Source organism: Equus asinus, chromosome 26, assembly GCF_041296235.1.
Source record: "Equus asinus isolate D_3611 breed Donkey chromosome 26, EquAss-T2T_v2, whole genome shotgun sequence".
Classification (NCBI taxonomy): Eukaryota; Metazoa; Chordata; class Mammalia; order Perissodactyla; family Equidae; genus Equus; species Equus asinus.
Genome location: NC_091815.1, coordinates 21,568,069 through 21,640,157, shown reverse-complemented (window position 1 = coordinate 21,640,157; position 72,089 = coordinate 21,568,069). Strand labels below are relative to the sequence as shown.

The 72,089-nt window shown below is 38.8% G+C and overlaps 2 protein-coding genes across 10 annotated transcripts; one reads left to right on the top strand and one right to left on the bottom strand.

Moving 5' to 3' along the window:
• Positions 1 to 12,173: 12,173 nt before the first annotated feature.
• On the bottom strand, positions 12,174 to 30,371 carry ZNF146 (zinc finger protein 146). 9 transcript variants are annotated; one of them, XM_070499063.1, is made up of 4 exons: positions 30,232 to 30,364; positions 27,614 to 27,691; positions 22,381 to 22,608; positions 12,174 to 14,669 (listed from the first exon to the last, which is right to left on the bottom strand). In XM_070499063.1, exon 4 carries the CDS (start codon positions 13,885 to 13,887, stop codon positions 13,009 to 13,011), a length of 879 nt encoding a protein of 292 aa, XP_070355164.1. In that variant the 5' UTR covers positions 13,888 to 14,669; positions 22,381 to 22,608; positions 27,614 to 27,691; positions 30,232 to 30,364; the 3' UTR covers positions 12,174 to 13,008. The 9 variants fall into 9 exon arrangements, with proteins under 9 accessions (XP_070355164.1, XP_070355167.1, XP_014693805.1 ...); XM_070499066.1 differs by having other exon boundaries at positions 27,618 to 27,691; XM_014838319.3 differs by lacking the exon at positions 30,232 to 30,364 and adding an exon at positions 29,906 to 30,065.
• On the top strand, positions 30,368 to 63,349 carry ZNF565 (zinc finger protein 565). Its single transcript, XM_014838317.3, has 5 exons — positions 30,368 to 30,483; positions 45,792 to 45,865; positions 51,731 to 51,857; positions 52,554 to 52,649; positions 60,740 to 63,349. Exons 2-5 carry the CDS (start codon positions 45,857 to 45,859, stop codon positions 62,008 to 62,010), a joined length of 1,503 nt encoding a protein of 500 aa, XP_014693803.1. The 5' UTR covers positions 30,368 to 30,483; positions 45,792 to 45,856; the 3' UTR covers positions 62,011 to 63,349.
• The last annotated feature ends 8,740 nt before the right edge of the window (positions 63,350 to 72,089 follow it).

The window sequence follows — 72,089 nt, the reverse complement described above, 5'->3', positions numbered from 1 at the left end:
AGGTAAAGGTCCAACTACTTTTTTTTGCATTGATTTTCCCAGCACCATTTGCTTAACAGACTATTCTTTCCCATTGAATGGCTTTCACACTCTGGTCAAATATCAATTGACCATGGATGTATGGGTTTATTTGGGGACTCTATTCCATTGATCTATGTCTCTATCATTATTCCAGTAACACATTGTTTTATTACTGTAGCTTTGTAGTAAATTTTGAAATATATCTTTTTCCCAGTCTCTTCCTTCCTAGGTTTTTCCATCTGTCTGCTGCTTGCTCTACTATTTCTTGTCACAGGCGGCTGTGGATAGTACAAGCTTTTAAATGCTTTTGACAAAAGCCTCTTAGGAGGCCACTCCAGCCCTTAGATAGCTCTGAGAGGGAAGCAAAGAAACAAAGGTGCCTATCCACTCAGGGAGTCGCCAGACAGGTCACAACACACACAATTCTTTGAGAACAAGGTCTGTATTGCCCACTATGACACCAACAAGCTGCACCAGGAATGCAGGCCACCATACCCACAGCCATCTCTGAGCTGGGGGATCATAGGTAGGTAAGCAAAAATGCCACAATTCCTTACCGAAATTTAGCAGCTTTTCTCTTCATTAAGCACTCCCCTGGTTTGTTATAATTTTTACATTAGATTCTAGAGTTCTGAAAAAGTTGATTCTGACCATTTTTGCCAGCTTAATCATTGTTTCAGTGAAGGGATAGATCCATGGAGCTCCCTATTCCACCATTCTCAGTGACATCACACCCATTTCTATCAGATTTGCCTTACATATGTCACAGCTCTGTTGTTCAGGACATACAGATTTAGGATTGCTCTACTTGAATAGACATTCTTGAAGGATATTTTCACTAAGTAGAGAATTCTGGGTTGAACAGTTATTTGTTCTTTCACCACCAGAAAAATGTTGTCACTTCCTCCATGATTTGTGATGAGAAATCTGCTGTCCTTCAACTGTTTTCCTCCTATGGGTGAGGTGTCATTTCTCTCACTGCTTTCAAGATTTTTTCTTTGTATTTAGTTTTCAGAGGTTTGATTATGTGTCTTGGCTTGGATTTCTTTTGTTTTTACTGTTTGGATTTTGCTCAGCTTCTTGAATCTTCTTACATCTTTTGCCATATTGGGGACATTTTCTTCAACTACTTATTTAGCCCTGCCCTTCTTTTTACCCTCGCTGTGGGACTCCTATGACATGAATACTAGATCCCTTCTTATCATCTCACAGGTCTCTGAGGCTCTGTTTTTGTTTTCAGTCTATTTTCTTTCTGCTGTCAGACTGAATAATTTCTATTGGCTGTCTTCAAATTTACGGAATCTTTCCTCTGTACCTTCCATACTGCTGTTGAGCCCATCTGTTGAGGTTTTTTTTAAATTGTAGTTATTGTATTTTTCAATTCTAAAATTCCCATTTGGTTCTTACGTCTTCTATTTCTTGCTGAAACTTTCTATTTTTCATTTGCTTCAAATGTGTTTGCAGTTGCTCATTGAAGCATATTTATGATGGCTGGTTTACAATCTTTGTCACATCATTCTAACATGTGTCATCTGTTGGCATCTATTAATATTTTTAATAGACTTCATTCTTTAGAACAGTTTTAGGTTCACAATAAAACATCTACTGATCTTTATTCAAGTTGAGATTTTCCTGTTTGGGTATCATGAGTGATTTTCTATTGAAACATGGACATTTTGGGCATTATATTATGAGACTACATCTTATTTAAACCTTCTGTTTAACTGGCTTCCTCTGACACCATTATGGCTGAGAGAGCAGAGACACTACCTTGTTTCTGACAGATGTGGGTAGAAGTCTAGGTTCGCCACTCAGCCTTCTTTGACACCCAAGGGGAAGGCCTCCTTGTTATTGCTGAGCAAGGATGGAAGTTCCAGCTCCCCGTTAGGCATCCACGGGGAACCACCCTGGCTGGAATGGATAAGACTGTATTATTACTGCTTCCCAGGTGGTCTCCACTCAGACTACAGCGGTGTGTGTGGCCTCCCTATCACTGGGCAGTGGTGAAAGTCCTGACTTTCCTGTAGGTCTCTCCGACACCACGCAGTACAGAGGTTGAGGGGTGCGGTGCCTCATTACTGCTGGGTGGGGGTAGAAATCCCAGCCCCCTAAATGGTCTACACAGACACCATGGGTGGTGGCGGGGGGAGGGGCAGGGATGCTGTCTCATAATTACCCAGTGGGAATGAAAGTCCCAGCTCCCTACTGGTCCTTTTCTCATACCGCCTCTGTGAATGGGGAGGTTGGGTTTGAGCACCTTTTTATAGCCTGGCAAGGGCAGAAATCTAGGCTCCCCAAATAGCCTTTGCTGGTACGGGCGGGACCAGTTTTTTCTGTGATGTTTTGCTGGAGAAGAGCAGTTATTGTCTAAAAGTTTTTGGTCCGACTACGTTGCTCCTTTCCTTGTTCTTTGGTTAGAGAGAGCAAACTTTTGTTGTTTTTTTCGTTTTTCTTTTTTTTCCTTCTGTTTACACCAATTGGCATTTCAGGGTTGCCAGCTTCTTCAGTTCCAAGTCTGGGATATATGTGGCAAAAAGAAAACCCAGGGAACTCACCACCATGTTATTCCTCAGGTACCATGGTCCCAACCCTGTTTTCTTTTCCCATCTTTCAAAGTCTTATATTTGTTTTCTTTGTACTTAGGGTTTTATTTGTCCTTAGCAAGAGAAAAGGAAAAGTATGTCTACTCAATCTTCCCTGAGGCAGAAGTCCCTCTTCTATTATTTTTAAATTACTTCTACCTTGTACATCTGTTCTTTTTGTGCCCTTTTAAATGTCTATTGTGCATATAGAGGATATTCTAGATCTATTTTTTATGCTTTTCCCTTTCTCATAATTTCAATCTGTCATTTTTCTCGGTCCTGTGATGATTTATCGAGACGTTAAGATTAACCATTAAGATTAACAGAGTACCAGATATGGTACTCTGCCATATCTGTTCTGCTAATTATAGTTCCTGAGTCAAACTGGTACATTTTATTGGCCTCAGTTTGTTCACTTATAAAATAATGAGGTTGGAATAAAGTCTTTAGCTTCCCATCAATCTCTAAAGATGTACAATTACAATAATAGTTTGAGAATTAATGGTTAATTACTAGCTATGTAAATTTCTATTTCTTTGGCAAAATGAAAATGTATGGTTAATTATATTCTATTTCCTCATTTGTAAAATGGAAATGAGTGACTACACTGCATAGACTTGATGTGAATAGTGACACATTATAAAGTCTTTAGAACAGTGTCTGGCAAATATTAAAGACTCAGTTACTGGTAGTTATTATTCAGAAACCTATGATTCCTGAGTGGACAAAGGCAGAGAGGAAGAGGAAAGGCTAAACGGAAGAGTAATAGCTGATCTCTGCCTTTGATGATGAATACATTTTGATAGCTGGTAATTGAGAATTATAGTGGATGGCCATTCCAAGCAGAAGAAAAGTTGCTAATGTGGAAAAGTGCAAAGCAAGTTCTGGGACCATCAAGCAATCTATTTTTAGTTGATATATAAAGTACACGCTCTAAATTAGTGATAGATGAAACTAAAAATGTAGGAAGTGAACAAAATATGAAAGACATTGAATATTGATGTGAGGAGCTTAGCTTGTTCTTTACAAGATTTGAAGAATGATAGACATTTATTCTTAGTATGGCAATGAGATAACCAAAATTATCTTTTATATTTCTCCGTGAGATAAATGGAGATTGCATGTTATGCAACGTTTATGGCTCTATCTCAAAAAAGTTGCTCCTCTTGCCATTTCCTTCCTGGATTATGTATCAGACTGGAATCCTTCAATTATCTCAGGAACCCAGGCAACCAGACATTTAACCATTTCAACAAAATGAAGTTAGGAAAAATAAAAACTGGTTCTGGTTACAGGTGATTTTTCAGTTGATGGATGTGTGTCTACAGTAGTCCAGGGACCACACCCGAAAGCCAAACAACCATGAGGCCTCTGCAGCCCTTTTCAGTCCTGTCAGCACAGCCACTACTCAACCATCCTCACACACACTTCCCTTCTACTACTGTTTGTGCTTAGTTCATTTTGCCCCTGGAAATGACAACCAAATTACAAACACTGCGAATCTATTAAACCTCAACACTAAAGGTTCTACCTCCACTTTCTGCCTTAACTTAGCCATGCTTTAAGGATTTCTCTTCCCCCATAGTCCTCTAAAGTTGATGTTGCTCATTTTGCACTATTCGCATGCCATGGATCTCAGAAAAAGGGAGGATGTTTTTTATTGCCTACACATTTGTGTCCCTTATCCCTGTGTAAAAGTCCTTCCAGAAGAGCTGTCATATGCTCATACCCTTTCCTATACTTTGAACTACTGTAACTTGCTCAAAACTCATTCTAGGAATATAGTTTCAGGAAGAACTCATGGATCTAAGGTTTTTTTGTTTTTTAAAGAATCTGTAGTATTTCAGCTAGATTTGCTCAAACTCATGCTGATAATTTTAAGGACTTATGTATCTAAGATTATTTGCACAGAAACTGCTGTTTGAGCTGGGTTTACTGATTTCCAGGTTGTGGGCTGGATTGTCTCCCAAAAAGATACGTTTATGTCCTAACCCTGGTACCTGTGAATGTGACTTTATTTGGAAACAGGGTCTTTGCAGATGTAATCAAGTTAAGATGAGATCATACTGGATTAGGGTAGGCCCTAAATCCAATAGGAGGAGGAAGTTTGGAGACAAAGACCGAGGAGACAAGCGGAAGAGGGCCATGTGAAGAGACTGGAGCATGCAACTACAAGCCAAGGAATGCCTGGGGCCACAAAAATTGTAAGAGGCAAGGAAGGAGTCTTCCCTAGAGCTTTCAGAGGTAGCATGGCCCTGATCGTACCTACAGGCTTTGGACTCCTAGCCTCCAGAACTGTGAGGAGAGCAAAATACCACAAAATTGGTGGCCCATTAACAAAACACTTAGTGGCTTGTTTTAAGTTTTGTGGTATTCTGCTATGGCAGCCCTAGGGAAAAACACTCTCCTCATTCACTGAAAACTTCAATACCAGTTTTTGAATTTTCTCTCTAATTCCTTTATCATTATCTGCGTGGAAAACTTACCCGGTTGGCCAGTCCTCCTCTTCTCACATACACTTTCACAATGATAGGGAATGTAATGAATGAGAACATACGTGTAATATAAACTTCAAGAGGGAAACTATGTATCAGTTTCATTTCTGCAATAAGATTTGAAAGCTCAAATACCACCAAACTTATTCCAGCAGGACTCCACGTTGGCCAAGCAGGAATTCTATAAGGAATGCAATAAATGGGCCTTTGTTGTTCACTTTTATTACATAATACATGTAAATTATTTTAAAGAGAGAATAAAGAAAAAAAAAACCAAAATCATCCATAATTCCAGCTATTCAGGATGATCACTTTAACCTTTGCTAACTGTCCTTCCTCATATTGTATTCTGAATGTGTACAGAAAGGGGATCTTGTCTAGCAATTGTTACTTATTTTACATCTTGTTTTGTTGGTTTCCTTATCATATTCTAGGAAATTACATATTTTTATTGCACTCGAAAAACATGTACAGGCAGTGGAAAAAGTGATCTGAGAGTAATACAGTATGTGCCACCTGGCTTTCCCACTCCACTCTGTTCACGCTTCTTGGCACTCCCCAGTTAGGGGAGAGAAAGAGACAGATTCCTGCTTGAAGACACTTTTAGGTGAAAAGGTTCTCGAGAGGGGTGTGAGCCTTCCAACTTACTGAGAGCCCTATGAGAAGGCCAGGCCTAAATGATCATCCATAACTGATGAGTGAGGAAACGGAGCCCCGAGTAGAAAGAGCCAGGTTAAGGCCATGACACAATTTGGGGCCCAGCTCCCCTCTCTTCCAAAGAACTCTCTCATCTTTTTAGGCATTTAAGAACAAGAGATTAAAAAATGATAAAAATGATCATAAATTTACCCTGAATTGGCTTGCTCCAGATAGTTTTAAAATATCTGTGAATTTGTCAATTTCTCTCTCCGGTTTTTAATTTTTGCTTTATGAATATTCTCAGGCTATATTATTTAGGAATATTTAAGATTAGAATCAATCATTCACCTGGTGAGTTGACATTTTTACCATTCTCTAGGAACTTTATCTCTAGCAATGTGTTTGCCTTAAAGACTATTTTGTCTGGTATTAAATAAAACAGCTTTCTCTTGGATACAATGTGCCTAGTATATCTTTTTGTGTATTTTTCACGTGTGTCCTTATCTTTTTAGACATGTCTGTTGTAAATAGCATATAGCTGCTTTAAAAAAAAATCATATTTCACAATCTTTGATTTTAACTGAAAATTTGAGCCCATTTACATTTATTGAGATTAATGATGTACTTAGATCTATTTCTAAAATAAATTCATTTTGTGGTTTCTATTTATCTCACTTTTTCTGTTTTTCGTTTTTGTTTCCTCCTCATTTTCCCGCCTTTCTTTGGGTTGTTTTTAACTCACTGCATCATTTGCTTCTGGTTTGGAGGTTCTCTCTCCCTGCCCCCTCCCTCTTTTCAGCAGCTACCCTGGTTATTTTAACGTGTACACTTAATACATCTGCCACCCTTCCAAAATGAAAGGATTTTAGAATGCTTTACCCCAAGAACTTGCTAAGAAAACTTGCTTCTCAAAACTTTAGTCCTTGTGTTAACTCCACAAGTAGACATTATCATTGTTTTAGTCACTATTCTTAATCAAAATATTTATATTAAAAATTCTTTTGCATAAATATTTAACCCTGGGTATATTTTAGTCTGGTCTCCAGTATTTTCTCCTGTTTTACCTATCAACTTATTTTTTACAAGATTCCTGATGTAGACTAGCCAGGAATTCCCTGGATCCATATACTAATTAATTCTACCCAGCTAATGCAGACTTGCTTCACAGTTCACTATTCCGACCATCTGCATTTTATCTTCACTTCTGTAGGATAATAATCTCATAATGAACTTTTACTCAATAACATACTCTCAAAATTTCCTTTTATGTGGTAAGATGTCAACAAAAAGCTCTTAAGTCTGATAGTCATCTTAGGGTAGAAAATAACAATTGGAGAAAAGCCACCATTAGAATCTTCTAAGTCAACTCCACAAAATCCCCAGGGCCTGCAGTTCAAATTGGACACATCTTCAGGATGTCTGAAATGAGAGTTGCCTCATGAGGAAAAAGGAATTTTTACTGAAAAAAAAAAAAACTTCTACCTCCTCAAATCTTACACACTCCCTCCTCTTCTTTTATTCTAACCAAAAACTTCATCTGATGCTTCACTGAGAAAATACGATTAACCATAGGGGCTCCTTTTATTCTCCCCATCACCAAATTCTCAGATCTGTTTCCATTGACACCTATATCCTCTCTTCCCTCCTGCTCACAGAGAAAGTAACCTAGTTCCTATCAACCACTAACTGGTCATCTATGCAACAGCTCATCTTCTCTTGGCCTCTCAAAAACTTCTGTCCTGAAGTTATCTTACTGGGCCATCAGTTTACAAATAAACCCTGTATCTTCCATCTACTAACAAACGGAAGAACTGAAAATTCCTTCTTTAACTTCACATCTCCCTCAAACTGACTCATCTCTGGGCTTCCAGCAAAACATTTCAAGAGTAGTCTACACTTGCTATCACCTCTTCCTACCTTTATGTTCAGTCTTTAATTCAATCTAATGATGATAAACATTTATTGATCATTTATTAGGTGCTGAGTACTGTTCAAAGATGGTTTTAATGTGAATTATTACTTAATCCTCACAAGTCTATGAGAAGATGATGCATCGGATAAGGCAACTGAGGCACAATGTTACAGAACTTGCAGAAAGCCTCAAAAACGGCAGGACAAGACTTCAAAACCAGGCAGGTTGACAGCAGAGCCGTGCTCTCATCAATCTACCCTATGCTGCTCCAATCTGGTTTATGACCCCAGCAGAGCACCACAAAGACCTACAATGGCCTACATTTTGCCAAATCTAAAGGACACTGTATTCATCTTATTCAATTTTATAGTAGCAATCACCAGTATGACTGGCTCTATCTTGAACCACATGGCTCTCCTGACTTCTAAGACACCACACTCTAGATTAGATATCCTCCTGCCTCGTTAGCATAGGAGATTGGCTACTTTTCCTTCCTCTGCATGACATCTAAATGTTGGAAGAGTGCCGAGGTAGAAACCTAGGCTTTCTTGTTTTCTCTATATTTATACTTTGCCTAAGTGATCTTATCCTATCACCCATCTTGAATACTATCTGAAGGCTGAAGTTACTGAGCTGTCCCCTGATTTCCACTTAGTGTCAAACAAGCTTTTCACACCTAACGTATCCAAAACCAACTTGATTTTATTCCCTCCCAAACTGATTCTCCATAGCCACCTAACATCTTCATTACCCAGTTCTAGTTTAAAAAGTTGGCACTGAATTTAACGTCTTCCCTTGTTATCACGCACCTCAGTAAGTCCTGTCAGCTCACCTCCAAATAAATCTCAGACCTATCCATTTCCATCCATCTCCAATGCAACTCCTCTGTCCTAACCTCTATCATCTTGCTTCAGTAATTATGCAGCCCCTAAAATGGTCGCCCTGCCTCTACTCTTGCTCCCATTTCAATCCACTCTTCACAGAGCATCAAGTGACCTTGTCAAAATGTCAGACATGTCACTGCCATACTCAAGTCTCCTTTGGCAAATTCTCATAACACCTTAAGAATAAATTCCAAGGGGCCAGCCCTGTGGCCGAGTGGTTAAGTTCACGCACTCCACTTCAGCAGCCTTGGGTTTTGCCAGTTCACATCCTGGGTGCAGACCTAGCACTGCTGATCAAGCCATGCTGAGGTGGCGTCCCACACAGCCAGAGCCAGGACTACAACTAGAATATGCAACTACGTACTGGAGGGCTTTGGGGAGAAGGGAGAGAAAAAAAAAAAGATGGGCAACAGATGTTAGCTCAGGTGCCAATCTTAAAAAAATGAAAATCCAAGCCTTTGACACAAAGGCCTGTGACCCTTACAGCATATGCTCCATGCCTGTATCTTCAACTACATCTCGCAACATTTTTTCCTTTCCTATTAGTGCATTATTTTTTCATTACGTTTATCACAAAACAAAAAACTTAATGCTTCCCCCCACCAGATGCAAAAGTAGTAGTAAGATCTCAAGAGGGCACGAGCATGTTGTCTTGATGGTCACCATTTATCTAATGTCTGGCATGTAATAGGCAATAGCCGAATATTCGTCAAAAAAGTTCACAAGAACATTCTCTCCCATCTATTACACTGAAATATTATAAAAGCCATAACTTACTTCATAGTCTTAGCTCTACCACTAAGTAGATGTAAAACACTGAGTTTGCTGCTCATCTCTCATTTTTTCTAGATATTAAAATAGAGAAATAATATGCATACTGTCATCTACCAGAGAGCTGTTCTGGATAAAAATGTTTAGATCAGTTCTCAAAGTGTGGTCCCTGGCACAACAGCATCACCTGCGAACTTGTTAGAAACACAAATTCGCAACCCCCGCTCCAAATTTACTGCATCAGGAACTCTGGAGGTGGGGCTCAGCAACAAGCCCTCTAGGTGATTCTATGTACACTCAAGTTTAAGAACCACTGATTTAGATGAAAATACTTTGGGGGAAAAAAAGTAGAGCCAAACAAATGCCAGGTTATTGCCTTATATGACAAAATCATGCTTAACCTTGTTATTTGTCAGTGAACGTAAACAGTAAAATTACGAAGCCAGGGTTTTCATAATAGTTTATGTTGTTCATAGTATCTTAAACACAGAACACCTTAAATGTGAAATACTTATGCAAGCAAAGCCAAGAGATGGTATTGCCTACACACACAACTAAGGAATACCTAACAGTAGATGCAAGGTTATGACTGAAAATTAGGACATTTTAGGGGTTTTGTTAGGCTGAGGGTAAGAATAAAGGAGGATGTTTTGTGGTCCTTCACATGGTTTGAAATTATATAAGATAGCAGTTAATATGTATACAGGCAATGTGGAATTAACCAAGATTACTCTTATAAATCTTGACTAATGAGGATTCAGGTGTCCAACCGTCAAGTCATTTATATCTACACTCTATCAATTAGGATGGAGTAAAATACATGTACTTAGAGAGTTCAGATCATCTGCCTCCTGACATGAGTAAAACAGTAATTCTGAACTACAGATTCAACTTTCTTCTATGAGCCAACACAATGAGTACTGCTGGGTGGGGGAGGGGGTCCTAGGCCATGGCAAATAGACACATTAAGATATTCTCCTGGTTTTGTCTTAGCCTCAGGATTGTCATTTACTCTGCTGACTCTGAAGCTGCACAAACACACAAGCAGAGGTAGAAGAGCTACATGAAGCATGAGAGATTAAGGGAAAAAAAAGTAGTTTAGGAAAACATGTCTTATGCCTAAAATCTTTATATAGAATGTTTCTCCGTACTAAGAGTAACAAATGGAGGCAATTTTTAAATGGTGTACAAAAATTTGGTGCTGTTCCTCAGTAGGTTTAGTACATAACACCCTTTTTAAAAAAGTGGTGGTGGGGGGCGGGGTAGCCCTGTGGCTGAGTGGTTAACTTCCTGCGCTCTGCTTTGGCGGCCCAGGGTTTCACCAGTTGGGATCCTGGGCGCAGACATGGCACCGCTCATCAGGCCATGTTGAGGCGGCATCCCAAATGTCAAAACCAGAAGGACCCACAACTAAAACATACAACTATGTACCAGGGGGCTTTGGGGAGAAAAAGGAGAAATAAAATCTTTAAAAAAAAGAGGGGTGGGGACTTCATGTTAGGAAGGACTAAGATTCATGTGGATATTTAAGTATATAAGTCATGGTCATTCCTCCAAAAAGACTAATAAAAGATACGGAGTAACGTGGCATTTAACTGAGATTAAGAGCTTTTTTAAAAGGTTTTGAAATCAACCTCAAATGTTGTATTGCTGATGTTCACCATTATTTAAGAAAACCTTTAATAATAGTAGTTATATCAAGTTACACTGTGATGAGGGACCAGACAAAAAATATCTTTAGGAAGGACTGGTTTTCACAATAGAATTCTGCCGAGGGTCTGAACCACTTTTCTCATCATACCCATCCCATCCTTTCCACCTCTGTAAAAGAAACTAACAGTAACTCAATGGGGACAATCCCTTCACAATGTATACATATATCAAATCATCATGTTGTACACTTGAAATACTGTACAATTTTGTCAATTACACCTCAATAATGTTGGGAGAAAAAACAACAAAAAAAAGTGTCTGTCTAAGCAATCGGAGACATGCAATAGGCTACAGGTGAGATCCAAGTGTTGGCATTTAACTCGAATTGGGGGAAGTTCTGAGAACTTGAACGATTTTCTCTTTAAAAATGAAAAAATCAAAAACATGTTTAAAACCCATGCTATTCCTATGGAAATTCACAGGACCAGAAAACTGAAATTTCAAACTGTTTATATGAAGTATGTGCATGTATCTGTATTTAACTAAAGTTCTCAAAAATGTCTAAGCTCAAACAATATGTTGCAAAATAATGTTAGAAATGTGAAGATATGGACCATATAGTCTACACTATAACACGTAAAAATAAAACAGATTTGGATTATGCTGTCATTTTTAATTTTAATAAAATAGATTATTTCATATTACATAGAGAGCAAGTCCATCAACTCATCATTGATAAAATTTTAGAAATATTTTCTATAAAAAGTTTAGTATTTGATTGGGAATGAATCCATTAGAACATGATTTCTATAGGTACAGTGTTCCCATCCTCACCCCCATTCTTATCAATTATGAGAAAATTTAAAAATACAGAAAAGTACAAAAAATAAGACAAGATATCCATATACCATAACCCAGAATTATCCAACATTTTGATATATTTACTTGCAGTCTTTTTCATTTTTAAGAGAAATGAATGTTTATATATAAAACTGAAGTCCCCTTTAATGAATCCCTACCCTAACCCTCCCCATTCATTCCCCACTCCACTCTTCACAGGCAACCACTATCAAGAGTTTGGTCTGTATCCTTCCAACCCACTTCAAAAACATTTTAAAAACATACATACATATATGTATCCATTACCAATATATAGTACTGAATTTTGTGAAAGAAGTTTTAATTTAAATTTACAAAAATGTCATCGTACTATATGTGTCATTCTGCAACTTCATTTTCCCCCCTCAACTTAATTTTTGAGATCCTTCTCTGTAATACATGTAGATCTCATTTCTTACATTTTACAGATATACAGTATTCCATCATAAGTTGTTTTCCATTTTGTTCCTGATGGGCATTTAAGTTGTTTCCAATTTATGGCTACTACAAATCATGCCACAGTATATAGCCTGGTATATATTTCCTGAGCATAGAAACTCAGAGAATTGCTAGGGATTTTTGTTGTCAGGAATGTTTCCCTACTCCCAAGGTCATAATTTTAGTATATATAGTTTTGTCATAGTCCTGCTTCTAATCCCTTTAGATCTTACCTTTGCATATAGTTCATGGTCTATTTTTTTTCCTTGGAGAACAAAATACCTCCAAATCATTTGTTAAATAGTCCCATTATCTTCTCACCTCCTGATGCCATTTCTATCATATTCTAAATTTTAATAAATGCATAGGTGTTTCCAGAATCTCTTCTGTTCTGCTAAAGCAATATTATAAAAGTCTCTTCCTTTCCAAAACTCATGACTTCTTTTTATTACACTGAAGATCTCCAGATCTATGCAGATAGCAATAAGCATGTTTTCCATTCCCAATTTTAGTGGTAATGTGTCTTAAGATTCAGCATTACCTTTGCTGGAGGTTTTTTCGTTGAGCACAGGATTTTTATCATACAAATGTCCTTCTCGGCATGGTGTCCCATAAGTTTTTAGCTTTTCTTTCCCTCATTGTGATGCTTTCCTTCAGAACAATTATTTCTGGTGTGCTAGGAGGTGTAAATTCCTGATGAATGCTTTCCCATTTTCAAGGTATTCACAGGGCTTTTAATGAGTATGAATTTTCTGATGTCTAATGTGGTGAGACTTCTGGCTAAAGGCCTTCCCACATTCACTACATTGATAAGGCTTCTTACCTGTGTGTATTCTCAAATGCAGAGCAAGGGTTGAGAACTGAGAGAAAGCTTTCCCACATTCATTACAACCATAGGGTTTCTCCCCTGTATGGCTTCTCACATGCACGGTAAGAGATGAGCTTTGAGAGAAGGCTTTTCCACATACATTGCATTCATAAGGTTTATCACCTGAATGAATTCTCACATGTACAATAAGTGACGTTCGTTGAGAGAAGGCTTTTCCACATTCATTACATTCATACGGTTTCTCTCCAGTGTGAATGTTTTGATGTTTTATGAGGTACTTCTTCTGGCCAAAAGCTGTTCCACATTCACTACATTTAAACGGTTTCTCTCCAATATGAATTTTCTCATGCTCAGTAAGATTTGATTTGCCACTGAAGGTTTTCCCACACTCCTTACATACAAAGGGCTTCTCTCCTGTGTGGGTTCTCTGGTGTCTGATGAGGTTTGATTTCTGAATGAAAGCTTTCCCACAATCCTTACACTCAAAAGGTTTCTCTCCAGTGTGAATTTTCTGATGCGTAAGGAGGTTTTCCTTCTGGCTGAAGGATTTTCCACATTCATTACATTCAAAGAGCTTCTCTCCAGTATGGGTGTTCTGATGTTTAATGACATACTGCTTTTGGCTGAAGGCTTTCCCACATTCATTACATTCAAAAGGTTTCTCTCTATTATGAAAATGCTCATGCTCTGTGAGATTTGATTTGTGGCTGAAGACTTTCCCACATACCTTACAGGCAAAGGGGTTTCCCCCACTACAAATTCTCTGCTGACTGAGGTGTGACATCTGAATGGAAGCTTTCCCACATTCACAAGGTTTCTCTCCAGTATGAATTTCTTGATGAATGAGGATTTACTTTAGGCTGAAGGTATTTCCACATTTCTTACATCTGTAGGAGTTCTTTGTGTATGACCTTTTCAATTGTAGGGTAAGGATTAAAGTTTGAGAGAAAATTTTACCATACTCAGTACATTCAAAGCTTTCTCTCCAAGTATAAATTTTCCACTACTCAGTGAAGTTTTGTTACTGTCACTGGTTTCTCTCCAGGTGAATTTTCTTCTACTCAATGAAATCTGTCATCTAGCTAAAGGCTTTTCAAATTCCTTAGAAGCACAGGGTTTCACTCCAGCCTGACTTCGACATTTAATGAAGGGTGATATGTGAGTGAAAGTTTTCCCACATTCAGTACATTCATAGGTTTCTCTCCAGTATGAACGCTCTGGTATCAGACGGGTTTCAAATTTTTTTTAATTGAAGGCATTTCCACACTGATTTACACTCAAAGGGGGTTACTATCATAAAGAATAAGCTGTGGCAGGATTTCCAAACTAAGTAAATTGATGATTCTTTCCTACACAACTTTCCTCATGATTAAATCTAAATTGTTTCAAACTCTTTCTAGGTAAGTTGATAAAGGTGTTGCCTTAAAAGGTGTAAAGTCTGAGATCACAGGAAGTATTTTTCCAATTTTCTTATATTCACTGCTTTTTTCCTCAGTCTGTACTTTATTGGAGATGGATGCAAGTCTTGTTGCCTCTCTATCTGCTCATCATCTTCTCAGGCTTCTTCTAAAATGGAGTACAAAGAATGATCATTTAAAGGAGTTAATGTATAAAGTGCTTAGAACTGTGCTGGCACATGGTAAGCACTCAATAAATGTTAGCTTTAATTATCATCATTGTTTATGAATTTTCCCATTACTAGTAATAAAATTTCATATTGTGCTTTTTTGGGATTAACTCTGGTTAGCCCATCTCACAATATGAAAGAATCCTCATGACCAATGTCTCCAACTAACTTTCAAGAAGGAAACTCCTGTGGAGGATATCTGGGTAGAAAATTAACATTCATGGGTACATAAAGCTTAGATTACTCTTGAGAAATAACCCTTCCCATTTCATAATTCAGCAAATTAAATGTAACAAACAATGAAAAGTTAACAAATAGGATTAAAAATACGACTACATAAAACTGAGAAAGTCTACCTGGGATACCTAAGAAAAGGAAAGGAATAACCAACATCTTCTTCCTCCCAAAACCCCATTAAACTGAGAAGAAAAAAGAAAATGGTACAAACTCACAAGAAAACAGAATATGATAGGAGACATCAGTAAATACAGATATTAACAAATTTTTCAATATAATAAAGCACATGGAAGATTTTCAACACACAGCAGACCTGAGGAAGTTCAAGTAACATAAAGGTACTGCAGAAGAGGGGGCCAATGTCAAGCAAGCCAATTTGCGCCATGAAATATCAGAAAGACTCAGGAAATGGACGGAATCAAGTACCTCAAGAGAAGGAATAAAGGATGGTGCCCAAGAAAAAGATTGTATAAGGTGCAGCTGGACCTTGACCCTCCCAGTCAAGAGGGGAAAGGTCTATTCCTTGTATGAAATGGAAATTATTCTTTGCAGAAATTTAAACAGAGAAGCTCAACTCAAGGACTCCCAACAAACAAGGCAACAGGGCACAGGTAATACACTGAAATCAATGGAATTAAAACTATACATAACATGGTGAGACCTCCAGCACCATTCTGCAACTGAGGCCAAGACATGTTGGTAACCAGGTACATATACCCATAAGCAAGATATGAAAGAATCCTTCTCTGGGAGAACCTGAAAGGCCCATGAAAAACCTTGGCAGGACGCCCCTCCAAGACAGTATTTGTCACCTGTACCCATTTTTTTCACCAAAACAAAGGACCTGGCCCCACCTGAGTCTGTGAGAGTAAGGCAGTATAAGCTTTCTGCAGGGAGGAGACCCGGGATCCATGAGGCCTTATACTTTTGATCCATTAAAGCCTACCAGACGACAAAAAGCATCCAATACAAAAAAGCTTAAGATCACCTTTTAGTGAATCATTCTTTTATTTTTTTTTAAGATTTTATTTTTCCTTTTTCTCCCAAAGCCCCCCAGTATACAGCTGTGTATTTTTAGTTGTGGGTCCTTCTAGTTGTGGCATGTGGGATGCCGCCTCAGTGTGGCCTGATGAGCAGTGCCATGTCTGCACCCAGGATTCGAACTAGCAAAACCCTGGGCCGCTGAAGCTGAGCACGTGAACTTAACCACTCGGCCATGGGGCTGGCCTCAGTGAATCATTCTTAAACATGACCTTGCAGCCAATATTCCACACACATTTGAGGAACTCCACTATCATGAAAGACAGAGAAACATCAAGAGAAAAAGAAAGTCTGATAAAAGGAAAGGCATAGCAAACAACAAACCCTAAAACCAATCAGACAGTTACAAGAAGATTATTTTATCAGTGAAACAATAACAGGGTTTTATAAGCAAGAAACAAAAAGTTCCCTTAGAAACTAAAACTATGGGGAGGGGAGAAGGGGAGGTAGACTGTATTATCATTCACCAGTAACAGAGTCATCTTACTGAAGAAGGATTTATATTACTTAACCCTAGCAAACTCAGGCATGGCCAAATACCTTGTTTGGCTAATAAAATATGAGCACAAGTAACAGTATCATTTCCTGATAGAAGCTTTAAGAAGACAAATTTAGAGGATAAACCAAAGTAATATAATAGCTGAGTAAAAGAAGTTCCAGAAAATAAAAGGAGAAAACTGACTAGAGGAAATATTCAAAGAACAGAAAAACTTCTTGTCCTCTAAAGCCACGAATTTCTAGACTTAAAGGGCCCACTCAGTACCCTCCACAACGAATAATAAAAGATGCATAACTAGACACACCACTATGACATTTCAAAAGGAAAAATAAAGAGGCTGTAAATGTTTTCAGAAAAAAAGAACATGTATCATTCAAAGGAACAGGAACCAGAATGGCATCAAATTTCTCAACAGAAACAGGGGAAGTTAGAAGACAAAATTCTGAGGGAAAAATTCTAAGCTTAGCCTATCAATCTAATGGACAGTCAAAGGCATTTTTCAGATATGCAAATGATGAAAAATTTTACCTCAAATCCACCTTTCCTCTCAGGATGCTACACGCTACTAAAAGATGTGCTCCACCAAAATTAGAAGACAGAGAAGGCAACAGATATAGGATCCAAAAAAGAAGAGATGTAACCCATAGGGAAAATAAAGAAAATTCTTTGATAATGGTGATGAGAAACTACAAGATAAGAGGTGACTATTGAGTCAGAGGATAACCTGTCCAGATTGGAGCAGGAGAACAAAAATTCTAGGAGTAATATCTCCATGGGGAAAAATGGGAAGAGATTTCCCAATGCATTTGACCATGTGGAAACTAGTATTGAGAGGGCTTGTAACTATTCTGAGGAAAGTCCACGGGAGTCTGTGCTAAATGCAGAAAACCAAGGAAACAAACAAAAAGTGCGGCAAATATCAATTCCACAAAAAGCAAAAAAAAGTATAAAAATAAGTGTAATTTTATACAAATACACAAGTACTTCTACTGTACACCAAAGGATGATAGCTGTCTCAAGGAAGAGCACTTGGGCAAATCATTTACGTTGTGAGCTAAACTAGCCAACCTTTTTCACGGAGCACCATTAATTTACTTTAAATAAATTAATAAATGATTGACTTACAAACTAGAGCTATTTAGACAGGTATTATTTGGCAGGTACTTTGACAGAATGAAGTGAGAAAATCATTTCAAGGAAAACAAAGGACAGCATATGTTGCCAATGATAAAATTTGAGTTTTCAAGCAAAAATTAGCATTTCGGAAAACCTATATCTTCCCTTCACCAGGAGATGATAGCTTCTCAATTCTTCAAAGACTTTTCTAATGCGATCAGTAATGATATTAACAAATATGTTTTGATATTGTATAATAAGATGTGTCAACATTTGAAAATTCTGCAGAAATGAGAATCCAGCTGTCCTCTACTAAACCAGACAGTAGATATTTACAAATCTGCAATGTCGCTTTTCTCATTAAACTTTTTTAATTTGGAAAACTGTTATTTTTATTAAGAAGTGTAATTTAAGTTCCCATGTAATGGGATCATTAAATAAATAAATATTTTTCAAAGTTTCTCAATTTTACTTTTAAACAACATAAATATCACTAAAGTCCACAAAAACCAAAGGTCTTTGGAAGTTCCTGAAGTTTTAACAATGTAAAGGTGACTGCTAATTCGTATGGAGTTTCCCTTTGTGACGATGAAAATGTTCCAGAATTAGATAGTAGTGATGGTTGCACAACTTGTGAATATACTAAAAACCACTGAATTGCACACCCTAAAAGAGTATACTTTATGTTATATGAATTATATATCACTAAAGCTGTTATTAAAAAAAAAAAAGAAACCTAAGTTACTGAGACCAAGAAGTTTGACAACTGCTACTCAAAACGTTTCTTATTATTCATTCAACAAATACCTTTCTCTCTTCTCCTATGTGCCAGGCACAGTTCTAAGCTTCAAGGGATAAACAGTATTGAACAAAACTGACAAAATTCTCTGCCCTAATCAAGTTTACATTCCAGTGGACAGAGACAGATAATAAACAAATAAATAAAGGAGATGATTTGTCAAAAAGTTCTAAGTGCTATGAAAAAAAATTAGAGAAGGGGTAAAGAATTTCAATTTTAGATATAGTGGCCTCTGAGAAGGAAAGATTCAGGACATGAAAGAAGAGAGTGATCCTTACAGACATCCAGAGGAAGAGCATTCTAAGCAGAATTTAAAGTTCACAGGCCCTGAGGAACAGCCTGACAAGCGTGTTAAGTATACAACCAATGAGTCACAACTATGCATAGTATGTTCTTCCTGTCCTTTGGCTTAGCCTGACCTCTCCTATTTTCAACCTCCTTAGAATCTACAGAACCTCCTGGAAGCAGCTCCAGTAACATGCCCCTAAAAAGACTTCTCCAATCTTGTCTCTTATTTATAAACATCTTTCCCCACAGCTTCTAATCACAATCGGATTCACTTTTCCTAAAATAAAAGTGTTCCATATGAAATATTTTTAAACCCAAATTCGTATGTACTTAAAGGTCTTAACATCCTAACTATACCCTGAGATGCTGGATTTAATGGCTCTATTCTTTTCTTTGAATGGCTGATAGTACATATTATTAAAATAGTGGGGGCAATATCAAGGGGGAAAATAAGGGAGGGAGGACAGTTTAGATTTTAAAGACTAAACAGACAACAACAGACAACAGACAACAATCAGAAGGGAGATCAACAGAAGAGCAACTAACAGGTTTAAATGATGAGTGTAACCTGAATAGGAAGAGCATTTTATAATCAAAGGCTAAGATTCAAATTCAAATTCAAAGACTTTTATAGAGAGAAGGAAATATGTTCACATTTATATTCTTATGGTTAGTATGTCCTGTCTTGATTACACTGAAGTGTATCTTTTTAAAGGCTTGACTGACCATATCACAAGGATCATGAGAAAAGAAATAATCCAGGCATAATATGAAACAGGTTTGAACTGATCTCTAGACCTGAAAATAATGAACTGAAATCTCTAATTTGGGTAGGAAATTAATGATTTAATCATCTGACACAATGAGAATGAAATCAGATGCTGTTTATCCTATAAACACATAAAATTATAGCAGGCAAGATAGAAAGGCTGGAGGTGCCAAAATAAAAATTGATATCATAAAAAGAATTACTTCTAACTTCAGAATGGATGCATCCTTTCTGGGAATTAATTTATAAAGGGAGGGAGGAAAGGCAGAATGCAGTGTTCTAGGAGTCATCTCCAGTAAGAGGATAGAGAGAAGAAAAAATAAAAGCAAAGGACAAAGCAGCACTATGAAAGATAAAGCAACATATCAGGTGATCAAAGCACCAATCCAACAGAAGTGGGACAGAATTCCTTGAGGGGTTACTCAAACATAACACAGATTCTTTCCTCTCAAATGGTAAAATAAAGACATCTCTGCCCACTTTCCATGTCTGAGAAAGACAAACAGAAACAGAAAAAAAGGAAAACTGCACTGTTGATAAGAGTAGGAAGCAGCCCCAAGGCTACTGTCTTATGAGAAAGGATCTGAGTAGACAGCTGCCACTGCTGTTTTGAAATAGAGCCCTCAAGCACAATGCTTTCCAAAAACATAAGGCACAGCCTCAAGGGCCAAATTACCACCTGCTTGTTTTTAATAACAGAATCCAGGAATGCAGGCTCCATCCAGGAGACATGGTGGACTCAGTGGCATCCCTGAAGGTAGGAAAAGCAGGAATGAGCAAGGAAATGCAGAGACACCATCACTGAATAAAAAAGCCTCTTACTATAGCAGAAGAGAAGAGGTCAGAACTTTCTGTCTCCCTAAATTCCTGACTTGTATATCCAACTGCCTGCCTGAATATGCACTTAGATGATAAGGAGACACGTCACAATTAAGAAGTCCAAAAGAAAACTCTTGATCTATCTCCCAAAATTCCTGATGTCTTTCTATCTCAGTAAATGGTAACTCATTCTCTTCCAGTTAAAAGCTTGGAGTCCTCAATAACTCCTTTTTTCTCTCATAACTGACATACAATCTATCAGCCAATCCTATCAGCTACTCCTTTAAGATATCTTAAAAACCTAACTTCTTGTCACTAGCTCAACTACTACTATATTAGCGTCTGAGTAATCTCCTAGCCCTGGCCGCTTCTACCTTATTTTCCATACATCAGCCAAAATGTAATTCTGATCTTATCACTCCTCTGCTTAAAACCCTTTGATAGTTACCCAAATCACTCAGAATAAAGGCCAAAGTCTGTGATTTGGCCTGTGAGCCAACCAAACTGCCTCTTATTCCCTTTTGCAGCCTGCTGCCCTGATCACTATTCCTTGAACAGCAAGTTCCGGACTCAAGGCTTTTAAAATTTTTTGTTCCTTCTGGCTGAACGCTCTTGCACCAAATACTGCACACCCCACTCTCACACTCTTTAGATCTTTTTTCAAATGTCATCCTGTTGTTGAGACCTTACCCTGACCAACTTACTTAAAATTGTAACTCCCAATTGGCCCTTCTCCATGCCAATTTTCCTTGATTTTTCTCCATAGCACTCACTGCCATCTGACAGAATATATTTTTTACTTATTTACTCATCATCTGCCTTCCCCAGTTAGAATATGAGCCCGAGGGAGGTATTTTTGATTGCTTTGATCACTGACATTTCCCTAGTACCTGAAATGGTGCCTAATACACATCATTCAATAAATACTTGATGAATATATGAATAAACCATGTTGGCAGAAATATAAATTGGTTTACTCCTTTTGGGAACAATGTGCCTATTTGTATCAAATCTATAAATAAACATAACTTTGACTCAGCATTTCTTCTTAAATTATTACACAGTTGTATCTGCATCTCTCTGCAAAGCAATATAAACAGGTAAATGCACTTGTGTCTTTAATAGCATAAGCCTGGAAACAACCTAGATGTCCATTAATAGGAGACAGGTTAAATAAATTATGTGATGGTAGAGAATCTCAGAAAAAAAAACTACACAATACAATACATACCATCATGTATATGAAAAGGAAAACTGAGGGCTTATATATACTCATATTTGCAGCAGAGATACAAAATATATGCTGGTTTATTCACAGACTACCTCAAGAAGGATACATGAAACTCTTAAAAGTGACTGCCTCTCTGAAAAAGAACCATAGGACTGAGGACCAGAGGTAAGAGAGGACTTTTTCACTGTATAATTTGATGTTCAAAAATGTTTACAAGTTCATGTTTTACATTAAAAAAACAAATACAGGTTCATACATTCATACAGACACACACAGCAGACAGACAGAACTGATTTCTAAGGCAACAACTTCTGAGAGGTATATGGCGGTGGAAGTGAGGGAGGCAGGAGTTTGTTGATGTATAATGGGAGAGGTGGATAAGAAGACAACAGGAAGTATGATTACAGATGTAAAATATAATTCTGAGGCATTTAACCCCTGAAAGAATGAGAGAAAGTGGTAATAGAAAGGAACCTAAATGTCAGACAATACGTAAAGACTTAAGACCTATAAAACACAATGCATGAGGAAAGGAGTCTATATACATGGGGGAATATGAGACTGAGGGCGTTAATGAAAAAGAGAACAAGCACACAGAGGCAGTACAAATGAAGTACAAAGTGCTGACATCCAGAATAGAGATAAGACAGGCACCAACCCTCTGAATCTGACGATGAAGCAGAATACTAAAATAGAGAAAATGATAATTGGAAATGCCATTCAAGTATCTCAAGAATTCATACCAAGTGATGCTTGAAGACTAGGGCCTATTAGAAAACAGCTTTAAAAGCCTTCCAGAGGGGTCAATGCTGACTAACCAACTGCAACCTGCTTGGTTGTCATTCACTCACCTGGACAAATTTCCTATCCACTTCTTTTCCACCACTCAGAGCTGTCTTCTTGTTCCAACAGAGGATCACAAACAGCTTGTTCAGTTTACAACCTGCTATTGGGGAAATGATACAGCACTAGAATGTTAATGCTGGGGCCAAAGTACCATCCTGGAACTCAGACTGAGCCCTGGAGCCTTCTGAAGAACGAGGAAGGTGCAGTTTCCAGGGATGCAGAAGGAAGCGGCCCTGTGGAAAAGAACAAAGTAATGACCTTTTGCCTTAGAGATTAAAGTACACACAATTATATGAGCAAAGGGACTAAGATTATTTGAATCCTGAATTTCAAAGCCAGACTCATTCAATCATGTAAGTCTCCACACATCCAGAAATGGGGGAAAAAAGGGGAATTTACTTTCAGAATTTTACTTACATAGGAAAACTGTTCATGCCTCACGTGACTGGCTGCTATTGTTCTCTAGCACCACTCTCCTGCATACGTTCTTGAGTGGATTTTAACTGCGGCCCTTGTTCCTGGATGAATTCAATACTCACATCTAATACTACAGCCAACATACGCCTATCAGAACCAAGCCACAAGGACACAATGTGTAGGAAGTTGTTCTGACAATATTCAGGAATAAAAACTCAGAAAGTTTTCCTGGAGTCCTAATATTTACTTTTTTTGTATTATACTCTGAGTAAAACTATATATTAGAAATGTCCTGTAAACATAAGTTCATCCAATCATTCAAAAAAAGACTTTAAAAGACACTGGGTAAAACTATATATTAGAAATGTCCTGTAAACATAAGTTCATCCAGTCATTCAAAAAAAGACTTTAAAAGACACTATTAGGACAACTGACAAAATCTGAATATCAACTTTGGATTAAATAATAGTAAGGTATTGATGTTAGATTTTCTGGTTTTCATTACTGTACTGTGGTATGAAAAATAATGTCCTTGTTCTTAGAAAATTCATGCTGAAGTATTTATAAAGGGAGCATGTGTCCAACTTAGTCTCAAATCGTTCAGGGAAAAATTACACACATACATATTGGCAGAGAGAGAAGGTAAAATAAAGCAAAAGAGAAAATGCAAATGGCGAATTTGGGTAAGGTTATGCGAGAGTTCTCTGTACTATTCCAACTTTTCTACAAAGTTGAGATCAACACATACTACCTGCTGTGTGTGTTGAAAAAGCTCGGTCACCACTTTGTACTGGAGTGTGGCAGAGATGGAAGGCTTAGAGCCTGATTTAAACAGTAACGTACACAGAGAGAAACATGAAAGAGTGAGTTGCCCAGAGACAATCTGCAGGAGGAAGGAGGTCAAGTTTGATATTCTGGATATTCAGAGTGTCAGGTTTCTGAGGCACATGCAGGCAGATATATCCATTAGGCAACTGCATATACAGATGAGGAACTCAGAATAGGCCTAGCATGGAAATGGGAATTTGTTAGCTGTCAGAATATCACTGCTCCTGAACACACAGGTGCACTGTTACTGTGACTGCTTATAGAGAATATACACAGTACGTGAAGATGGTCAAGGACAGAATCCTAGAACATCAACATTCAAGGAGGCAAGGCAAGGTTTCACAGGAGCATGATGGCTGCTTAGTTTTGAATCATGCAAGTACTTCTCCTGAAACAGTACAAAACATCAATAATGGCGGTGGAGGGGGAGGGAACCAAGTACTCAATCCATATACTCTATCTTTAGTGAAACTAGTGGAGAGAATATATATTAACTCTAAATATTCATTCTCAGAGTGAGGGATTCACCCTGAGCGAAAATTGTTTAACTGAATCTAACAACGAACAACAAATCTAGGGACAGAAAAACTCCCACACTCCATGTACCTCTGCCAAAGGCAGACCCAAACAGGAGGCTAAACAGGAAGTTGCAAAGAAGCCTAGGAAGAACTGAGAATGCTGAGGGGGATTCTAAGGACTCACAAGAGTTCAGAAATCTGCAGCTACTATTTCCTTACAGAATGAGTAGGCCTCACCCTAAGAAGGAACTGATGAAAGCAAGACCTAGATTAAACAGAAAAGGACTGCACGGGGAAGGAGAAAGAGCAGGCTTCTAAAAGTGAAGGTAAGTACTATGAAAAATTGTGGGAAACAAAGAGTCAGAGATAGAAGTTGACCTCAACCAGGTTAGGGTCATCAAGCCAGAGAAGGTACGGAAGTCCTTTGCTTTAAACACTAGAAGAGGAGGTATGTGAACTTGGAAGCATAGAATGTTACTATGCCTCCTTTTTCCTGGTACTTGTCTAAGAAAATCTATTTCATACAAACATGAGTAAGACAAAATAATTTGTCTGTGTCCACACAAGGATACTGTAAGAAGAGTGAAAATGAATAGCATAATTTACCAACAGTTAATAAAAAATAACAGTTAAATAAACTCATCTGAAAAATACTGCCACAAAGCAGACAATAAAATGAAACACAACAAAATGAATCTTTAAAAAAAGACACAAAAACTTTAAGAAGCAAGCAAAGCTACAAAAAGAACACAAAAGATAAAACAGTAAAAAAGATAAAACTGAGTAAAGAAATGTCACCCAAAAGAAGGGAATGGAAAGAAAACAGAATAGGAAAAACAACTTACTGAGCATCTTATTTTTGTTCTGTTTGACTTTTCTTTTAAGACTGCAGTATCAGAGTTCAAAGGGGTTTTTCTTTCCTTGATTAATGTGATCTTTCCTGGTTGTTACATCTGGCCTCAGCCTCAAAAACTTTTTCTACTCACATCCCTGAGACCCAAGCAGCATGGGTAATCTATCTGTGTGTGTGTGTATATACATATATGTAAATACTACATGTATGTAATTGTAAACTATATCTGACCACAAAAGCTAGCATTTTATCTAATGCAAAAATACTGGAGGCATTTCTTTCTTCTTTTTTTGAGGAAGATTAGCCCTGAGCTAACATCTGCTGGCAATCCTCCTCTTTTTACTGAGGAAGACTGGCCCAGAGCTAACATCCGTGCCCATCTTCCTCTACTTTTTTTATATGTGGGACGCCTACCACAGCACAGTGTGCCAAGCGGTGCCATGTCCGCACCTGGGATGCGAACCAGCAAACCCTGGGCCGCCGAAGTGGAACATGCGAAATTAACCGGTGCACCACCAGGCCAGCCCCAAGGCATTTCTATTAAATTCTAAATAAAGATAAGAACGCCCATTGCCTCAATTAGTATTTAATATAATTATAAACAATAATTCAGTAAGTTAAGCAGGGAATAAAAAATAAGCTTCATATTTAACACAACAATGACTCCATTCATAACAGCAATAGAAAAGATAAAGTACCTAGAAATAAACTTAGTAAGAAGTATCTAAACCTATATGAAGAAAATTTTTAAACACTCCAGAGAGCCCAAAAGGAAAATGGAATATATTATGTACAGGAATAGGAGTATTTAAAATCATAAAGATCTAATGTCCCTTTCCTCTAAGTTATTTCATAAGTTTAATGCAATATCAATAAATATAAGTGTTTTCCCCTAGAACTAGACAAGCTCATTCTAAAGTTTACATAGAAAAATAAATAAGCAAGAATAGCTAGGAAACTCTGAAAAGGCAAGCAATAAGGAGACGAGCAATACCAGGTATTAAAACAAAATTATAAAATCTCAATAATAAAAAGTTAAATATTGGTACACGAAGACAGACTGGAAGATGGATGAGAACATAAAGTCTACAAATAGACCTAATACATACAAGAATTCAGTATATGATAAAAATGAAATTTTAAAATAGTAAAGCTAAGACTTTTTAACAAATAGTGTTAGAAGAACTGAGTAGCCAATTAGAAAAAGATAAGCCTTGATGCATACCTAATATCATATGCCAGGGTAGATTCTAAATGAATTAAAAATATAAATAAGAAAATGCAATCCTATAAAAATGATAACCTTGTAAGGATGTGAAAGTATAGGTGAAACCTGGAGTGGGAAAGGCTTTCTGACTACGACCATAAATGAGAAGACTGATAAATTGAAGTACATAAAAATAAAAACCTCCTGATTCTGCAGTTTAGAAAAAGAAATAACCACCGTGAACAATGTCAAAACACAAATTTAAAACCTGAAAAAACCTGCAACTCATTTCATATAAGGCTAACTTTTCTAACAGCTCCCAAAAGAAAAAGACATCCCATACAAAAATGTGGAGAAGGATGTGAACAGACAATTCCAATAGATACATGTGGCCCTTACATGTATGGAAGATACCCAACCTCACTCATAATGAGGGATGCAAATTAAACCTACACTGAGATACCAATTTTCACTTATGCCTTTGGCAAAAAAAATCAAATAGTCAATACTACACTCTAAGTAAGGTTCTAGGAGTCAAATTGGGACAGAAGTCAACTTGAAGAAGCATCCACTGGCTAAAACTGTGATAATAAGAGTATCTGAGAAAAACTAGCTGCAGTTATTAGAACACAACTTTAAAATAGTACTTAAATAAGAAAAAGACAGGAAAAATTTGACACAATTTGAGGTTGCAATCAAATAAATGTAAAAGGAAGGAAAAAGTAAAAAATCATCACTTTGGAACCCATGAAGAAATTACTGATTCAGCCAAGGATTATTTATCGATGTTAAAATCATCCATTAAATGATTGATGGGAAATAAACATTTGTATGGGACTAAAGTAAAACTATTCAGATTACATTTTGGCCCTAAAAATACAATCACTAATGGTGGACCAGTCATACAGTTATGTCTCTTCTGATGTTATGCAATTGAAAGGTCACCTCTGATGTCTTCTGGCCAAAAGTCAGTCACAATTGGAACTTTTTAAAAACATCATCAGAGGTTCTGAATTAGAACCATGAAAAAGTAACCATAGAAATCAAAGAACACATCTCACGGAGGTAGTGATGAGTTTCTACAGATGAACACAGAAATCTAACTTCCTCATTCCAGCTATAAAAGGAAATGTCAAAAAAAACACAATACTTTAAACACGGAAATAAGAGTATCTACATATCTGAATCTTTCAGAAATTTCTACCAGAAACAGTATGAATGGCTGTATTATTTCTGAGGATACACTATTTTTCAGATAGTAGTAACAGGACTGTTTAACATTTATCCAGTGCTTACTACATACCAGGCACTATTCTTTAGCACGCAGAACTCCCTGATCTACACAACCAACTACCTGTGAATCAGATACTATTATTTTCTCTGTATTACTAGATGAGAAGCTGAGGCACAAGTACCTGCCTAAGGCCACAGATGTACAAAGCAACAGAGGAATGAGTTAACAGAGGGAGTCTGGCTCCACGGCCTACGTCGTCCTTTAAAAAAAAAAAAAAAATCACTTTAACTTTTGTATACTAAATTCACAGTTAGAAAACAAACCAACATAAAAATACTTGCCTTTGCCTTATCTATCCCAGTACCACTATCCCAAAAAGAGATAGCAGCTTTTATTAATTTCTTGTGTATCTTTTGAGTTCTTTAATGGAAACAAATACAAATACATATTCTTATTTCTCTTTTCTTAATACAAATGAAGCATATCATACATTCTCCATCTTGTTTTTTTTCACTTAACAGTACATTTTTGAGTGATTTCATTTCAGTGTCAGTATATAGTTTCCTCTTCATTCTTTTGTAAAGCTGTATATTATTCTGTTGTATAGATGCATCACAATTTTATGAAACCAATCTCCTACTGATGGGCATGAATAGTTTCTAATCTTTTTTTTTTTTTTAAAGATTGGCACCTGAGCTAACATCTGTTGCCAATCATTTTTTTTTCCCCTTCTACTTCTCTCCAAAGCCCCCAGTACACAGTTGTGTATTCTAGTTGTGAGTGCCTCTGGTTGTGCTGTGTGGGACGCCGCCTCAGCAGCCTCAGCATGACCCAAGGAGCGGTGCCACGTCCTCGCCCAGGATCTGAACCTGCAAAACCCTGACCTGACAAAGCAGAGCGCAGGAACTTAACCACACGGCCACGGGGCCGACCCCTCTAATCTTTTTCTATGCCAAACACTGCTGCCATCAGCAATCTCGCACTGATATCATTTCATGGAAACGCAGGTACATTTGTAGGACTAATTTCCAGATGTGAAATACCCGAGTCAAAAAGAAAACACATTCGTATTTATTATAGATGTTGCCTGATTTCCCTTCACAGGCCTGCTTCAAGCTGATACCAACACTATTGTAATTTCTGAGGATTTATATTTTAAAATGTCACTGTTGGGCTCCCACCTCCCCACATCGCAACTGCTTTTCTTTTTCAGAGTTTTACTGGTTAATCTAGCTTGTTTATTTCTCCATATGAAGTGCAGAATCAGCTTATCTAGATCCAAAAGAAAAAAAACCGTAGACAATTTTATTAGGATCACATTAAACGAATAAATTTATTTAAGTTTGCACACTTCTTTATGAGGTCTTCCTATTGAAAAACATGGTATATCTATCTGTTCACATCTTATGTTATAACCCTTAGCACTTTAAAATATTCTTTTCTAGTCTTTTTGAATATTCCTTAATATTTTATTTTTTATTGCTATTGTAAATAGCGGTATTCTTCTATCATGTCTTCTAACCGGCTGTTGTTTGGCTATCTGAAGGCTATTGATTTGTAGATATTAAATTTGGTACCCAACTACTTTAACTCTTATTATTTAAAATTTACGCGAAGGATGACTGTGAGCGGATTCCTTAGAAAAAGCATCTTTGCAGACACATGCATTTTCATTACTTCACAAAATCCATACAAAGTGGGAACACCTCGATTCATTTAGGAGTTAGGACACCTAGAATCGAGTCTAGACTCACACGATTACACTCTAAAAAACTGCAACCCCAAGTTCTCTTCAAAGAATGTGGATCAATGTGCCTAACCTCGAACTCCAAACCCTTGACTCCCTAATCCTGGGCTTTCTGCGCCACACGACACTGCGTCTCGATGTGTAACGCTGATATTTTGTCCAGCACTTAACAGCAGCCCTATTAAAATACCCCAAAGATCAGGAGATCGGAGATCGTCTGAACCAGACTCCCACTAACGAAAAGTTCCTTTAAAATATTGTCTTTAAAAAAAAGAAGAAATCACGGGGATTTCCATTCTAGCCCAACTAAAAAGAAATGCGTTTTAATATAAAAATCCATTTTTAAACTATTTTCCACTTAGCTTTTTCCCCCTTCAAATCTTCCAGTAAAACAGACGCCTCAGGAAGATGGCACCGTTATTATCAGCACTTTCGACAAGAGAAGCGCGGCTCAGATGTTATTAGCTCAAGGCTGATCTCCTGCATCTCCCTCTCAGACTCGGCCACCCACGATCCCGCACCCAGCTTCTCACTCCGTAATTCCGAACATCCGGTCAAACTTGCGGTCACACACGCTCCAACCCTCCTCAGAGGCCCCCACCCCCACCCCACATGGAGTCCTGACGCTTTTAAACCCACTCCCCACCCCGCGCCGCGCCCCAATAGATCCGGAATCCTTCCCTTCAACCTCCCGGACCCCACCGGCCCAAGACGCCCACATCCCACCTCCTACTTTGGCGCCACGTGGAGCCAGGGGCCGGACTGACCCGCGGACAAAGACCAAAATGTCCACTCGTTGCGCTGCGCTTGCGCACTTCGAGGGCGAGTGAGCACTCCCAGAAGTCTCCGCGACGCGGCCTGCGCGGTCACCGCGACCAGGCCAGGCTGGTTGGTATCTGATTACCTTCTGTCAACAGCAAGGCCGCTTTTCCGGCCTTGGACTACATTTCCCTTAAGGCTTTGCTGGTTGACACTCAATCGCTCTCTGTCTCTCCCCCGCGAAGTTGGCTGCCTCTTCCCGTGATTATGGGGCTCTCCAAGTGAGTACTTGCCTTGGAGGAAAATCAGCTCAAGCCTGGTGGGAGGTTTGGAGCGAGGACTCCGTCTTTGAAGCCTCCCGGGCGCAGTTTCAGACGGGCCAAACTCAGACTCTGAGGTACAAGGACGCCATCTTGTCCGTGCCTGGTCTGGCTCTGGACTACGTTTCCCAGAGTCCACAGCGGCCCAACGTTACGTCTCTCTTGACGTCGTGGCGAGATGGTGAGCTCTGCAGGGACCCGGACGCGACCAAGGGGAGGCAGAAGGTGAGGGGTCTGGGTCTCCGGGGCGGGAATGGGGCGTGTCCAGAACTTTGCGTTTGTGCGCGCAGGCGGGAGCGGGCTGAGGATGCGAGATTCTGAAGGAGTCTGTGGCTGTGTGACCAGGTGTGGGTGCCTGTGAGTGCAGTGGTGACTGCCTGTCTCCAGGATGTATGTCTGGTTGTGTTTGTGTAACCATGTGCGGTGCTGTGTGTTGCGGTGTGGGGTCCTTGTGACTGTGGGGATGATAACTGCTTGTGTCCCTGTTGTGTACTGTGTGTGACTGTACGCCTAGTTCTTGGGAGGGTGAGTGCACCTGTGACTGTGAGATGGGTGCAGGTGTCTGTGTGATTATGATTACGTGTTTCTAAGGTGGGTGTATGGTTTTTGGGTGTATGATATTGTGGCCGTGTGTGGTACTGTGTGCAGTTGTCGTGTGTCTATGACTGTGGTGACGCTGCATATGTAACCCTGCTGTTTCCCTTAGAGTTTGTCTTGAAACGCTGCTGCGTGTCCAAGTGTGGGATGTCTTTGCCTGTGTGAGTGTGACTGTGTGTATCTCTAGAGTGAATGTTCAGTTATGACTGGTTGATGTTGAGTGGGCTGGAGTAGAGTGCCAGTGGTTGTGTGTCCCCTCCCAAGTGGGAACATGATTGTGAGTGTGTGGGGCATTTGTGGTTTTTGGTGTGATAATCCTGTATAAGAGTGACTTTGTCGCCGCTGGAGAGTAGATTGTGTGACTGTGTGTGCCTTCTTAGTGGGTGTGAGATTGTTACTGTGTATTAGGGTGTGGAGGTGTCTGTGTTTGTGCGGTTGTGTCCTTATATGTCTCGAGTGGATGTGTGGTTGTGTTTGTGTGGCACTGACCGTTTGTGCAGCACCAAATATGTGGGTGTGTTTTAGACTTAAAACTGTTGCACAAATAGAAGTCCCATATACTCTTAACCCAGCTTCTCTGTATGTTACCATCTTACATAATCACAGTACAATCAAAAGCAGGAGATTAACATTGATACACTACTACTAACTAATCTACAAACCTTATTCTAGTTTCATCAGTGTCCCTTAGTGTCCTTTTTCTGGACAAGGATCCATTCCGGGATCATATGTTGCAGTTAGTTGGTAAATCTTCTTAGTCTCCTTTGCTCTGGCACAGTTCCTCAATCTTTGTCTTTCATGACCGTGACACTTTTGAAGAGAACTGGCCATTTATTTTGTAGATTCTGCATTATAGAAGGTTCCTCAATTTGAAGTTGTCTGATACTTCCTCATGATCAAATTCAGAGTATGTATTTGGGGCAAGAATACCCCAAAAGTGATGTGTTCTCCTCAGTGCATTATATCAGGAGACCCATGAGGTCAGTTTGTCTCATTATTAGTGGTGTTAACTTTAATAACTTGGTTGAAGTGGTGTCGGGCAAATTGCTGCAAAGTCACTGTTTTTCCCATTATAATTAATATATGTCTTGTAGAGAAATACTTTAACCCTATATAAATACCCTGTTCCTCATACTACTTCCACCTACTAATCTTCACATCCACTGAGAATTCTTGCCCGAAAATATTATTACCAGCTATTTGCCAAACGGTGATTTTTTTGTTTCCATCCTTCCATCTATATTTATTAATTAGAATCCTACTGTTAGATTTTCCTTCTCCTCCATTTATTTACTAAATTACTTGTATAAGTATGGACTGGATTTTTTTTTTTATGCTATAGGTTATAATCCATTACTATCACTTTTCTTGCTCAAATTGTCTCAGATTTGGCCATGGGGAGCCCCTTCAAGTTGACTACCTGTGTCCTTTCGATGTATCCCCTTTATTTTTTTTTAGCACTTTCTTATTTTCTGGCACCACAAGGCTGATAATGTACTTTCCCAGCCCCAGTCCTGGAGCCAGCAAATTTCCCAGGGAGCATTGACTCCTTTTGTTAGAAAATGATATTTAGAAAAGAAGATTAGATATGTTCATTGCTACTGGGATGTCACTGCATCTAGGTCCTCTCAGCTAGAAATGTGTGTATCTCTACGCACACATATCTATCCCTATATAGATAATCCGTGATTTCGTATGATATCTCCAATTCCAGTTCAGCACCAAACTGTTTATTCTAGCCTTCTCCATTTCCTTTTTTGTATCTCTCTTCTCTGATAGTGGAAGAACTTGACTCTCATTAACCACACTCCATTTATTAATTTAATTTATTTGCTCAGTCCTGAGTAGAATGCAGTTTAAGAATTGCTGGGCCAGCCCCGGTGGATAAGTGGTTAAATTTGGTGCTCTTGGCTTTGGTGGCTCGGGTTTGGTTCCTGGGTGCCAACCTACACTGCCCATCTGTCGGTGGCCATGCTGTGACAGGGCACACATACAAAAAGAGGAAGATTGGCAGCTGATGTTAGCTCAAGGCGAATGTTCCTCAGAAAAGAAAAGAAAGAATTGCTAACCCATACCTCCATACCCCATACAGTTCTTTTTGTCTTTAGTCTTACAGTATACAGTGTAAGAACAGTTTTCCTTACACCCTTCTGTATGGTAATGTCACTCCTTTGTAATACAGGTTCATTTGTCACTGTTTGTATTTTATTTTGGGTTTCCCCTTATACACACATCTTGGTTGATTTTAATTATTTTTTGAGTATGTGAAACATTACCATGGTTCTAAAAGTCAGAATTAGACAAAAACATCTACCCAATCACTCTTCCGTCATTTCTTCTCTCCCAATCCCATTCCCCCATTCTTTCTACACTGTTCCCACTCACCCATTAGAGGTAACCAACCTCATTAGTTTCTTGGGGTTTTTTAATGTTTTAATATACTTAAAAATATACATAAAATTTAAATATACATAAATTTTACCGTTTTAACTATTTTTAAGTGTACCATTCAGTGGCATTAAGTGTATTTATATTGTTGTGCAGCCAGCACCACCATCCATCTCCAGAACTTTTTTCATCTTCCAAAACTGAAACTCTATCCATTAAATGGTAACTCCCCATTCCCCCCTCCCTCCAGCTCGTGGAAACCACCATTCTGCTTTCCATCTCTATGAATTAGACTATTTTAGGTGCCTCATATAGAGTCATACAGTATTTGTCCTTTTGTGACTGGCTTATTTCACTTCGTATAACATCTTCATGATTCATCCATGTTGTAGTGTTGTCAAAATTTCCTTCCTTTTGAAGGCTGAATAATAATCCATTGTACGTATGTACCACGTTTTGTTTATCCATACACCTATCAACAGACACTTGGGTTGCTTGCACCTTTTGGCTGTTGTAAATAGTAGTGCTGTGAACATGGGTTTACAAATATCTCTTCAAGTCCCTGTGTTCGCTTCTTTTGGGTATGTACCCAGAAGTAGAATTGCTGCATCATATGGTAATTCTGTGTTTAACTTTTTGAGGAATCACCATACCATTTTCCACAGCTCCTGCACCATTTTACATTCCCACCAGCAATGCACAAGGGTTCCAGTTTCTCCACATCCTTGCTAACACTTGTTGTTTCCCATTTTTTTTTGTTTAATAATAACCATCCTAATGAGTGTGAAGTGGTATTTCATTGTGGTTTTGATTTGCATTTCTCTAATAATGAGTGATATTGGGATCTTTTTCAGGTGCTTATTAGCCATTTGTATATCTTTGGAGAAATGTTCTTTGCCCATTTTTCAATCAGGTTGTTTTTTGTTGTAGGAGTTCTTTATACATTATGAGTATCAATCCCTTAGCAGATATATGATTTGCCAATATTTCTTCCCATTCCAGAGATTGCCTTTTCACTCTGTTAATAGTGTCCTCTGATGCACAAGAGTTTTTAATCTTGGTGAAGTCCACAACATGTCTATTTTTTCTTTGGTTGCCTGTGCTTTTGTTGTCATATCCAAGAAATCATTGTTAAATTCAATGTGATGAAGATTTTCTGCTATGTTTCCTTCTAAGAGTTTTGTAGTTTTAGCTCTCACATTTTGATCTTTCATCCATTTTGAGTTAATTTTGTATATGGTATTAAGTAAGGGTCCACCTTCATTCTTTTTCATGTAGCTATCCAGTTTTCCCACCCCCATTTGTTGAAAAAACTATCCTTTTCCCCATTGAATGGTCTTGGCTCTCTTGTTGAAAATCATTTGACCATATATGTGAGGGTTTCCATTCTATTTCACTGATCTAGATATCTCTCTTTATGGTAGTACCACACTGTTTTGGGGGTTTTGATAAGGATTGCTTTGAATCTGTTTATCACTTTGGGTAGTATTGACATTTGTCTTGTTCGGCTCAGGCTCGCATAGCAAAACACCATAGATCGAGAGGCTTAAATGACAGAAATTTATTTTCTCACAGTTATGGAGGCTGGAAGTCTGAGATCAGGGTGCCAGCATAGTCAGATTCTGGTGAGGACTCTCTTCCTGGCTTGCAGACGCCCACCTGCCTTCTTGCTGTTTTCCTCACATGGCAGAGAGAGAGAGTGCGTGTGAGCTCCCTGGTGTCTCTTATAGGGATACTAATACTATCGTATCAGGACCCCACCCTTATGACCTCATTTAACCTTAATTACTTCAGCAATGGCCCCCATCTCCAAAAACAGTGATATTAGGGGCTAGAGCTTCAACATGTGAGTTTGGGAGGGACAGAGTTCAGTCCATAGCAGCATCTTAACAATATTACACTTTCCAATCCTTGAACACAGGACATCTTTCCATTTATTTATGTCTTCTTTCATTTCTTTCACTAATATTTTGTAGTTTTCAATGTGTAAATCTTTTGCTTCCTTGGTTAAGTTTACTCCTAAATATTTTGTTCTTTTTGCGTCTATCATAAATGGAATTATTTTCTTAATTTCCTTTTCAGCTTGTTCATTGTTAGTGTATAGAAATGCAACTGATTTTTGTGTGTTAATTTTATATCCTGCTACTTTGCTGAATGTGTTTATTAGATCTACCAGTTTTTTTGTGGACTCTCCAGGGTTTTCTACATGTAAGATCCTGTCATCCGTGAACAGAGGTAGTTTTGCTTCTTCCTTTCCAATTTGGATGCCTTTTATTTCTTTTTCTTGCCTGATTGCTCTGGCTAGGACTTCCGGTACCATGTTGATGAACATCTTTTCATATGCTTAAGGGCCATTTTTACATCTTTTTTTTGAATTGTTTGTTCCTATCTTTTTCCTATTTTTCTTTCAGTTTTTTGGTGCTTTGTCTCAATGTTTAAGAATTCTTTACATTTTAAGAATATTAGTCCTTCATCTGTGATGTATGGTGCAAGTATTTTGTCCCTGTTTGTCAGTTGTCTTTTGATTTTTTTATGGTTTTTTTGCCGTGGAGTTTTTATTGTATTGTCAGATTTACCAATATTTTCTTTTACTGCTTCTGGATTTTGAAAGCCTTTCTCAACCCCAGGATTAAAGAGGAATTTACCTGTGTAAATTTCTTCTAATACCTGTGTAGATTGATCTTTTACATTAGATCCCCAATCCATTTGGGGTTTAATTTTGTACATGGTGTGAGGTATCAATTTAATTTTATATTTTCCCAGTGGCTACTCAGCTTTCCCAGCACTATTTATTAAAAACTTTGTCTTTGGCCCAGTGATTTGCGATGTCATCTCTATCACATACTAAATTTCCATATATCCTTGGTCCTATTTCTAGGTCTTCTGTTCTAGTGGTCTATTTATGTACTACTACCACACTGTTTTAATTGTAGAGGCTTTATAGTATATTTTAATGTCTGGTACAGCCAGTTCTCTGATATTTATTTTTTATTGTCAAATTATTCAGTTTCTCCTTTTCACTATTTCTGCAACCAAGAGTTCTGATGGCATAGATCTGTGTCTTTTGGAGGGTTGTGATTTGTTGATTCATGAGCGATGGCCCCTGTATAATTGTGCACAGATACCCTGGCTCATGTAGCACTCACTATTGATATTTCTGATTTTCACAGTGTGGACTAATAAACAAGGTCTTCTGTGCCTGGCTTTTCAGAGAATATGACTGGGGACCTATCACAAAATCTGGATTCACAAGTCTAAGATAAAAGTTTGTTTCAGTGACCAGATCTAATTTGATTTTGGGCATTTTGGGTTTTGGGTAGTCAGTCTTAAATTTGTTTCAGGCCAAATCCCTGTTCTTCTTTTGATAAATTATAAAAAATAAAAGAACATAGCTAGTAGTACTTGATGTTTGTAAGTAAATGGTTACAGCAGGGTTTTAAACAAGGTCCTGGTCCCTGTTCTTAGAAGTCAGGGTTCTGCAGACTCCATGAAATTGTATGCACCATTTTTATAGATATTTATTCATTTTGTTTTTTTCTTGGAAGAAGATTTATGATTTGAGAAGAGTTTCAAAGAGATGACCCTTGAAAATTAGGACCATGGTTCTAAAATCAAAGACAGTGATACCTAGTAACAGCCTTTGACATGTCCACAATTTACACTCAACAATAGGGAAATGGAAGAATGTTCCATCCTCTGTTTTATTCATATGATGGAATATTACCCAGCTAATAAAAAATATGCTTATAAGGAGTTAACCAAAACAATGAAAAAGCTGTAATGATCAATATGATGAATAAGAAAGTGCTCAAATTTTGCAAAGATCCTATCCAAAAATTTTTTAATTAGTGAGTAAGTGGAGAAGAGATTGTATATCTGACACCATGCTTTCTGCTTTGCATACACTGTCTTATTTAATCTGGAAATTGCATGTTCTTGAAAATTGGTCATTCACAGAATGTTTTGGATAGTGAAGCTGTCTCAGTGTACCAGAGAATATGAGTTAACATTGAAAGGACTGTTTAGATGTTATTTGTTTCAATCACACTGATTTCCATTTTTGTCCCCATTTGTGTCATAGACATTGACTCAATTACTCTTAATTTTTCTACCTCCAGAAAAATGAATACCAGCAACAACTCTGGTTATTTATTTTTAAGTGGAAACAATATTGTGATTTTTTTATTATGAAATATCTAAGTGTAATGCAAAAATCTAGAAACTTGCAAAAAATGTAATTCCGCCATCCAGAGATAAATATTCTTCATATTTTGATAGATATAGTTCAAATGTTTTTCTGTGGGATTTTATAGAGTGGTGTCACTTTTATATAAATTCTGTAACCTGCCTGCCTCATTTAATAATGCATTGACTATCGTACAGTTACATTTTAAAATCACTGTATAGTATTTCATTATTGAAGTGCACCTTGATTTATTCATTTTATTGTCTACTAAAGAATATTTATGTCTCTATATTTTAGTTGTGAAATAGTCCCCAAATTATTCTTGTGCATACAACTTTATGTATTTTTATAATGAATTCCTTTAGGATATTAGACATTTATTAAGAATTTGCATATATGCAAAATCCTAATCTAGAACTCAGGGAGACAAAATGCTTTTAAAAAGTTGTAGTGTTGGGGCCAGCCCCATGGCCTAGCAGTTAAGTTGTGAATGCTCCGCTTGGGCACCCTGGTTCACGGGTTTGGATCCCAGGTGCAGACGTATACCACTTGTTGGCCATACTGTAGTGGCAACCCACATATAAAGTGGAGGCAGATTGACACATATGTTAGCTCAGGCCAAATCTTCCACAAGCAAAAAAAAATGAGGAGGATTGGCAACAGATGTTAGCTCAGGGCTAATCTTCCTCAGGCGGAATAAAGTTGTAGTCTCTATTTTTAAATTGCAAATAATGTAATAAGGGAGATAAAATTAGTATGCAACTGTCCAAAGGAAAGGATGATAAGGACACTAGTTTACCTTGACAGTATGCTGTCAGAATTCATAAGAGGGAGATATTTGTGTGACCAGAGCAGTCACTGTCATGTCGTATCCTGTCTAGTTAAACGGATCCCATAAGAACTCTGTGGTGGTGAATTAGTTTCCTGAGTTCCCTGTAGTTCCCTGCAGTTTTCATTCTAATCGTCAGAAATCCAAAATGTAACCAGTGGAGCAAGATGATTCTGTAGCTGTTTGGAGAGCATTAGGGCAGGTGCAGAAATGTAGTAAACCATCTGCAAGAGGAGCTGAAAGGTAGCATCACTTGTACACAGGACATGGCCCAGTGACTTCTAGTTCTTTTCCAGGCAGGACTCCAGCACACAGGAATAGAGTTTCCAAATCAGGAAGTTTGCAACTATTGGGAGCTGACGAAGCAAAAGTAGCAAAAGCCATTCTGTGAGAATACAACTGTGTTTAGAATATCCTGAGCTATTATTTAATATTTAGAGGATGATTCTTTAAAAAAAAAGTATTTTCTTTTTTATCTGCTGTTTGGGAGTAGCTTACATTTAACAGAATTTTAAAATATATATTTAAAAGTTAATACCTAGTTATTGAAAAACAATACACTTAAGTAAAACTAAGAAAATTGAAGACCACAACCCAGAGATGAGGAAGGTAATCTTTAAGGATGAAACATCTCAGATATTTTCCATCGGATTTGTCTATCTTGTCTATATTGATATATATGTGTATTTTACAAAAAGGACCACATGATGCCCAGCTATTTTGTAAACCTGATTTTTTCTACTAACCGTACATACCTTAAACATTTTCTGTGTTAACTATTATATTACTACTAAATTTGTGAGTGCTCAGGATTACTGTTTTATAAAAATCTTTCATTTATTTAAGCTATCTGCCATTGTCTGACTCAGAATACTGAACATTACCTAAGAATGTACATATCTCTCAATGTATTGATTTTTGGTTGATGTTTGTGCTGGAAGAATTTATGTTTACATCCATAAAATTCAATTCAACATTTTAAAATATGACATATAGGAAAAGTTCCAAGTTACATCAAAAATACAATCAGTGAAACATCAGAGTCCTGTAAATATTTTGACAAGTGCCTAGATTGACATGTTAGCAAAAGGGATGTGCAGATATTCATGGCTCTAAGAGAGGCCATGTTGTTGTAGACAAAGCAACTAGTTGTAACTATAATGGTTGTTTGGTGATCAGGAAGTGATGTTTTAAGAAATTTTCAGACTAATACAATAGTTATTTCTTACATGTTGGTATTTTGTTGTTTTTTTGTTGTTTGTTTTTTTGGTGAGGAAGATTGGCTGTGAGCTAACATCTGTTGCCAGTCTTCCTCTATTTTGTATATGTGGGTCACCACCACAGCACGGCTTGATGAGTGATGTAGGTCCACACCAGGGAGCCAGTCCTGTGAATCCAGGCTGCCGAAGTGGAGTGCACAGAACCCAACCCCTATGCGACCAGGCCAGTCCCTGTTTTCTTGTGTTTAATTATATTTTAGGAAATTATTTGGGGGTTTTATGTTAAAATGTGATGCATTATATTTTTCACATTTTAAATATTGGGGAAAAGGCTCCTGGTTAGAGTTTTCAGTCAGAACGCCTGCTTTTCCAGGAATAGATTACTAAGGTTAAAGTGGAAATAAATGCATATGTGTAGTTCTCATGATCTGTGTGATGTGGGACCCATGGCCTCTAAAGAATAAAAATGTCTGTCAATTTAGAGAGAGGGAAAATCCAGGGATGTAAGTTCGAGCTTTACTAGGTGGTGTAGAGATGGCTGAACTTTGCTCAGAGGGATTTGTGCAAAGATCTGATGTTAGAGATCTAGAGGAGCACGGTTTTGCTAGGTCAAGATCAACTTGTCCCATAACGCATAATCTGCCTGTTTAGGGCCTTTCGTTTCACATTGTGGGTTCGTGAAAAATCCCTTTGAGATGTATAGAGTTGCAAATGGACAGCTCTGCTCTGTTATTTCTGAAGCTTCCTCTGACTTTTTTTTTTTTTGATTGTTCTTTCTTGTGTTCACCAAGGCCCTGAGTCTGAATTTGTGTATAGTCAGAGTATAGCTGAATTAGTGTATTGGTTAGGACAGGCTGTTATGTTGTGATAGCAAACAACCCCTAAATCTCAGTGGCTTACAGAATAACTTGTTATTTCTTGCTCGTGCTTCATGTCCAGTGTGCATCAGCATAGGCAGGGCCCCAGACCAAAAGAGACACCACCATCCTATAGCTGTACCATCTGAAACACACAGCCTGGTTGGCCACCACGTCAAGGAATAGAAAGACTGGAGAATCGTACAGCCTTTCCAGTGCCTCAGACAGGAGTGACACACATCACCTCAGCTTATATTCCTTTGGCCAAAACCAGTTTATGGCCCTGCCTAACTGCAAGGGGCTAAAAAATGTTGTATTTTATGTGCCTAAAAGGAGAGGAAAACTGGACAGTTGGAAATTATTGTAATTAAATTAGTACTGTCTACCACATTGGCTAAGACCCATTTCTTTTTCTATATGTAAGAAGTAGCTTCTGTAAATGAGGTGGGATTTCTTTTTGGAGCAAGGAGGACATCCTGGACTGGTTGGAGAGAGGTTAACAAGTGGCCTGTGCACGGGTGAGTGAGGGGACTAAGGAAACAGGAAGCCCTTCATATGAAAGCTCACATCCTTTGTGGGAAGTCAGCAGCTTTAAGTTATTGTTCAAGGACGCGCCCCTCAAAGGCTCTAGAACTATGGAGAAAATCACGCTCCTTCAGCGTAAAGTTCCCAGAGGCACCCACTGTCACTCGTGAATCACTCCATTCATATTTCCTTTTATAATCCACCCCTCCATAAGCAGGAGGGTATTAATTGTATTATTTGTGATTATAAAACATGCTTAAGGGAAAATTTGAAAATACGGAAGTAAACAATGATTCCTGGATTTTTATACACTTAGAGACAAATTTTGTAAAAATTTAATTGAAAATCTTTTCAGTCCATCTTCTATGCATACACACATACATATATATACACATATGTATATTTTTCCTATGAAAATAGGATTACACAACACGTACTGTTTTATTACCTACCTTATTCATCCAGCATGGTTTAACATCTTGACATCAACAAAGATATGTATCATTCTTTTTGTGGCAACAATGTTTCCATTTTATGGATACACTATAGTGTATTTAATCACTCCTCTCTTGTAGAATATTTAAGTTCTCTCCAAATTGTTTCCATTTTCCACATGTCTCCATCATATACCCCACACACCTTTTGGATAGCGTGTCAGATACAGATTTGCTTCATCAGAGGATATACATCGTTTAATTTCTGCTAACATTGCCTTGTTGAAAGTTTACATCAGCTACAACCTGTGTGTCCATTTCCTCACATGATGCTCTCGTGGAGTATCATCAATCTTTTAAATCTTTGCCAATTGATAACTATAAAAATGGCATTTCCTTATTGCTTTAACATGCATTCCCTTCATTACTAGTGAAGTTTAAAAACTTTTGATAGGTTGATGAACCACTATTATTTTAGTGAATTGCCCATGCATATCCTTTGCTCGTTTATCTAAAATTATTGCTTTTTTCTGAAAATTTAATTTTAAAAGCACTATCCATTAAGGATTTTTATTGTGTATTTGAGTTTTAAGTTAAGATATTTTTTTCCATTTTATCATTTCTCTTTTCATTTTTATTTTAGTGTTTTGGGGTAGAATTTTTTTAATCTTATCAAATATTTGTTTTTTCTTTGCATTTTTTTTTGTCTTTTATGTCATGTGTCCACAAAATATAAATATATTTGTCTGAAATACTTTTACAGATATTTCACTTTTTAAATTAAATATTTTATCAAGTTAGAACTTCTTTTTGGCTTATGATATGACCACAAAAAATAGTCTGAGAAATTTCTGCTTTGATACATTCTTAAAGTTTTCACTGCGATCTTGTACATTCATTGCAGTGTTTGAGTGCCTCTCATGCAGTATTTTATGTCTTGAGGAATTAATAATGAACAAAATCAACAAGATCCCTCCTTGTAAGTTTAGTTGGAAGAGTCAAATAATTGACAATCAAATATATAGTATAATTTTTAGTAGCACTGAGAGCTATACAGAAAAATAAAGCAGGGAAGGCCAGAGAGAATGGCAAGGGGTAGTATTTTAATAGTTTGGTCACAGAGGTGAAGTTTAAGCGGAAACTTTCGTAAAGAGAGAAAGGGAGCTCTGTGACTGTCTAGGAGAGTATTGCAGAAAGAACATACGAAGCCTCGTATTGCATAGCGAGTTCTAGGTAGACCATGGACATTTAAGAAGAATGAATATCCTGTTGGTAAGTAAAAATTTCAGAATCAGGCATCCAGGTGTGGCCCTCTGTGATTTTTTTGTAAGCCGTCAGGGATTCTTTTTAATTTAAAGATTCAAATATTTCATTTCCTCTGGAAAATATTCTTTTATTCATTTTTTCTCCAGTGGTTCTGTTTTATTCTCCACTTTCATACGTATTTTAGGTCTTCTGGATCTCTCTTCCATATCTTTGACCTTTATTTTCAGAATTCCTTTCTTCTGTGTCTTTTTCCTCTGAATACTCCCCCCCCACCCCGATTCCTAACGTATCTGGTGCCTTCTTGTCTAATAATTCTTAGAAGAAACTATTACTTGTCAGAACCTTCTCCTGTGACAAAGCACTTACAAAAGGTTCCACTTTCCTTCTCCCATTAACCCCTAACTCTCTCTATTGCCCCCTTTCTATCCTGGGATTTATGGTCCATTCCCTCATTAATGGCAGTAACCACCGGGAGGCAGTTTACGCTGATGGAAACTTCCATGGGCAGCAAAATAGAACACGTGGGTTCTTATCCCGTCTCTGATTTTCTTGGCAGTGTGGCCTTGGGTGAGTCTCATAACCTTCAGACATTCTAGTTCTTCTGTATAATATAGGGAATAAAATTAACTTTATTTAACCCACAGGGTGGTTATAAAAATAAGAATAAATGAAAAGTGTATATGAATGGCACCACATCACCTCACCCTAGAATCCTGGGGACCATTCTTATACTCACTATATACTCTACCTTCCCTAGGGATGAGCTATTTGTGATTGTTCTGTAGTTCAGCCCCCAACACTTGGGTGCTGGTTCCCGTCCCCTCTCTCCTACTCAAGATCATTGCTCCAGCGATTGTCTCCTTTGTTTGTTTTCTCTCTACTGGGTTATTCCCATGGCTATAAAACATGCTGTAATTTCTTCCACATTCAAAACAACCAACCCACCCTACGTGGACCCCATACCTACCTCTAGCTTCATTTCTCTGTTCTTTTCAGTAAAACTCCATGAAAGGGATGGCTCTTCTGTCCGCACTTCCTTGCATTCCATCCTTTCTTGAACTCACTGTCGCCAACTTGCTGTTCTCTCTGCTAGGAATGTGCTTCCCGTAGATATCTGCATTGCTCCCTCACTCCATTCAGTCTGTGCTAACATGTCACCCTCTCAGTGAAAAGCCTTCTCAGGCCACCCTCCATCCCCCCAGAGCTCCCTGTCCCCTCACCCTTCTTTATTTTTCTCCATAAAACTTTGGCCACCCGACATATAAACAGAAATATCAATGTCAGCATATCAGTATTTGTTGTTGTCTCTGTCCATTAGAATGTGAGAGCCACTGAGACAGGGACTGATTTAGTGTCTTCCTCCAAGGTAGAACTGTGCCAGTTGAGATAGGAACTCAGTAAATACGAAAGAATTCTTGACCCCTCGTTCTCTCTCTGCATATCCAATCTTCATATCCAATCAGATGCCAGAGCCTGTTGATTTTATTTCCCTACAACTCGAATTCATTCCTGTCCTCCTCATTTCCACGATCACTGTGCTGGGTCAGGCCCTTTGTTTGCTTGGAAAACCATAAGCACCTTTCAGCTGATATCCCTGACTTCAGTTTTACTTCTCTTCAATAAAATAATCTGGCCAGGGCCCTATCACCTCCTCTTTAAATTCTTCTGTGGCTTTCTCTTCATTAATGCGTGAAAACCAAACTTTTATGTGTTCAGTCAGTATTCATTGCGTCCTCCAGACACGGTGGCAAGTGCTGGTAACAGTGATGGTGAGACCTGGTCCTTGCCCTTGTAGTTATTTTATTTCTTTCATATGCCTTCATTTTCCAACCCCTGATGTCACCTCCAGCATTATTTTCCTCTGGATTCTGGAAGTAATTAAATTTAAACTTAGATTAATTAAAATTAAATTATATGAGAAATTCAGTTCGTCAGTCCTACTAGCCACGTGTTAAATGCTTAGTAGCCACGTGTGGCTAATAGCTACATTATTGACAGTACAGATGCAAAGATGTCTATTTCCGTCATCACAGGAAGTTTTATTGGAGAGCACTGGTCTAGACCTTTCCCCAAACTACACAAGTCACTCTGAATTATTCTCTCCCCAAACACACCATATGCTTTTGGTCCACTGTTTTGCCGCTCCTCTTCACTCTGTTCAGAATGCTCTTCTGTCCCTTTTCTGCCTATTAAAATTGTCTGATTTTTAGGTCCCAATTCATATTCTACAACTTACAGAACATTTTCCTTGACACCACTCTGGCAGTTATTACATTAGTCATCCTCTGACTCCCCTCCCCCCGACAGCAGGCTTCCTGTACCTCTAGTTGGAACTGGCCTTACTACCCTCCTTAAAACCCCTGAGTTCTCTTTACTTTGAGGTACGAGCCGTTCTCCACAGAACTCCGGCCTCAGCAGCTGCCAGCCAGTGAGGAAGTGATGGTCTGCAGGAAAGCAGTAGGGAGGGCTTAGATGGAAAATAAGGAGGGCTGGGCCAAGAGGCTTCTAGAAGCTGAGTTCCCATTCAGGTCAATACTCTGAATGTGCAGGTTTGCTTGTAAGATGCCTGTATTACTGTGGTTTTCTTGTTCCTTTCTGGTGAGTCCAGCTGGGGCTGGAGTCTTTGACAAAGCCTCTGCTATTGGTGGGGTCCCTCTTTGGACTCAGAAGGAGGAAGTAGAGTGGGGGAGGTACCCAAGAGGTTTTGCCTGTTGAGCCCAGGGAAGCTGGAAGACTTTAAGGATTGCTTTTTCTCCAGGTTTCGCCTGCACAGGTATGCTGTGCTCCTAGCCTGTGGGTGCTGTTCTCATCCTTAGAGGGTAAAGTGGGTGAGTCTGAGCCGAGATCCTGCTTGCTTCAGCTGCAAAGGAAGATGGGCCTGGAACAGGTGGGAGCTATCTAGGCCCCCTCTAGGGTATAGGTTAGCATCAACAAGATGGGGGACTGTCCGGGCAGGAATCCCTGCCGCCGAGGTTCTTGGATTTTATGTCAGTGCTGGAGCACATCTTCTTTGAATCCATTTTTGGTTTCCCTAGAGTTTAGAGGAGGGCTGGGTTTTGTTAACTCTGTAGTTCTTAATATTAGTGTTGTGTGGCGGGATAAGGGGAGGGCAAGGGAGGCAGAGCAGGGACACTGGAAGTACAAGTGTTTTAAGCCCATCTGTTCAGGAGTGCTGAGGCCAGCTTGGCTTATGGGAGATTTCCCCTTTCTCTCGCTACTCTTCTTTTTCAGGACTCTGCAGTTGTCTGAGAGAAGAATCTAGAGAAATCGGAGCAGCTCAGGGAGTTCTAAAAGCCATGGCACAAGTAAGTTGAAATTTCCTCTATCCGTGAAATAATGTCTTCCCTCGAGATCGTATGAACGTTTGTGTTTTTCATCCTGAAACTTCCCTGTCTCACTGAGCCCCGAAAGTAACCTGCTCCCCATTCCTCCGTCCCCGGGAGTAAGTGGCGCTGCTCCACTTCCCTCGGTGGCTCTCTCTTCTCCAGCAGTGTAGACATTTGTGCACTATGCTCTTCCCGAGCACCAGGAGAGCAGAAATACATTCTCCTAGGAGAATATGAGAGCCTCCCTTCTCAGAACCATGGGTGAGTGGGGCCAAAGATGAGATAACTTTGATCTTTTCCGTTAATCTGGGTGGTTTCCTTTCGTTCTTCTATTTTTAAATGCCACCCCTCTTAAAAAAATCATAAAACACTTCATATGATCAAAGAATACATACAAAACATTTATAACGTATATATGGTATGAAGAATGATAAACAATAAATAAAAATAAGAATAATAAAGTGAGGGGCCGGCCCAGTGGCGCAGTGGTTAAGTGTGCCTGTTCCGCTTCGGCGGCCCGGGGTTGGCCAGTTTGGATCCCGGGTGTGGACGTGGCACCACTTGGCACACCATGCTGTGGTAGGCGTCCCACATATAAAGTGGAGGAAGGTGGGCATGGATGTTAGCTCAGGGCCAGTCTTCCTCAGCAAGAAGGGGAGAATTGGCAGCAGTTAGCCCAAGGCTAATCTTCCTCAAAAAAAAAAAAAAAAAAGAATAATAAAGTGAGTATTGATCTACTCATCACCCAGGTCAATATACTGTTTAAGCATCCTGTGTTCCCTCCCCGGATCATATCCCCTCCCATATCACATTACCATTCACACTGATAGTAAGGGCTACTTTTAATTCTGTGTTTATTAATCCTTTGATTTTTATAAAAGTTTTACTGTATATGAATGCATACTAAGCAATGTAGTGTTGTTTTCTGTTTTTAAATTTTTAAAGTTATCATACTTTCTCTATATTTTTACCAGATTTTTTCACTCACAGTATGTTTTCAAATCATTCATGTTAGATTGTGTAGCACTGGATCAGCGGTCTCAAAGCATGGTCCAAGAAGACTGAGACCCTTTCCAGAGGCCTGAGGGGTCAGAATTATTTTCATAATGATACTCAAATGTTAGCTGCCTTTCTCACTCACATTCTTTAATAAGTGTACAGTGGAGCTATAGGATATGTGCTGTCCTAGCAGATTGAATGCAGAAGCAGATGTGACAATCCAACTGTCTCTTATTCAGCCAGTCATTAAAGAGATTTGCAAAAGTGTAAAACTATGCTATTAAATTTTTTTGAGAATGGAGTCATTTTTCATAAAGTGTATGTTATTTATGTTAGCATGTAACAGATTTATTGTTGGTTATTTAAATAAATTAATAGTTTTTGTTCATTTTTATTTCTTTTTCTTCTCCCCAAAGCCCCCCGGTATATGCTTGTGTATTCTAGTTGTGATTGCCTAAATTAATAGTTTTTAAATTTATCACTTTTAATTTCTCATGTGGTAAATATTGATAGATATGACTAGCATTAACAGAAGTTCTTTGAGGTCCTCAATAACTTTCTTAACAGCTTTATTTATTGTATATATAATTCACATACAGTAAAATTCACCCATCTAAGTATACAGTTCAGTGGGTTTTAGTATATTTGCAGAGTTGTACAATCATAAGCACAATCCATTTTAGAACATTTTTATCGCCCCAAAAAGAAATGCCATTTGCATTAGCAGTCACTCCCAGTCGCTCCTCCTCACCCACTGGCATCACTACTTTTCTTTCTGTCTCTATGGATTTCCTATTCTGGACATTTCATATGTACATGGAATCGTGTAATATTTGATCTTTTGTATCTGGCTGTTTTCACTTAACATAATGTTTTCGAGCTTCATCCATGTTGTAGCATGTACTTCATTCATTTCTATACCAAATAATATTCCATGGATATGTGTGTACCACATTTTTTCATCAGTCCATCTGTCTATGAATATTTGGGTTGTTTCTGCTTTTTGGCTATCATTAATAATGCTGCTGTGAGCATAAGCGTATGCCAGTGTTTTTGGGTGGACATACATTTTCATTTCTCTATACCTAGGAGTAGAATTGCTGGGTAACATGATAACTATATTTAGCTGTCAAAACTTTTTTCCAAAGTGGCTGCCCCATTTTACATTCCCACCAGCAATGTAAGAGTGTTCCAATTTCTCCACATCCTCACCAACACTTGTTATTTTGTCTTTTTGATAATAGCCATCCTAAAGGATATGAAGAAGTGGCATCTTTTTTTTTTTTTTTGTGAGAAAGTTTGGCCGTGAGCTAACATTTGTTGCCAATCTTCATCTTTTTGCTTGAGGAAAGTTGTCACTGAGCTAACATCTGTGCCAATCTCCCTCTGTTTTATGTGGGTTGCAGCCACAGCGTGGCCTGAGGAGCAGTGCTAGGTCTGCATCTGGGATCCTAACCGAGAACCCAGGGCCGCCAAAGCAGAGGGCTCAAACTTCACCACCATGCCACCACTACCAGGCAGCCCTGAAGTGGCATCTTATTGTGGTTTTGATTTGCATTTCCCTAATGATTAGTGATGTTGAGCATCTTTTCATATGCTTATTGACCACTTGTTTATCTTCTTTGGAGAAATCTCTATTCACATTCTTGGCTAGTTTTTAATTGGGTTGTCTTTTTATTATTGAGTTGTAAGAGTTCTCTATATATTCTAGATGCAGGTCCCTTACCAGATATAAGATTTGCAAACATTTTCTCCCAGTTTTTTGGATTGGATTTTCACTTTCTTGGTGGAATCATTTATAGCACAAAAGTTTTTAATTTTGATGAAGTTATTTTATCTTTTTGTTCTTTTGTCACTATGTTTGGTGCCACATCTAAGAAAGCCGGACTGAGGTCATGAAGATATACTCCTGTGTTTTCTTCTAAGAGTTTTATAGTGTTAACTTTTACATTTAAAACTATAATCTCTTTTGAGTTAATTTTTATATATGGTGTGAGGTGCGGTTCAGCCTTATTCCTTGCCTGTGGATACCCGCTTGCCCCAGCACTGTTTGTTAAAAGACTGCTCTTTCCCATTGAATTGTCTTGGTTGACTTAATTTAATATGCGGTGGTCTGTTGGGAACTGGGTAGATGATGCCTTTCTTCAGAGAGGTTTTTCACCTAGAAGTGTTCTCAAACTTGGCACACATTTAATTTTTCACCTGGGGTTTCCCCTAACTACATGAATGAAGTTACTTTGAATTGCATATTTGAGAGTAGGCCTTTGGTTCTAGATTGGCAAAGGAAATGGTTATTAGTAGTAAAGTAATATCATTAATGATAGCCTTTTTTTTCTACCTGGAGTACAGCAGGTTCCTTGTCACTCTTTTCCAGCAAGGTTTTCCCTGGAGCCACCATTTCACTGAGAGAGTAGCTCTTCTAGGATCCCAGCTTTAAGTGAGGGTCCTGGGTTCACACCCCGTTTGGTAGATGTGCCAGGCCCCATACTATGGTGAATTCCCCAAAGCATTTGACTTCGGGCTGGCCCCTGCTAACGTATTTGCCTACCTCTCTGGGTTCAACTCTGTGTGTGTGTGTTGCTTCTTTTGTTAGCCCTGGGATGTAATTTTCCTTATCTTCTTGAGAGCTTAGAAATGCACTTAAAAGGGCATTTGTTATAGTTTATTCCGTGCCTAGGTGTTTGCAGCAGGAGCCCCCAGTCTTCCCTCTCCCGTGTAGACATGGTCAGAGCTGGAGTGGTTGGTCCTGGTCTCGGTGTGTGGTGACATCTCCTGTTTTGTGAAGCCTTTAGGGTGGGGGCTGTGATTGGGAACTTTCGTTACAGAAAGTTCTTCAGTCTTCCAAGGGAATTTATGAGAGATGAAGAACCATAAAATGGTCCGTTTTGAGGTTGAACAATCTGTGTTGCTTGTGGGCCACATTCGTGTGACTGAGATACACCCCCGATCAACTTTCTTATTTCAGGAACAAGAAAAAGTAGACAGTGAAGGATGGTAGATGTTAACAAGTATATAATAAACACTGAAGATTTTACAGATCATGTTTAAGCTGAATGCCCCCAAATAATGGAATGATTATATCTTACAGGACATAAGGTGCCTTGTTATGTAGCAAATAAAAATTCCTGTGTTTATAATAAAATTTGTCAAACAAAAAATATGCTCGTGATATCTGACAAACTGCTTTTCAGTAGGGAGACTGTTGTCATTTTCAGCAATACAGTTCTTTGTTGTTTGGGACTGTCCTGGGTACCTGGCCCAGATAATTCAGGACACAACATTCCTGACGCCAGGCACTAAATGCCAATAGCAGCACACTGCCCACCCCAGCCCAGCCTCCCCCAACGTTGCAACAGCTAGACCATCCCCTCCGTGATCCCAAATACGTCCTAAAGGGGAAGGTGTAACCTGGGTTGAGATCCATGGACTAATTATGACCCTGAGTCTTCAGGATAGTTTTAAAACTTCTATAAGTCCTATATTTTTAGATAGAGATTTATTAGACATTTTAGATTCTTTTTTATCATCTCAATGGAAAAATAGTAAAAGGCACTAATTTTTAAAGACCATTATTTGCAAGGCCCATGTTTCCTGTGTGTTTTGTGTATGTTATCTCATTTATTTATAAGACTCTACTTAGCTAGATTTTGCTCAGTCACAGACCCTTGTGGAAAAGGAAGGAGGTTTCGTCTCTAGCCAGAGGAATGTTCAGAAGCATGTAGGCCTTTAGTCAAATAAATTTGCTTATTCTACTTCCTTCGTGGCATAGGCATTTGGCCCCAGCTTGCTTGCTTTATCATCTCCTTCCTACACTGCAGTTCTCCGTCTCCTCTCTTTCCATCTTTTGGACATTTTCCTGGATGAGTCAGGTTGCCAAAATCTGAACCTACTTATCAATTTTTAACCTCGTTAAAAATGGGACAACCAGTCACGATGTGCCTCCTAATGGGGTGCTGTAGGAAGTACACGGCACCACCTCCGACGCAGTCACAGCCCTCCAAAACCTGTGCGTCGGGCCTCCAGGTCTAACGACCTGTTCACAGAAAGCGTGGAAGTAAAGCAGCGTGGTAAACTATGTCATGAAGACGCAATCGGCCAGATCCAAAACGTGGGGAATTCTACTGATTCAACTGTTTCCTCAAGAAATAGCAATAAAATTTTTTAAAGAGTTTGTGGGGACTGTTAGAGATTTGAGAGACTTTAGGAAACCTATCAACTAAATGCAGTGTGTGGATCTTATTTGAACCCTGATTTGAACAAACCAACTGTAAAAAATCACTTTTGAGGAAATTGGGGCAGTTTGAAACTTGATCTTTTTATTAGGAAATTATTGTAAATTTTATTAAGCTTGATGATGATATTCTGGTTTTATGGGGTTTTGTGTGTGAGGAAGGTTGTCACTGAGCTAACACCTGCGCCAACCTTCCTCTATTTTATGTGGATGCCACCACAGCATGGCTTTACAAGTGGTTCTAGATCCGCGCACAGGAACAGAACCCCAGGCCACCAAAGCAGAGCACGCGAACTTAACCACTGTGCCACCAGGCTGGGCCCTGCTTTTTTTTTTTTTAAGTCTAATGTGTTAAATACGAAAGTATTTATGGGTAAAATACTATGATATTTGGTATGTAGGATTTGCCTCAAAATACACCAGCGGTAAAAAATGGAAGGGAAGAGATGAAACAAGATGTGCAAAGTCTTGTTAATTGTTGAAACACAGTGATGGATTCTTGGGGGTCATTATACTATTCTCTATACTTTGGTATATTTTGAGATTTTTTTGTAATAAATGGAAAAAATAATAGTCCTTTCATTTACTGGTAATGCATGGGTTTATTATTTCAGGGATTGGTGACCTTCAGGGATGTGGCCATAGAGTTCTCTCAGGAAGAATGGAAGTGCCTGGAACCTGCCCAGAGAGACTTGTACAGGGATGTGACTTTGGAGAACTTCAGTAACTTGGTCTCACTGGGTAAGGATATTGTATAATACAAGGCCAGACGGAAAACAAGGCTCCCAGGGACTACAATAGAGGGAGACTGTTACCACCTCTGCCGGGAGGGCTAAAGGAGGAAACGCTACCACTGGATGATGGTGAGAGCTAGAGTCATGGAGAAGGGCCCAGCTGGCGGCAACAGTAGCCACCTCCAGAACTCCTGGGTCAAAGGAGGGAGGGAGGGGATAAGAAATACCCTGAACTCTCTCTCTTCCTGCCCACTGACCTCCTGCTGACGCTTTCCCTCTGCCAGACCCATAGGGCCAGAGTAATGCAGTCCTTACAGTAAGCTGTCTGGGACACAGAGCAGGGCCAGAAACAGCTGTGAAGGGATTGGAGGGAAGGAGAAGGCAAATGGAGAAAAACCACCATGCTTATCTACTCTTAAATAACTCAGGACTAGCCTTCTAGAATTTCTGGTATCTTCACGATACCAGAATATCTAGGGAGACTCACAAGTTTCTAGCTGAATTTCTGCTGTCTGTTCCCAAGAGAATTGTTTGTGTTTGTGGAATTGGAAATAGGTAATTCCATTGGCACCTCCATCTTCCTGTCCTTTAGACAACCTTTACACCTTCCTTCATGTAATTGCCTCTCTTCTTTGATGACCAAGGGATGGGGTTTGAAATTTGGAAGAGTGTAATCATGCTCCATTTCTTTTTCTATAAACAGGACTTCCCATTGCTAAGCCTGATGTCGTTTCCTTATTGGAGCAAGGGAAGGAAGCCTGGACAATTGCAAATGATATGCCAGGAGCACGGTGCCCAGGTGAGCAAGGGCTGATCCACTGGAGGTCATTGGGAATCATAGCCCGGCAGGTGAGCCCACTGATAGCAGTAACTTGAGTCAGTGATGGGAAGCTCCCCTCAAAGCCATCCCAAAAACTGCCTGAGACGCACACACGAAGAGCAGACCTTGTCAGCCTCAGCTCCCAAGGGAACCCTGCCCTTGCCCCCATTGATTCCTCTCTGTTCTTTCTTCTTTCATATTTTCCTCCCATTTTAGAAGAAATGTGCTACCTTCTTCCCCAGTGGCCAGCTGTTTACCTGTACTTCGGATCCTTTTCTCTGCGAGGATCTTCATCCCTTAAAAAATACTTATTTTCTTAAAACAGCTTCTCACTTTACCTAATTCAGCAATTCATTTTTCTCTTAGCTGTTGAGAGGTAAGGTTGTGTCATGGTTGAGGGCACAGACTTTGGAATCAGACTACCTGAGTTCAAATTCTAGCTCTGCCACTTACTAGATCTGTGAGTTTAGGTAAATTACTTAAATACTCTGTGCTTCAGTTTTCTCCTGTGCAAATGGAATAAAAATAGTGTCTTCCATATGTAGTTACTGTAGGTGTTACATGAGTTAATAATGCGGGGGCTGGCCTGGTGGTGCAGCGGTTAAGTTCTCATGTTCCGCTTTGGCGGCCCGGGGTTTGCCAGTTCGGATCCCTGGTGTGGACATGGCACTGCTTGGCAAGCCATGCTGTGGTAGGCGTCCCACGTATAAAGTAGAGGAAGATGGGCACGGATGTTAGTTCAGGGCCAGGCTTCCTCATCAAAAAGAGGAGGATTGGCAGCAGATGTTAGCTTGGGGCTAATCTTCCTCAAAAAAATAAAAATAAAAAAATAATGTGAAAATCCACAGAGCAATGCCAGGAGATAGTGACAACGAAACACACATTATCAAGTGTTATTAGTTGGCATTTGCTGGACAATTTTGGAGCCTTTGAATACTTCGTTATCAGTTACCTACCTCCTGACTTCTCTGCTGTTGTTGTCATTATTTATTTTCATCAGGGATCATTTTTTCTCTACCTGAAGAACATCCTTAAAATGTCCTTTTGTGCACGTCTGCTCTTGACAATTCTCTGTTTTTAACCACATGAAGATTCTTGTAGGATATTTTCACTGAGTATGGAATTCTGTGTTGGCAGGAATTTTCTCAGCCCAAAGAAGAAATCATTACACTGCCTTTTCTCTTCCAACGTTGTCAATAAGTCAAGTTGTTCCAATTTTGGAAAATGTTCCACATATATTTAAAACTGGTGTCTTTTGGATGGGGCCCTCGCCTCTATTAACTATAACTATTCTGATTATATGATTTAGAATCTGCCTGTCTTTTAGCTTTCTTGGTTCTGATGCTATCGCATTCTGAGAGCTGTTTCTTGTCTTACGTATTTTGCCACTGCATTTTACATTTTGTAAAGGTGAAATACAGCTCCTCCTTGAAAATTGTATTTTTGTCAGTACGGTCCATCCTTTATTTTCCCACTTAGTGCTTTTAACCTTGAATCCTGTTTTTTCTGATATTAATATCAAATGCCTTGTTTTTGTTGGCTTAAAAAAGTTATGACATATCTTTGCTTATCCTTTTTTTTTAAGTTATTGCCACTTTAAGTGTGTCCATTGTACTGAGGATTCTGTTAGTTTCCTTTCTTAATCAGTCTGAGATTCCTTGCCTTTAATAAAGGAATGCAATCCGCTCTCATTTATTGTGGTAAATAATGTCTTTTCTTATTCCTGCCATTTTATTTTATATTTTCTGTTCCTCATTCTTCTTATTTCCAGCTATTCCTATTTTGCTCACATTTTATTACCACTCTTTCTACCCTCAAGTGATTTTAAAGTTGTGCTTCCTATTGCTTTGTAATAGAATAGTCTTTAATTTGACTTTAAAGAATTTGCTTAAACCTCTCTTGCTCTACCCACCTCAAGACTGAAAAAGAATATTTTTCTTTGTAGTGAAGTTATTTCTTAACTTTCTTATTTTGAAATAATTTTAGGCTTATGGAGAACTTGCAAAATTATTATAGAGAATTCTCGTGTACCCTTCACTCAGCTTCCACTGATGTTAACATTTTACTTAACCACAGTACAATTATCAAAACCAGGAAATTAACATTGATACAGTACAATTAAATAATCTACAGATCTTTTTAGAATTTTCTCAAGTTTTCCCCTAATGTCCTTCTTCTGTCCCAGGATCAGATTCTTCTGTCCGGTCCCAGATCCCATATTGTGTCTAGTTATTGTGTCTCCTTAGCATCCTCTAATCTGCTACAGTTCCTCAGTCTTTCATGACCTTGAGACTTTTGATGAATGCTATTTATTTTGTTTTGTTTTTTGTTCTTTGGGAGGTCTTTTGGTGAAGAAGATTGGCCCTGAGCTAACATCCATTACCAGTCTTCCTCTGTTTAGTATGTGGGACGCCACCACAGCATGGCTTGGTAAGCAGTGTATAGGTCCACACCTGGGATCTGAACCTGCGAATCCCAGGCCGCCAAAGCAGAGCATGTGAACTTAACCACTACGCCACCAGGCCAGCCCCATATGAATACTGTTTTGAAGAATGTCTCTCACCTTGTGTTTGTCTGATATTTTTCTTGTAATTATATTGAAATTATGCATCTTTGGCAGGAGTACCACAGAAGTGATGTTGTGTCCTCTGTACATCATATCAGGGGTTACATGATGTAATGGCTTATTACTTGTTAACTTTGATCTCTTGGTTAAGATAGGGTTTCTCATGTTTTTCCCCTATAAAGTTACTATTTTTCCGTCTATAATTGGTAATTATCTTGGAGGGAGGTACTTTGAGACTATACATTTTGCCTAATGGTTTTAGCATCCATTGGTGGATCTCATCTGTAACAGTCATTACAATAGTGTTGCCTAGTGTTGATTTTCTATGTACCATATTCTTTCTACATTTATTAATTGGCATTCCTCTGTAAGGAACAGCTGTCCCTACCCCTCTCCCATTCATTTATGTATTCAATGATTTGTTTCTATCAGTATGGGCTCATGGGTATTTATCATATTTGATGGCTTGTAGCCCAATGCTATCATTGTTTATTTTGTTGCTCAAATTGTTCAAACTTTGGCCATTGGGAACTCCTTCAGACTGACTCCAGGGTTCTCTCAGCATGCCCTCATTCTTTTTTGAGCACTTCCTTATTTTCTGATACCATAACATGTTCCAGGCTTATCTTGTATTTTTCCTGCCCCAGCCCTGAAATCAGCCATTCCTCAAAGGAGCCCTGGTTTCTTTGATTGGAGACTGGTATGAAACAGTATCTTTGAATTTCTTTTTCTGAGCAAAGTAAGACTTTTACCATCTTTCACTTCCCTATGCCCTACCTAGACCAGGGGTCGGTAAACTACAATCTGTAGGTCAAATCCAGCTCATGGCCAGTTTTTTTGTATCACCCACAGGCTAAGAATGGTTTTTACATTTTGAAAGGGTTTAAAAATATATATATATGTGTATGTGACAGAGACCTTTTGTGGCCCACAAAGCCTAAAACATTTACTATCTGGTCTTTTACCGAAAAAGTGTGTTGACCTCTCCCTAGAGTCACCCTCACGCATACCCCACTCTGATTTTCTTTTAATAATCTGGAATTTTAGTTTCGTACTTTCATTGTTCTTATAATATTTCATAATTTATAGTGTGAATTATTCTTCACTAACAGTAATGATATAAGTCAGTCATCTGTACACTACGGCCTGCGGGCCAAATCCCGTCTGCCGCCTGTGTTTACATGGCCTGTGAGCCTATTCAGTTCTGTAAATGCTTTCTAAGGGATGCACATACAGTTAAGATCTCCTGCTCGTGGACTGATCTCAGTATTTGGCAGCACTATCTATAAAACATTTTCAAAGATGAAATACATAAAATCTCATTACAGGTCAGCACTAATAGATGAACATTGCCATCAATTCTGATGCTGGAGAACACTAACCCTGAACTCCAGTTAAGTGAAATGTTATCTCCCCCAGAAAAGAATTCTATTCTTCTCGTTCATAGACCTGTATTACAAAAAAAAAAAAAATTATTTAAGTATAAGACTAATTATTATTATAGTTTGAATTTCATCAATAAAAACTTTGTGATAATTTGTTTTCTCTCTTATTGTATAAGTGCCTATATCATCATTTTTGCCTCTTGGACCACAAAGCCTGAAGTATGTACCATCTGGCCCTTTAAAGAAAAGAAAAAGGTTGCCAACCCTTGATTTAGAGAAACACCTGAAAGTCCATGTTTGAGGAGCACAGTATATATAATCAAAATCATACTTGCCATGCGCCTAAAACAGCCTTAAATCACCAAAACCTCTGCACTTCAAAGCTCAAAAACCCAAGAACCAACTTTCTGGCTTCTCTTTGTACTTTGGCTCTAACCTGCCTTTCCTTGGGAGAGTGGACTCCAGGGCTAAGATTGGGCAGGTGTGATGCATTGATGAATTACTCAGTTTTTTCCTTCTCTGTTAGTTTCCTGTGGCTTCTGTAAGAAACTACCAAAAAGTTGGTGGCTTAAAACAACACAAATTTATTATTTCATAGTTCTGGAGAGCAGAAGTCCAAAATGTATCTCACTGGGTTAAAATCAAGTTGTCTGCAGGGCTGCATTCCTTTTTGGAGGCTGTGGGGAGAATCAGTTTTCTTGCCTTTTCCAGCTTCTGGAGACCACCTGCATTCCTTGGATCATAGCCCCCTTCCATCTTCAAAGCCAGCAGGGTGGCATCTTCAGATCTCTCTCTGACTCTGACTTTCCTCCGTCTTACACTTATAAGGGCCCTTGTGATTACATTGGGCCCACCCAGATAATCCAGGATTGTCTCCCCTTGTTATGGTCACTCATTACTGTTTATTCCGTAACAAGAATTATCGTTCATAGAATATTCAGTTGGTGTGTTTTCTGAGTCTTTGTAGTTTTAGGAGTAGGGGGGAGCCTTTTTAATTAGATTTTTTTTAATTGTGGTAAACATTACATAAAATTTACCAATTTGACCATTTTTTTTTTAAAGATTTTATTTTTCTTTTTTTCCCCAAAACCCCCGGTACATAGTTGTGTATTTTTAGTTGTGGGTCCTTCCAGTTGTGGCATGTGGGACGCCACCTCAGCATGGCCTGATGAGTGGCAACATGTCTGCGCCCAGGATTCCAACCAGTGAAATCCTGGGCCGCTGAAGCAGAGCAGACAAACTTAACCGCTCGGCCATGGGGCCAGCCCCCTAGTTTGACCATTTTTAAGTGTACAAGTCAGTAGCATTAGTTACATTCACAATGTGGTGCAACCATCACCACTATCCATTTGCAGAACTTACTCTTCCTCATCCCAAACAGAAACTCTGCACCCATTGAACAGTAACTCTCCATTTTCCCCTCCTCCAGCCCCTGGTCACCTCTATTCTACTTTCTGTCTCTATGAATTTGACTCTTTTAGGTACCTCATGTAAGTGGAGACATACAATATGGAGCCTTTTGTATCTGGCTTATTTCACTTAGCATAATGTTTTCAAGGTTCATCTATGTTGTAACATTTATCAAAATTTCCTCCCTTTTTAAGGCTGTGTAATATTACATTGTATGTATATACCACACTTTGTCCATCCATCTGTTGATGGACACTTGGGTTCTTTCCTCCTTTTGGCTGTTGTGAACAGTGCTGCTGTGGAGGTTGGTGTGCAGGTAGCTGAGTCCCTGTTTTCACTTCTTTTGGGAAGCTACCTGGGAGTAGAATTGCTAGATCAAATGATAATTGTATGTTTAACTTTTTTTTTTTTTAAAGATTTTCTTTTCCTTTTTCTCCCCAAAGCCCCCTGGTACATAGTTGTATATTTTTAGTTGTGGGTCCTTCTAGTTGTGGGATGTGGGACGCCACCTCAGCGTGGCCTGACGAGCAGTGCCATGTCCGTGCCCAGGATCCGAATCAGCGAAACCCTGGGCCACCGAAGCGGAGCGTGCGAACTTAACCACTCGGCCTTGGGGCCAGCTCCCTATGTTTAACTTTTTGAGGCTATTTCTCAATTTTTAAGAGCTTTTTATAAGTCAGGAAGATCATCCTCTTATCTGTAATGTAAGTTTCAAATATTTTCTCTGTCATTTGTCTTTTGACTTTGCTTTTGGTGTTTTTGTTCATATGCCGGTTGTCTGTTTTATTGTGTTTTTCACCTTTATGTAGGGGAATTGATCAGCCTTTTATTTTGTTGCTTTTGGATTTTGAGTCATTGTTAGAACGTTTTCCATACCTAGCTTATAAAGTAACCCACTTTGTTTCCTTCCAGTATTTGTGTGTTTTCTCTTTTCTTTTATCGTTAAAATTCTGTTTTGGAGCTTATTCTGGTATATGGTGGCAATGTATGGATCCACTTTCATCTTTTTCCAAATGATTAGCCAGTTACCTCAGCATTATTTATTACAAAAACTATCCTTTTCCTCTTTGAGATACCACCTTTATAAGAAATTCAATTTCCTTATAAACTTCAGTCGATTTCTGGTCTTTCTATTGGGTTCCATTGGTCTGTTTCTAGAATCTGATATTTATTCATTCAACAATCCATTATTAAAAGCTACCATATATGCTAGGGTTTGGTTACAATGGCTAGTGAGAAAGGCATTATTTCTGCCTTTGGGGAGATTTAGAAACAAGAAAACAAACAGAAAACAAATAGTAAATAAATGAAAATCTAATTTCAACTGATGAAAGTGTTAGGAAGACAAGGCACAAACTGTGAGAGAGAGAGAGAATCAAGGTGTATGCTTAGGGTTATCAGGCTGAGAGCTTTTCTGAAAATGTGAGTTTTAATCTGAGACCTGAAGGATGAGAAGAGCAGCCATACAAAGAACCAGGACAGGATTCCTGGTAAGGAAAAGAACCTACGGAAAAATCTAAGCTGGAAAAGACCCAGATTTGTTCTAGGTGCTCAAAGGAGGCCTGCAGTTTGGTACATAGAGAGGATGGAGGAGAGTGCTTAATATGAAGATGTATCATTCTCGGTTGAGACAACTGGCAGCAAAGATAATCAGGGACCTGCTTTGCCAAGAGCCTGTGCAGCATGACAGTGAGTTTGGAATTCATTCTAAGGGCAGTGGAGAGGCTGTGAGAAAGTTTAAGTAGAGCTTTTTGTCTTGATTGGCATCAGCACCATGTGGTGGAAAGTGTTAAATATATAGATGCCTTGTTTATATAAAATGCCCAGAGTAGGCAAATTCATAGAGACAAAATTAGTGGTTCTCTGGCATTAGTGATTGCCAGCGGCTGGAGAGAATGATCAATGGAGAGTGACTGCTTAACGAGCACAGGGTTTCTATTTGGGGTGATGAGAATGTTCTGCAACTGGATAGTGGTGATGGTTGCATGACATTGGGAATGTACTGCTGACCACTGAATTGTGTACTTTAAAATAGTTAAATGGAGAATGTCATGTTATGTGAATCTTAAAATATATACATAGGGCTGGCCCGGTGGCGCAGTGGTTAAGTGCACACGTTCCACTTTGGTGGCCAGGGGTTCGCTGGTTCGGATCCCTGGTGCGGACATGGCACCACTTGACAAGCCATGCTGTGGTAGGCGTCCCACATATAAAGTAGAGGAAAAAGGGCACGAATGTTAGCTCAGGGCCAGTCTTCCTCAGCAAAAAGAGGATTGGCAGCAGATGTTAGCTCAGGGCTAATCTTCCTCAAAAAAAAAATATTATTTTTGAAATAGATGGATGAATAGATATGTATATATACAGGCACATGCACAGACATGCCTAGGCCCTACTCCTGTAGATTTTGATTCAGTGTGGGGTGGTTCTTGGACGTTTGTATTGTTAGCAGGCTTTCTGGATGGTTCTGATCCCCAGCAAAATTGAGAACCCTGGCTTAATTTCTTTTCTTAGTCCCTTCTAGCACCATATAAGCTCTCATATTTGTGCTTTCATGTACTTTTTGGAAATTGCACAGCAATATCTGAGACTTATATAAGCCATTCACCTTTTATGATTATTATTTTCATTTTGTCTCTCTACTATAGATTTTTTTAAATTTCTGTTATAAGAGGAAAACAGCTTGTGTTTACTTTTTTTTTCTTTTTCAGACTTGGAGTCCAGGTGTGAGAAATTTCCACAAAAAGACCTTTTTGAAATAGAGTCATTCAGTTGGGGGCTCATGGAAAGCCTTAGATGCTGTGGTTTTGAGGGCTCCAGTTTTAGAGATGACTGGGAATGCAATGGCCAATTTGAAAGACAACAGGTAAATCCAGAGTGCTGTTTCAAGCAAGTGGAAATCGCGTATGAAAACATGCCCACTTTTGAGCATTATACATCCCTTACTCTACATCAGAGCAGTCAGACTGGCGAGAAACTGATTGAATGTAGTGAATGTGGAAGAGCGTTTAGCTGTGGCTCACACCTTATTCAACATCAGAAAATTCACACTGGTGAAAAACCCTTTGAATGTAAGGAATGTGGGAAGGCCTTTAGTCGTGCCTCACACCTTGTTCAACATGGGAGAATTCATACGGGAGAGAAACCTTATGCCTGTAAGGAATGTGGGAAGGCCTTTGGTCGTGGTTCAGAACTTATTCTGCATCAGAGACTTCATACTGGTGTCAAACCCTATGAATGTAAAGAATGTGGGAAGACCTTTAGACAGCATTCACAGCTTATTCTGCATCAAAGAACTCATACAGGTGAGAAGCCCCATGTATGTAAAGATTGCGGGAAAGCTTTTATTCGTGGCTCACAACTTACTGTTCATCGGAGAATTCATACGGGTGCTCGACCCTATCAGTGTAAGGACTGTGGGAAAGCCTTTAGACAGCACTCACAACTTACTGTACATCAAAGAATTCACACTGGTGAGAAACCGTATGAATGTAAGGAGTGTGGAAAGGGCTTTATTCATAGCTCAGAAGTTACTCGACATCAAAGAATTCATTCTGGGGAGAAACCCTATGAATGTAAGGAATGTGGGAAGGCCTTTAGGCAGCATGCACAGCTTACTCGACATCAAAGAGTTCATACTGGTGACAGACCCTATGAATGTAAGGACTGTGGGAAGGCCTTTAGTCGTAGTTCATACCTTATCCAACATCAAAGAATTCACACTGGTGACAAACCCTACGAATGTAAGGAATGCGGGAAAGCCTTTATTCGTGTTTCACAACTGACTCATCATCAGCGAATTCATACTTGTGAGAAACCCTATCAGTGTAGGGAATGTGGAATGGCCTTTATCCGTAGTTCACAACTTACTGAACATCAGAGAATTCATCCTGGTATCAAACCTTATGAATGTAGAGAATGTGGGCAGGCCTTTATTCTTGGCTCACAGCTCATTGAACACTACAGAATCCATACTGGTTAGAATGCCTTGAACGTTAGGGTGTAGGCAAGCCTTTATGTGAAGTTCACATCTGACTCAATATTAGATAATGTGTAATGTAATGTAATTAATGTCAGAAATTCTTCATTTGTCACTTCCATTATGGAACATCAGACACCTTGTACCAAAAGAAAATTCAATAAATGTGGGATTCTTTTTGCCTCACACTCACTGTTTACTAAGCATCAAAGAACTTATGCTGAAAAAGATATTAATATGAATGTAAAAAGTCTTCTATTACCATTCAAAATGTATTAATCTTCTGAGAATTTCTAATAGAAAATGACCCTATTGAAGTATTTTGTGAATGTGCCTTTTGCCATGGCATACACCTTACTTAACATTAACTCAGTTCCACCAGTTACTGACTGAATAGCATTGGGCAAATTATGCAGTCTCTCTGTTCTTCAGTTTACTTATTTTTAAGCAGTGATAAATATACCTACCTAATAGAGTTTTTTTGAGGACTATCAGATATTTTATACAAAGCCTATGCTCAATAAATGTTAGTTATTGTCATTAATTATAACAGTATTACTGTTGAGTTCATTTGAGAGGAGGGCCTTATGAATGTAACAAATTTCAAAAAGCCTTCATAACAACTTGTTATGGTAATTCATTCTGAAAAACAGTAGTAAAGTATAATTATCATGAGAAGGCCTTCATTCAAAAGGTTAGAAATTCAAAAGATTAGTCCTAGGGCCTGTAGCCACCTGTTCTGTAGGTGCCAAGTCAGTAAAGCATTATCCATCCCCCACTGCCCTCATTTTTTAACTGAAAAAAACAGTTCAGAAGATTAGAAATTGACAGAAGAGTAGCCAGAAGAAATCTGCCATTTAGAAGTCTAAAACCACCTCCAAGTATACGTTCATTTCAAGAAAAATCAAAACTAGAATTACAAACTACAAATGAATGACACTTCTCTGTATCAAAACCAGTTCAGCGTAGCCAAAGCTGGACTCCTGTCAGAAGCCAAGGACTGGAGGCAGGGCCTGTTCTCCCAAGGTAGAACTCCAGCACCTCCCATCGCCAGTTATATGCTGAGCATGTTGAATGAATGACTAGTGAACTCTAAAAGGTGGGAAAAAATCACCACGTAAACCCAAGTCAACAGTAATAATGATTATTAAAAATAAAGAATAAAGTAGAAAAAACAGTAGACTTACTCTGTAGGTTATTTATTTAACTATATAATAAGATAAAAGATTGACGACTCTGATACAGAAAAAACATTTAGCAATATGAATGAGGAAAGGCTGGATTTTTTTTTAAGTAGCTACTATGCATGACTTTAATATATTTGAAAATCTGGAGAATGGATTTTTACAAAAATATCAAAATTGGTTCAAGAAGATGTGGAATAACTGAATAAATCAATAGTTGTGAAAGGACATAGGAAGTCATCACAAAGGTTCCTGGACCCAGTTCCGACATGTGCATGGAGACCTCCCCACACCCACAAGCGGTTCTCGGACGCCAGCAGAGTGTCTGAGAGTTCGGCTCAGTTCTGACGGTATCTACCCGGAAATAGACTCAGATTCCACAGGTAAAGGGCTCAGTCCCACATGACCGGCCTCCACTTTAGACGCCAGTCGCAAGCCCGGGTTGTCACCTGTACTTCTGACTGACTGGCTGTAAACCAGAGATTCCCATGACCATCCTGCTCGGGTTCAGTTAATTTGCTAGAATCGCTCACAGAACTCAAGAAAACTCGTTTATTCACTAGATTACCAATTTATTACAAAAGATATTAAAGGATATACGTAGGGTAAGGTCCCAAACAAAGGAACTTCTGTCCTAGTGGAGCTTGGGGCCCAGCACAATGACACGTGGAAGCATTCTGGTTCCCCAACATGGAAGCTCTGAAAAAGGCCAATGAGTTGTCAGTTTGGGTTTTTATGAAAGCTTCTTGATATAGTCCTGATTCACCAAGTCGTTGGCCATTGGCAGTTGATTGAATCTCAGGTCTCCCTCCCTGGGAATCAGGGAGTGTGACTGAAAGTTTCAGTCCTCTCATCACATGGTTGATTCTCCTGGCAACCAGGACCCCAAGGGTGGGGTTCAAAAGTCACCTGCAGGGGCTGGCCTGGTGGCACAGTGGTTAAGTTCGCATGTTCCACTTTGGCGGCCTGGGTTCGCTGGTTCAGATCCCGGGTACAGACATGGCACCGCTTGTCAAGCCATGCTGTGGTAGGTGTCCCACATATAAAGTGGAGGAAGATGGGCACGGATGTTAGCTCAGGGCCAGTCTTCCTCAGCAAAAAGAGGAGGATTGGCAGCAGTTAGCTCAGGGCTAATCTTCCTCAAAAAAAGGAAAAAGTCACCTTCATTAACATAAATAAGACACCCATTTCACCTTTATGGCCCTGAAGGGTTTTCAGGAGCTGAGGACAGCAGGCCAAATATTTTAACAAAAAATCCTCCCATTGCTCTTGTCAGTTCAGGAAATTCCAAAGGTTATGAGAACTGTGAGCCGGAAACTATGGATGAAGACCAAATATGTCTGAGAAATATATATATTTTTTTTAAGATTTATTTTTCCTTTTTCTCCCCAAAGCCCCCTGGTACATAGTTGTATATTTTTGGTTGTCACATGTGGGATGCCACCTCAGCATGGCTTGACGAGCAGTGCCACGTCCACGCCCAGGATCCAAACTGGCAAAACCCTGGGCCGCCGAAGCGGAGCGCACGGAACTTAACCACTTGGCCACGAGGCCAGCCCCCGAGAAATGTGTTTCTTATAAATCACAATATCGTAGTCATCAAAGCTCTGTCCCTTTAAAGAAACTTTAACCTACAAAAACTTCAAGGAACAGATAATCCGTGAGAGAAGTTTGCCACTTCATTTTCAAGGCTCAATAAAATGAGGATAAACTCAACAAGCTTATCTCCCAAGACAAATTGTAGGTGATTATCATTTGTGAAGATAAATATAAAACTCCTGCTAATTTAAATCAGTCTATTAAAGTTAAGAAGCTACGTTTAAAAGGAATGTCTGGAGTTTCACCTGTCCTGGATTAATTATGTTTTCAGAATTTTTTTTTTTTAAAGATTGGCACCTGGGCTAACAACTGTTGCCAATCTTCCTTTTTTTTTTTTTAAGGATTGGCACCTGGGCTAACAACTGTTGCCAATCTTTTTTTTTTTTTTTTCTGCTTTATTTCCCAACCCCTGCCCCGTACATAGTTGTATATCTTAGTTCCAGTTCCTTCTAGTTGTGGGATGTGGGACGCCGCCTCAACATGGCCTGACGAGCAGTGCCATGTCCGTGCCCAGGATCCAAACCCTGGGCCACCGCAGCGGAGCGCGCGAACTTAACCACTCGGCCACGGAGCCGGCGCCTGTTTTCAGAATTTTTATTGTAACTATAGGAGATTGACAGTGATGGGGAAAAGAGCCTAGACTCAACCCTAGTGACGTCTGGATCAGGGCTTGTGAATGAATCTGAAAAGTGTCAAGAAATGGGTCCCCTGAGCCTTTGGGGTTGCCAGGCAGTGTCGGGGGCAGAGTGCCCGTTGTACCCCAATGCCATCCATCTACTCAGACATCCTGAGGGTTCTGCAAAAACATCTGCATTGTCTGCATGTGCCGCCACCTACAAAGGATTGGAAAGCAGTGTTCTGTATGTCATTTTTCCTCATGTGGTTTAATGATTAGGATGTACAGTTGGAAAGGATCAAAGCTATAACATTAAAAATTGTCATTTTGAATAGTTAAAACACATGCACAGGATAAAAATTTTAAAGTTACAATTAGGTATACAGACGCAAGTCTCCACATTATCTCTGCCCACTGCTCACTGCTGTCAAGTTCTTGATAAACTTCCTGGTTTTCATGTTTGCTTAAGTGTAGATATACACATAACAGACTCTTTGTAAAAATTTTTTACACAAATGGTAGCAAATTTCTATACATTGCTATTTTTGCTTATCCTTATACCTTGAAGATTGGACCATATCAATACATATATAGCTGCCTTATTCTTTTTTAACAACTGCATACTGTTCCATCATGTGTGTGTTTCGTAATTTATTCAGTCTCATCAGTTTAGTTTTTTCCATTATTTTTTGCTCTTCCAAACAATCCTATAATAAATATTCTGGCATATAAATTATTTTGTATATGTGTGGTACATCTTTAAGATAAATCTCTAGAAGTAGAAATGTGAGATCAAAATGTATATGTATATTTTTAACTTTTTATTATGAAAAACTTGAACATACACAGAAATACACTGAATATTATAGTGTACCCCAGTGCCCCCATTACCAACTTCAAGAATTATTAGCTCATGGCCAGTCCCGTTGTATCTGTATTCCCACCCATTTCCCCCACTCCATGTTACTTTTTAAGTAAATCCTAGCTATATCATTTCATCCATAAATATTTCAGTATGCATTTCTAAAGTATATCCCAAGTTTAGAAAAGATTTGCACTCCTTAAAAAAATGGAAATACTGCCTTAATACCATTACATATCTGATAGTCAGTGTTCCAATTTCTGTTTCATAAATGTCAATTTTTTAAAAAAGTTATCAGGATCCAAATAATGTCCACACATTGCAGTGGAGTCTTGTCTCTTAAGTCTCAATCTATGCATTCTCTCTCATCCTTTTCTTGTTGAATTTTATTTTTTGAAGAAACTAGGTTGTTTACCCTGCAGAGTTTCTCAGAGCCTGGTTTTTGTTGGCTGCATCCCCATAGTGTAGTTTAACATGCTCCTCTCTCCTTGATATTTCCTGTAAATTAGTCGTTGGTATCTAGAGGCTTGATCAGATTGAGGGTCAGTTTTTTTGTTAAGACTACTTATAGGTGGTTAATACTAGGAAACATAATATTTAGGTGTCTTGGGGCTGGCCCTGTGGTGTAGTGGTTAAGTTCACGCACTCCGCTTCAGCAGCTTGGGGTTTGAGGATTCGGATCCCAGGCATGGACCTACATACCGCTTGTCAGGCCATGCTGTGGTGGCGTCCCACATACAAAAAGTAGAGGAAGATTGGCACGGATGTTAGCTCAGGGACAATCTTCCTCAAGCAAAAAGAGGAAGATTGGCAACAGATGTTAGCTCAGGGCCAATCTTCCTCACCAAAAAAATATGTATATATTTAGGTGTCTTTTTATGATTTAGTAGCCATTGATGCTCAATATTTAAGTCTATTAATTCATTACAGATTATAAAATGATGATATACTATTATTCCCTCTTCCTTTATTAGCTAGAATCTTTTTATGAAGAAAAACTTCCCTTCATCTGCTATTTGGTTACCCATATTACAGTGAGGAAAGACAGGATAAATGCTACTTTCTTGCCTTCTCTTTATTGGTTTTCAAAATAATGAGTCAGTTCCCTAGCCTTCTGCCATGATAACCAATGAGTTAGGGGGGTGTGAGTGTGAAGTATATTTAATATTAATATGTTGAGATCCATTTACATTGTACCCTCATTGATGCTCAAATCCTTCCATGTTGGGTGGTGAGCTCCTGTATCCTGATATGACCCCAGTAGTCTTCAATCATTCGCTTGCTGTCTGCCACAAGATGTTCCAGGTTCATCTTGTTCGTTTCCTACCTCCCATCTTGAAGTAGCCTTTTTCCGAGGAGTCCTCTCTCCTTTTGGTATTTGGAAACCACAGCTGGGTTGCTAGAAGTGCTTCATTCGCCTGGTTGGGTATTTCTTAGATACATATACATTTTAAGCTGTTTTATATACATTGTTCAAGTGCCTTCAGGAAGATTATGCATCTGTGCCTCTACCCACAACAGAAGAGATCCTGAAGCACCACATTCATCTAATCCTGGGAAAAACATTTGTTTTGAAGATAGACCATTTTGATGAGTGAAAAATGGAAAAGTCACTTTTGTTTTCACCTGGATTCCTTTGGTTATGTTTAATGTAGATGACCATTTGTTCCCATAATTGTTGACCATTGGTATTGCCTTTAGCATGGTGCCTAAAATATAGTAGGTGCTCAACAAATATTTGTCAATTCAATAAATTAATTGTATGTTCATAGCCTTTGTTCATTTAATGTTAGGGTAGTCATGTTTTTCTTACTTAAAAGAGCTATTTTTGAGGGGAATAAATGTGTGTAAAGTTTATAGCACAATGCCTGAAACTCACCAAGTGTTAGATCCCTGCCTTGTTGTTTGAATACGTTGTCATTTATTACTTTTTTCTACTTTAAGAGATAAAGAAATTGAGAGTCAAAGATATTGAGTAGCTTGTCCAATGGCTCATAAGTGGGGAATCCTAATTTCAAGGGCATGGGCAGATAGGGGAGAGTTTCATGTATTCATGTTGGGGAGAGCTTTCAAAATGTGTGATTGTGAGAAGGAAAAATCAGTATTTTTTCAGATAATCTATAAAATGCAGTCAATTCAGGGGCCAGCCCCGTGGCCGAGGGGTTGAGTTAGCGTGCCCTGCTTCATTAGCCCAGGGTTTCACCGGTTTGGATCCTAGGTGTGGACATGGCACCACTCATCAAGCCATGCTGTGGCAGCGTCCCACATACAAAATAAAGGAAGATTGACACAGATGTTAGCTCAGGGCCAATCTTCCTCAAGCTAAAAGAGGAAGATTGGCAACCAATTTAGCACAGGACCAATCTTCCTCACCAAAAAGAAATACAGAGAATATAGAAAAATGTAAAGGAAAAACATTTTTAGTACCTTCACTCAAACAAATGTTTCTGGTTTTGTGTATTTCCTTCTAGCTTCTAAGTTTTTAAAAAGTCATACTTTATTATGGGAAACTTCAAACATACACAAAAGTAGAAAGTACGCTGCAGTAAACCTTCATATTATCATCCTGCTATAAAAACCATCACCCCATGGCTGGTTTGGTTTTGTCTATACTCATGCCCACTTCCTCTTTCACTGGAGGCTTTTGAAAACAGAACTCAGATGTCATATAAAGACATCTGTAAATATTTCAGTAATTATCTCTAAAAGATAGAGACTTTAAAAAAAAATCAGTAAGAATGTATAATCCTGAGCCTTTAGTAGGGAAGACAATAAAATTTTTTACCAAAATCTGGTTTAAGCTGATATCGTGATTCTCGTTGTGACTGCAGAGAAAGTTGTTTCATATGTATTAGGAGAATTAGGACTTTAGGAAAAGGTTTTCCTAAGAAGAACATTCTTTCCCAAAGCTCTCTCTTTTCAAAAACGAAAAGTTTTTGGGTGCTCTGAAAACTCTGGCTGAAGAAGAATTTCACAAGTCATTCCTGAGAATTTGCGTATTTTAATTTTGGAAATAAAGTTTGATGTTTCATTTTCATTAGCTCCATAAGCAGCATTAATGATGCAATAGCTTGCTGTACTACTCTGCCTAGAAATCTCTCAGGCATCTCAAGTGTAATGTCTAAAACCAGATTTTAAATTCCATTCCCCCTTCCTTATAGCTCCAAAATCCTCTTTTCCTCCCTTATTTCTAATATACCTTATTTAATGATGTCACAGTTTGCCTGGTCTCGCAAATCAGAAGCAGGCTATCAGCTAAGATTTCTGGTATCTTATTGTCCACATTTAAAACATTAGCTTTAGAATGAGGTCTGCACTCTATCACTAGCCAGACGATAACAACTTAGCCTCCTAAGCTTCAGTTTGGGGCTCGTAGTAGCACCTCATGCAGTTATTGTGACAACTTGAATGTGAAGTGCCTAGCAGAGTAGAGTTTCCAGCACATCATAAGACTAAACTCAGAAAGGAAAGTTTGCTATTACACCACAATTCAAAGTTACTTAAATAATTTCAGGTGTAAATTGAGTCATTCCTAGTCCCATTAGTAAGTTCCTCTAACTGTCTCCTCTCTCAACCATGGCCCCTTGCACACCCAGTTCCCCAACCAAACATCCTTGGGACCATCCTTGGCCTCCTATCCCTGATAACTTTGAAGTCTAATTTACTTCTAGCACTAGGACATCTCTGGAACACACACCGCTTTCCTGAGTACCATAAGAGAGGTGCTTTAGAGTAGTAGGCCCTGCAGCCAGAGTTCCTGAGTTCAAATCCAAGTGAGTCACTTTGCTTGCTGTGTGACCTTGAACTAGTTTCGTACTTTGTATCTAGGCGGTAGCTTTGCTGTGAGGCTATAAATAATATATGCTTAGAACATGCCTGGAACATAGTAAGGGTCGAGTGCATTTACTTTTATTTCAACTCAGTTCAACACTATTTATTGAGCACCTACGGTATGCCAGGCACTCTTCTAGGCCCTGTGGCGGGCCTCTGTTTTCAGTCACGCTCAATGACAGGGTTCCAAATGGCACCATACCAAAGGAACTGGCTGTGGTAGACCGAATAATGGCCTCCCAAAGATGACCTCATCTTTTTAAAATTTTTTTTAATTTTTATTTTTTATTGCAGTAACATTGGATTATAACATTATATAGCTTTCAGGTGTACATCGTAATATATTTCAAATTCTGTGTAGTTTACATCATGTTCGCCACTCAAAAACTAATTATAGTCCATCCCCACACGTGTGCCTAATCCCCCCTGTTGCCCTCCCCCCGCCCCCTCCCCCCGCCCCCTCTGGTAACCACCAATCCAATCTCTGTTGCTATGTGTTTGTTTGTCGTCATTTTTATGGTCTACTTATGAGTGCGATCATATGGTATTTGACTTTCTCCCTTTGACTTAAGATGACCTCATCTTAATCCCTAGAATCTTATATGGCAAAGTGGACTTTGAATGAGTTAAGGGTCTTGAGATGGAGACGCTATCCTGGATGATCCAGGTGGGCCCAGTATAATCATAAGGGTTCTTATAAGAAAGAGGCAGAAGATCAGAGTGAGTATTAAGAGGTGTGACAATGGAAGCAAGAGGTTGGAGTGATTCAAGGAAGGGGTCACAAGCCAAGGAATGCGGAAGGCCTCTAGAAGCTGGAAAAAACAAGGAAATGGGTTCTTCCCTGGAGCCTTCAGAAGGAACTAGCCCTGCCAATGTCTTGACTTTAGCCTAGTGAAACTGATTTTGGATTTTTATCTCCAGAACTGTAAGAGAACAAATTTGCATTGTTTCAAGCCACTATGGTGGTTATTTGTAACAACAGAGATAGAAAACTGATACAATAGCCAAGGGTGAAGGGTATTTGGACAAATTTTCAGGAAGTTATTCCTTAATAAATAATTATATAACTATGTTATTATACTATAATAATATATATTTTATTATAATATATTAAAAATATATAAATTTAAAATATATAATTATAAGTATATTTTATGATATTTATATAATAATTATAATTATGTTATTAAGAGATAAAATGATATATTACTTTTGGAATAGCCTTGGGAATCAAACATGAAAAATACATCGCAAGTCCTACTTATATGCTTGCAAATGGTACTGCAAAATTAAATACATTCCACATATTTTCAAAATGCAGAATAAGGAAACAAGCAAAAAGCTGAAAGAAATCAAATTTGTACTCTCTTTTCAAAATACGTAAGTGAAAATTGAAATCCTGCCTTTAGGAAATAGTCACATTCTCTTAGAAAAGCATCAGAAATGTTTAAAAGCACACATTAACAGAAATATAAACCCAATTTACAAAATCCTGCCAGGCTTTTGGAACAGTAGCTGTTAAAAAATTGCCAGACAGACAGGTCTTTGGTATATATCACCAAAGACAAAGGGAGAATCTTGGAAGCAAGAGAGAAGCGTCTCATCATGAACAAGGAAGCCTCAATAAGATTAACAGCTGATTTCTCATCAGAAACCATGAAGGTCAGAAGGCAGGGGGATGATATATTCAAAGTGCTGAGGGCCGGCCTGGTGGCACATTGGTTAAGTGCTCACGTTCCACTTCAGTGTCCCGGAGTTCGCCAATTCATATTCCATGTGTGGACGTGGCACCGCTTGGCATGCCATGCTATGGTAGGCATCCCAGATATAAAGTAGAGGAAGGTGGGCACAGATGTTAGCTCAGGGCCAGTCCTCTTCAGCAAAAGGAGGAGAATTGGCAGTAGTTAGCTCAGGGCTAATCTTCCTCAAAAAAAAATAAAAGAGCTGAGAGAAAAATAACTCAACCAAGAATTCCATATCTGGCAAAACT

Bases quoted from the DNA above. Each gene is read 5' to 3' on its own strand.
- ZNF565 (XM_014838317.3), top strand. The intron at 51,858-52,553 runs GTAAGGATATTG...TTCTATAAACAG, and splicing joins CAGTAACTTGGTCTCACTGG to GACTTCCCATTGCTAAGCCT. The intron at 52,650-60,739 runs GTGAGCAAGGGC...TTTCTTTTTCAG, and splicing joins GCCAGGAGCACGGTGCCCAG to ACTTGGAGTCCAGGTGTGAG.
- ZNF146 (XM_070499062.1), bottom strand. From the start codon at position 13,887: ATGTCACACCTCAGTCAGCAGAGAATTTGTAGTGGGGGAAACCCCTTT.